The 60,948-nt window shown below is 53.6% G+C and overlaps 2 protein-coding genes across 3 annotated transcripts; one reads left to right on the forward strand and one right to left on the reverse strand.

Moving 5' to 3' along the window:
- The first annotated feature begins 10,687 nt into the window (after positions 1-10,687).
- On the forward strand, positions 10,688-20,820 carry LOC136403733 (serine protease 27-like). 2 transcript variants are annotated; one of them, XM_066382833.1, is made up of 7 exons: positions 10,688-10,758; positions 11,095-11,309; positions 15,300-15,326; positions 17,241-17,403; positions 18,515-18,786; positions 19,793-19,962; positions 20,396-20,820. In XM_066382833.1, exons 1-7 carry the CDS (start codon positions 10,703-10,705, stop codon positions 20,687-20,689), a joined length of 1,197 nt encoding a protein of 398 aa, XP_066238930.1. In that variant the 5' UTR covers positions 10,688-10,702; the 3' UTR covers positions 20,690-20,820. The 2 variants fall into 2 exon arrangements, with proteins under 2 accessions (XP_066238930.1, XP_066238931.1); XM_066382834.1 differs by lacking the exon at positions 10,688-10,758 and adding an exon at positions 16,269-16,635 and having other exon boundaries at positions 11,198-11,309.
- A 2,760-nt stretch (positions 20,821-23,580) lies between these two features.
- KCTD5 (potassium channel tetramerization domain containing 5) lies at positions 23,581-60,223 on the reverse strand. Its single transcript, XM_066382840.1, has 6 exons — positions 59,947-60,223; positions 45,179-45,287; positions 43,100-43,191; positions 39,207-39,302; positions 35,791-35,916; positions 23,581-27,446 (listed from the first exon to the last, which is right to left on the reverse strand). Exons 1-6 carry the CDS (start codon positions 60,196-60,198, stop codon positions 27,417-27,419), a joined length of 705 nt encoding a protein of 234 aa, XP_066238937.1. The 5' UTR covers positions 60,199-60,223; the 3' UTR covers positions 23,581-27,416.
- Between the last annotated feature and the right edge of the window lie 725 nt (positions 60,224-60,948).

Below are 60,948 nucleotides of genomic sequence, written 5' to 3' on the forward strand. Positions count from 1 at the left end.
TCTACTTCCACAGCCAGTGGCTCAATTGCTTTGAACCTTGACCCTGGGTGCTGAGAATAGCTCAGTTGGTCCAAGTGCATCATCCACAGGTGCTAAAAATAGTTCTGTTGATTTGAACTGCGGCCCCAGACAGGAGTTGCCAGGTGGATCCCAGTTGGGGTGCATGTGGGAATCTGTCTCACTATCTCCCCTCTTCTTGCTTAAGAAAAAAAAGTAAACTATAAGACATTGATGAAATAAATTGAAAAAAACAAAAATATATGGCAAGAGAACCCTGTTCATAGGTTGTAAGAATTAACATTGTTAAAATGTTCACACTACACAAAGTGGTATACATATTCAATGCAATCCCAATCAAAATTACAATGGCATTTTTCACATAAATAGAAAAAATTCTAAAGTTCTTATAAAACCACAAAAGACTGCAGATAGCCAAAGCAATCTTGAGAAAGAAGACAAAACTGAAGGCATCATACTTTCTGGTTTCAAACTATATTACAAAGCTATAGTAATCAAAACAATATGGTACTAGCATAAAAATAGACACATAGACCAACTGAACAGAAGAGACAGCCCAGAAATAAACCTACACATATATAGTCAACAAATCTTTGACAAGAGTGCTGAGAATATACAATGGAAAAAGGATAATTTCTTCAATGAATGGTGCTGGGATATACATATATGAAAAATGAAATTGGGCCTTTTCTTATGCCATACACAAAAATTAACTTGAAATGGATTAAGACTTAAATATAAATATAACACCTAAAACCATAGAACTCCTAGAATAAAATGGAGAAAAAGCTCCTTGACATGAGTAAATACAGTGATTTCTTTTTGGAATTGACAATAAAAACACTGGCAACAAAAACAGAAATAAACGAATGAACCTGGCCAGGTAGTGGCACAGTGGAGAGAGCATTGACCTGGGATGCTGAGGACTCAGGTTCAAAATCCCGAGGTGTCAGCTTGAGCATGGGATCATAGACATCACCCGTGATTGCTGGCTTGAAGCTCAAGGTCACTGGCTTGAGGAAGGGGTCACTAGCTCTGCGGGAGCACCCCCCCCCCATCAAGGCATGTATGAGGAGCGGTCAATGAACGTCTAAAGTGCCACAACTATGAGTTGATACTTCTCATCTCTCTCCCTTCCTGTCTGTCCCTGTCTCTCTTTCTCTCTCTCTCTCTCTCTCTCTCTCTCACACACACACACACACACACACACACACACACACATGCTATAAATAAATAAATAAATAAAACTATATCAAACTAAAAAACTCCTACAGAGCAAAGGAATAGTCAACAAAATAAAAGGGAAACCTATGGAATGGGAAGAAATAAACTACTCACAAAAATTAAGGAATATTTTATAGCTTCGTATTCATTTTGAAATATCCTCTAATTTTTGGGAGTAGTATCTTTGCAAACCATATATAAAATAAGAAGATAATATTCAAAATATATAAGGAACTCATTTCAATAGCAATAACAATGATTGTAACCCAATTTAAAAGGGCAAAGGACCTGTATAGACATTCTCCCAAAGAAGATATACAATAGCCAACAGGTTTATCATCTCTCGCCTGTTAAGATGGCTATTATCAAGAAGAAAAGAACTAATAGGTGTTACTGAAGTTTGGAGAAAAGTGAACCCTGTACAATGTTGTTGGGTGTATAAACTTGTAGAGACATGGAAAAACTATGGAGGTTTCTAAAAATTTTTTAAATAGTACTACCCTATGATCCAGCAATCCCACTTCTGAGTATACATCTAAAGGAAATTAAATCGGCACAGTAAGTCCTCATTTAACATCGTAGATAGGTTCTACGACTTTAAGTAAAGTGACATATAATGAAATCAATTTTCATTAAACCAACAGGTGAAAACCTACATCCTGGTAACATCTGCCCTTGTCTTCCATCAGCACCTTCTCAGTTCATCCAGATGTGCACCAATTTCCTCATTAGAATTTCTTCTTTTGGCCCTGGCCGGTTGGCTCAGAGGTAGAGCGTCGGCCTGGCATGCGGGGGACCCGGGTTCGATTCCCGGCCAGGGCACATAGGAGAAGCGCCCATTTGCTTCTCCACCCCCCCCCCTCCTTCCTCTCTGTCTCTCTCTTCCCCTCCCGCAGCCAAGGCTCCATTGGAGCAAAGATGGCCCGGGCGCTGGGGATGGCTCCTTGGCCTCTGCCCCAGGCGCTAGAGTGGCTCTGGTAGTGGCAGAGCGACGCCCCGGAGGGGCAGAGCATCGCCCCCTGGTGGGCAGAACGTCGCCCCTGGTGGGTGTGCCGGGTGGATCCCGGTCGGGCGCATGCAGAAGTCTGTCTGTCTGTCTCTTCCCGTTTCCAGCTTCAGAAAAATACAAAAAAAAAATTTCTTCTTCTTCTTTTTTTTTTTTAACAGAGACAGAGAGGGATAGATAGGGACAAGACAGACAGGAAAGGAGAGAGATGAGAAGCATCAATCATCAGTTTTTTGTTGCAACACCTTAGTTGTTCATTGATTGCTTTCTCATATGTGCTTTGACCGTGGGGCTATAGCAGACTGAGTAACCCCTTGCTTGAGCCAGCAACCTTGGGTCTAAGCTGGTGAGCTTTGCTCAAATCAGATGAGCCCACGCTCAAGCTGGTGAGCTCAGGGTTTCGAACCTGGGTCCTCGGCATCCCAGTCCAATGCTCTATCCACTGTGCCACCGCCTGGTCAGGCTCATTAGAATTTCTTGATCATGACTGACCAAGTGGTGGTGCAGTGGATAGAGCATGGGCCTGGGATGCTGAGGACCCAGGTTCGAAACCCTGAGGTCGCTGGTTGAGTGTGGGCTCACCAGCTTGAGCAAGGGGTTGCCAGTGTGAGTATGGGATCATAGACATGACCCATGGTCGGTAGCTTGAGCCCAAAGGTCACTGGCTTGAGCTAGGGGTCATTAGCTCAGCTGGAGTCCCCTGTCAAGGCACATATAAGAAAGTAATCAATGAACAACTAAGGTGCCACAACTATGAGTTGATGCTTCTCATCACCCTCCTTTCATCTGTCTCTCTCTCTCTTGATAAAAAAAAGAAAGAAAGAAAGAAAGAATTTCCTGATCACTCCCCTCAAAACAAGTTCCCAAAGGACCACACTTACTTGTCAAGGCAGTGGCACACACATAGAGTGTTGAATTGGGACACAGAGGACCCAAGATCAAAACCCCAAGGTCGCCGGCTTGAGCGCAGGCTCACCAGCTTGATCAAGGGGTTGCCAGCTTGAGTGTGGGATCATAGACATGATCCCATGGTCACTAGCTTGAGCCCAAGGTGAATGGCTTGAAGCCCAAGGTTGCTGGCTTGAGCAAGGGGTTGCTTGCTCTGCTGTAGTGCCCCCCCACCCCTATCGAGGCACAAATGAGAAAGCAATCAATGAACAACTAAGGTGACTAAGGTGCCTCAATGAAGAATTAATGCTTCTCATCTCTCTCCCTTCCTGTCTGTCTGTCCCTCTCTCTGTCTCTATCTCTAACAGAACAAAGAAACAAACAAGCCTGACCAGGTGGTGGCGCAGTGGATAGAGCGTCGGACTGGGATGCGGAAAGACCCAGGTTCGAGTCCCCGAGGTCGCTGGCTTGAGCGCGGGCTCATCTGGCTTGAGCAAAGAGCTCACCAGCTTGGACCCAAGGTCGCTGGCTCCAGCAGGGGGTTACTCGGTCTGCTGAAGGCCCACGGTCAAGGCACATGTGAGAAGGCAATCAATGAACAACTAAGAAGTCGCAACGCGCAACGAGAAACTGATGATTGATGCTTCTCATCTCTCTCCGTTCCTGTCTGTCCCTGTCTATCTCTGCCTCTATAAAAAAAAAAAAAAAAAAGAAAAGAAACAAACAAAAAAAGGACCACACTTGACCATGAGGGTTTAGTCTCTCTCTCTTTTTTTTTTTTTTTTTTTTTTGACACGGTGTGGTTAATTGCATACTAGTTCAAAATAATAGTTCTGAGGCAGTATTTTAAGCACCTGAAAATCAAACAGCAGTGAAGGGCAGAAGTCTGAGAACCATCACAAGTATCGTGAAAAATAGGTGGAACATACTTTATATTCAATTTTCTAATCAACTCAGCCCTAATTAGGAGAGTAAGTGTTAAGAATCAGATTGGCCAACTTTTATTAGTTGTTGTTTTGTTTTGTTTCTTGTTTTTTTGAGAGGGAGAGAAAAAGAGAGGGGGAGGGAGGGAGAGAAATAAGCATCAACTTGTTCTTGACATACTTTAGTTATTCTTTGATTGCTTCTCATATGTGCCTTGATTGGGGGGCTCCAGCCAAGCCAGTGAGCCCTCACTCAAGCCAGCAACCTTATGCTCAAGCCAGCAACCTTGTGCTCAAGCCAGCGACCTTAGGCTTTAAACCAACGACCGTGGGATCATTTTTATGATCCCATGCTCAGTCTAGCCGTCCTGTGCTTAAGCTGGCGAGCCTGCGTTCAAGATGGATGAGCCTGTGTTCAAGACAGCAACCTCAGGGTTTCAAACCTGGCACTTCAGCTCAATGCTCCATCCACTGCGCCACCACAGGTCAGGCAGAATTTATTAACTTTTCACATCTACTTAAAGTTAATATTGTACTGCCTGACTAGTACTAGTGGTACAGTGGATAAAGCGTCAACCCGGAACACTGTGGTCGCCAGTTTGAAACTCTGGGCTTGCCCGGTCAAGGCACATATGGGGAGTTGATCTTTCCTGCTCCTCCCTACTTCTCTCTCTCTCTTTCTCTCTCTCTCTCTCTCTCTCTCTCTCTCTCTATTTCTCTTTCTCTTTCTCTCTCTCCTCCCTAAAATTAATAAATAAAAAAACTTTTAAAAAGTTAATATTGTACCAGTTCATGTAAAATGTATGGTATTTGCAATTATATAGGCCCATTTGCCCATTTACTATAGTTGTCATATTATATCGACATATGTTGAAGACTCCACAATATAGGTTTTGCTTTATTTGTTATTTATTATTTTTAATTGAATTTATTGGGGTGGCATTGGATAATAAAATTATACAGGTTTCAGGTGCACAACTTAACAATATATAGTTTTTTTTAAAAAAAACTTACTTATTGATTTTAGAGAGAGAGGAAAGGAGAGAAAGAAACATCAATCTATTTCTGTATGTAACCTGACTGGGTATCAAACCCACAACTTTCGCATATGGGGATGATGTTCTAACCAACCAATTTAGTCAGAGCTATAGGTTTTGCTTTATTTAAAAAAATTTTTTTGGCCCTGGCCGGTTGGCTCAATGGTAGAGCGTCGGCCTGGCGTGCAGGAGTCCCGGGTTCAATTCCCGGCCAGGGCACACAGGAGAAGCGCCCATCTGCTTCTCCACCCCTCCCCCTCTCCTTCCTCTCTGTCTCTCTCTTCCCCTCCCGCAGCTGAGGCTCCATTGGAGCAAAGATGGCCCGGGCGCTGGGGATGGCTCTGTGGCCTCTGCCCCAGGCGCTAGAGTGGCTCTGGTCGCAACAGAGCAATGCCCCGGAGGGGCAGAGCATCGCCCCCTGGTGGGCAGAGCATGCCCCTGGTGGGCGTGCCGGGTGGATCCCGGTCGGGCACATGCGGGAGTCTGTCTGACTGTCTCTCCCCGTTTCCAGCTTCAGAAAAATACAAAAATACAAAAAATACAAAAAAAAAAAAAAAAAGAAAAGGATAGATGATTCAGAAGCCAGAGCCAAAAGCCGAGAGGGTAGAGCTAAGACTCATGAAGAACCATGTCCAGGGTCTTTACACAACACACACTCCTTGCTCCCAGAGTAGGAAAAAGTAGCTGCATGTGTCTAGCCGGGTTTCAGAAATGCTATGGACCAGTGATTGCTATGTGGGGACTATCTATGGTTATCCTGTCCCTTCCTCACTATTGTATGTTGGGTGGGCAAAGTAAACTCCAGTTCACAATTCTTCAGACTGAAAGAAACCATGCTGAAGAAGCCTCACCTGTACCTGAATATGATTTACTGACAAGATCTTGGACCTCAAGTCTGGCTGATGCAATAATGAATAAAACTTTGGGGTGCTGGGTAAGCCTTGTAGTATACTGTATTTCCTTTCTTAATTTTTTACTAAAGTTGTTGTTGTTGTTAATTTTTTTGTACCTCCCCAGACTTTCCAATTCTCCACAAGGTCAGTCCCTTTGGGAAATATATCACTTCCTTTTCTTTTATTCTCTGTTGCATTCCTCCTCGAGATCCCTATTTTCCTTTTCTCTGAGACATCCCTTTAGATGTCATCCTTGGAATTCTACTTGCCTTTCTCCTGGTTTGGATTCCCTATGTCCTTGGTCTTTCGGCTTCCTCTTTCTTCATTTACATCTTGTTTTGGTGGAGCGCATAATTCAATAGTCTCATCAGATTGAAAAGATAGTGCAATAGCAGAGGGCATAATGATGACAATGTCAGCATTCTTGTCCCTTGGGTCACAGTGTGCCAATGATGACTGATTGCCTTCTATGCTTGTGGCACAGCTGTCATTCCGGAATCTCCCTTCGCCAGCATCCTGGAGATTCTCTTCACTTCTTTTCTGTGTTAGATCTGTTTTCTACAGCCCACATGTCCTACTTCCTTGCTTTATTTCTTCTTTAGTCAGAAAATATCATTCTTTTAGTGGCTTCTCCAGAATGGTACATGGCAGGGGGTAGACTTTATGATACTGCTCACGTCTGAAAATGTCTTTATTTCACTCTCACACTAGACCAGGGGTCCCCAAACTACGGCCCACGGGCCGCATGTGGCCCCCTGAGGCTGTTTATTCGGCCCCCGCTGCACTTCCGGAAGGGGCACCTCTTTCATTAGTGGTCAGTGAGAGGAGCATAGTTCCCATTGAAATACTGGTCAGTTTGTTGATTTAAATTTACTTGTTCTTTATTTTAAATATTGTATTTATTTCTGTTTTGTTTTTTTACTTTAAAATAAGATATGTGCAGTGTGCATAGGGATTTGTTCATAGTTTTTTTTTTTATAGTCCAACCCTCCAACAGTCTGAGGGACAGTGAACTGGCCCCCTGTGTAAAAAGTTTGTGGACCCCTGCCTTAAGGAATAGATTTGAGCTAATGGCCTTGTTCTCAGCTTGGGGAGTTATCTTGGGATTATAGAGTGTAGTCACCACCAGAGAGGCAAAACACCTTGGGGGTTAGAAGGGAGACTGTCAGAACCACCCAAGTCCTGCAGTTCTTCCTTCAACTAGTACATTCCAGGACAGTCCCAGGAACTGGGTCCCACCAACCAGGACCAAAGGTCTCATGAACATACACTGTGTTCCATGATTCTAAGTTATTGTCACCACTTTTGAAAGAAAGCCACATGCCTGACCTGAGGTGGCACAGTGGATAAAGCATTGACCTGGAAATGCTGAGATCGCTGGTTCGAAACGCTGGGCTTGCCTGGTCAAAGCACATATGGGAGTTGATGCTTCCAGCTCCTCCCCCCTTCTCTCTCTCTGTCTCTCCCTCTCCCTCTAAAAAAAAAAATGAATAAATAAAAATTTAAAAAAAAATCCACATGACAACAGAACCACTCCTGGCTGGCTGTTGCTGAACATTCTGCCACTTTTCTTTTGGATGTTGCTGCTGATCCCTTGAAATTAAATTTTTTTTTCTTTTCCAAGTGAGAAGAGGGAAAATAGAGAGGCAGACTCCTGCATGTGCCCTGACCGGGATCCACCTGGTAACCCTCATCTGAAGCTGATGCTCTGCCCATCTGGGGCCAAAATTTTTTCATAGTTACTCTTTCTACAAATCTTCATACTTATGCTTTTTAAATTTGCCTTTATATCATGACCATTTCCCATATTTACCCAATCTTCATGAAAATGTCATTCTAATAAATTCTTTTCAGAGCACTTTTTATTTCCCATCACCCATCACTAATGTTCTATTTGTTTATTGTTTTGGGAAGTTTTTTGGTTTGTTTTGCAACTATAAATAATCTATCCATTACTATCTTTGGCCACAATAATTTTTTCATATTATTCCTCTTAGGCTAGACTGCTAGGAGTGAAGTCATTGAGTTAAAGGGAGTAACTATTTTGAAAAGCCGAAGCCACAGACTGGCAAACTGATTTATAATAGGGCTGTGCCAGTTACATGCCCACCAGCTGGCCCATTTCCCCACACGCTTGACTAATAGCATTCCTGCACTGCCATGCTATCTCCACAGAGAATCGGCATGTCTTTGCCATGGTTTTGATTTGCATTCATTTAACTGCTGAGGCCAAACATTTCTTAGTAAGTCTATTAACCAAATTGGTTTCCTCTTTGGTGACCTCTGTCCTTCCTTCACTTCACCATTAGGGTGTTAGTGTCTTTCCGATCAATTTCTTGAGAACTTTGTTATATTTCCTGTAAATATTTTTCCTATTGTTTGCCCTTTGATTTTCTAACCAATATTCCTTTTATTTTTTTTAGTTTAAGGGCCACCCACATCACTTTTCTTTTGTGATGCCCCCTATGACTCCCAATGTTAGAAATTGCTTTCCCTTTCAGAGTTGATAAATGTCCATATATACATACATATACATATACATTTATTTTTTATTTTTTTGGAGAATGGATTGACTTCTTAAAAACATATCTAAGTCTTTGAATCCCTCTGGATTCCAATCCCCCTCATATGCTTGGTGGACAGCAGGAGGAGACCTGGCTTCCTGCCCACACTGCACCCCAGCCCAGCTCCCTGTTCAGCCTTGGGGCTCCAAGAATCAGGTCCAAGGGTGCTGGGTTAACTATGGCCCGCTGTTCTCTAGTCACTGGAGGGATACCTGGGGACTCTAAGTTCTCTGAGTCCAACTTTCTCTGGCATCCTCACCTTCTGGTCACATCTTAACTTTTGTTGCTTGCTTAATTTTAAGGCACAGCTGTCTTTAGAATAACTGCCAAAAAAGAAAAGAAAAGAAAAGAAAAAGAAAGAAAGAAAGAAAGAAAGAAAGAAAGAAAGAAAGAAAGAAAGAGAGGGAGGAATGGAGGGAGGGAGGGAGGGAGGGAAGGAAGGAAGGAAAGAAGGGAGGGAGGGAGGGAGGGAGGGAGGGAGAGAGGGAGGGAAGGAAGGAAGGAAGGAAGGAAGGAAGGAAGGAAGGAAGGAAGGAAGGAAGGAAGGAAGGAAGGGAAAGAAAGAAAAAGAAAAAAAGAAAGAAAGAAAGAAAGAAAGAAAGAAAGAAAGAAAGAAAGAAAGAAAGAAAGAAAGAAAGAAAGAAAGAAAGAAAAAGAAAGGAAGGAAGGGAGAGAGAGAGAGAAAGAAAGAAAGAAAGAGAGAGAAAGAAAGAAAGAGAAAGAGAAAGAAGGGGCAAGGGAAATGTTGCGGAGAATACGGGGGAGGGGGATGCATTTGGGACAACATTAGAATCTATGTAAGCACAATAAATTAAAAATCAATAAAAACAAAAAATAAAAACAAAAAAAATTAAGAAAGAAAAGAAAGAAAAAGGCAGAGAAAACTACTAAAGGTGCCTGAGAGGAAGCAGGGGCTGGAGACTGAACATTTCTGAGATGGGGTGATTGATCATCAATCAGGTGCCTGGGGAAATGTGGTCCTGGGCGTTTTGAAACACTTTCCAGTTTGTGATTAGACATTTTTCCTCATAAATTATGCGTTGCCATCTTCTCCAGTCCTTAGCTTAAGGTGTGCAGTTCACCTCACTATTCCCCGTAACTGGAATAATGTTGAGTACCAAATGTGCTCAGAAAATACTTATAGAAGGAACGAATGAATAAACGAACGAATGCGTCGAACCCGTCTTCCCACACTCTGTGCTCCCTCATTCCCTGCAGTCCCCATCGGTGGCCAAGCTCGCCCAGACACCCCACCCACGAACTCCAGGGACAATGCGAGTGGGGTGTGAAGGAGGGGCAGTGGAGGCAGGGAGCAGTAGAAGGCGGAACCTGGATGGCAGTCCCTAATTGAGGGTTCCCCCTCCCCATCGAAGGGGTGAAGTGTATACCCCCGCGCCACGTATCCTGCCCGGTCTGCCCACCCGCCTGGCACTACTACTGGCGTCCATTCTGGGCCGCGCTGATCAGAAGCACCCGCTAATGCCAAGCTCGGGGCCAGGGGTGTGCGGGTGGCTACGGAGCCCCGCCCAGGGCCCGGGACCCCGGTCCCTACTACTTCCTGTGGTGCAGCACAGCACACCCAATCCCCGCACGTATATATTGCGCAGGTGGGGAAACTGAGGCAGGGCTCTGCCTGCCATCCAGCCCCCCCCCCCCACTCCAGGCCTAGCGGGCAGCGCCGGACCTTGCCCAGGGCTTCAGCCCCGCCCTGACCCCACGGCCCGGTGGGGAGGGCCACCCGAGCCGCGACCCCGGGTCTGACGTCAGCGCCGTGTGCCAAATAACTTCCTCCCCGAGCTGCTTCCGCCGCCGCGGCCGCACGTCCTTGGAGCGGGACTGGCCGCACCCAGGGCAGGGACGCAGGGGACGGTCATCCAGGCTCGGCCTTCCCAGCACCAGCTTCCGCCCCGCCCGGCTAGCCGGCCCGGACCCGCGGGTTCCGGGAAGCCCCCTCCCCCACTCCGCCCCCGGTCGGGGAGGAGGGTGCAGCCCAGGCGACGGGGTGTTGGGGCCACTCTGGGTTGGGTCCTGGGACGACACGTTTGGGTGGACGCTTCTGGGATCCAGTTTCCTGGGGGAGAGCCTGTGAAGGGCACTGGGATCAGCTGGGGACACCCCCACCACGTCCCAGTTCCCTGTTCCCTGTTCCATGAATACAGGTGATCTGGACTTTCCCCCGCGTCCCCCCAACACAGACACGTTCATGTAAGTCCCAGCCTGGACTCTGGCTCACTGATGCCTGGTACATAGTAGGTTCTCAATAAATATAAATGAGCAAATAAATGAAACAAAGAAGTTCGACCGGGTTACTGCAGTCAGCTTGCTTATGTGAGGCCTGTCTTAATCAGCAGGTGTCTGTGGTCAGTTTATGGTGGCAGGCAGAAAACCCCAGGCCACAAGTGCTCAAATGGGGCAGGTGCACCCTTGCTCCAAGACCCTAAGTTGTATTAGGGTGAGGGGATTGGCTCTTTTGGATTCAGGGGGTTCAGGGCCGGGTCATGGAGGAGTCGGGGTTCTAGGGTGCCTCCTTCCTGCCAGCAGGAGCTGGGCAGGCCGGGCAGACAGGTTGGGCAGCATAGCCGAGCTGACACTCACCTCGATCCAGCATAAAAACCCACTTCATGGAGGCTGGCACCTCACTCTAGTGCTCCAGGAGATCCCACCACTGCTGTCCCCCACCCCGCGCCCAGCCAGGCCTGAGACCATGAGGTGGCTGCCAGCTGTGGACCTGCTCCTGCTGCTGCTGCTGCGGTTTGGTGAGTCCTGGATGTTGCAGAAAGTCATCCCTCCGCTCCCAGAGGGGCCTCCTCTGTCCTGCCTGGAGCTCTAGCTAAATTCCCCACTCCCTGGCTAGGCCTGCGGCTGTAGCACAATCCTCTCTTCCCGGCCCTAATGGTGGGGCCTCCCAGGCAGGTAGGAAGGTCCAGACGTCCCACCTGGGGCAGTGAAGGGGGGAAGGCAGGATGGGGGTGTGGGCACAGGCCCAAGAGGACCCCTGAGGCAGGATCGTGGTGGGGGGCTTTGCTCCCTTCCCCCACTTATCTTCACGCTCAGGGGCCAAGCTATGGGCTTGTTGCCTCTGCTTGTCTCATCTGGCCTCTCCCTATCTTTTATGAATACAGGACCTGAACTCAGGGCCACTGGGTTCCAAATCCCTTAACAGCCATCAGCTAGGTCCCCAGCGGGCCAAACTGCCACCTGAGCCTGGGAGCCCCAGGAAGCTGGTGGAGACTCAGTGGGGAGCCAGGGGAGAGTGAAGGCCAGGGATGCAGGCTCCTGCTCCCACGATAGAGCAAGGGTAAGGGGAGGAGCAAGCCCCGCATCCCTGTCCCCTCTTCCAGTCCTGGGTCAGGCTCAGCGGGTGTCACCCAGGGAGCCCCATCTGTTAGGCCCTTCGTGATGGGGCGGGCTACTCTATCAGGGAAACCTTCCCACATTCCTGACCTAGCCTGGCCAGCCCAGCCGCCACCTCACTTCCCTGTCCTCAAGTCACCTCCCAGGGCTGGGCTGGGTCACCCCAGGCTGCAACTCAGCCATGGCTCCAGGCTTCCTACCAAAACTTGGAGGGCACCAGGGTGGCACTTCAGCGTGCAGGGCCAGCCCCTGGGCCCCCCAGGCCTGCCCTCCTAGTCTCTTGGCATAAGAATAACACTATTTATTGAGGGAGCCCATCTCTGTAGGGGCTGTAACACAGTTGACACACAGGGACCCCTCCTGATGGGTTGAGTAATCAAGGTCATTGCCAAAGTGGAAACAGAAGCCTGCATTTGACTCACCAACAGCTATGACCAGAGGCCTGACTTCTTCAACTCCCTCCTCACCTCCACCTCTAGCTCTTCCCTCTTGGAGCCTTCGGCCTCTCCCACCCTAGCAGCCAAGATTCCCCCCCCCCCCCCAGCTACAGGAGCATGGAGGTCCTGGGCCCAGACAAGGGGCCCGACCCCCTGGCCGGTTCACACAGCCCCTGACAGGACACCCACCGGCAGAGCCCAGGTCTCCACTTCACCCTGTGCTGGTCAGCCTAGCGCCCGCAGCCACTCTGCTCTGTGCCTCTGTATTCCCTGCGCTCAGGCCCCTGGATGTGGGCTCTGCCTGCGAGGAGCTCCTGGGCCAATCGGTGAGATAAGGGGTGACATCAGCCCTGTGTGCTGCGGGAATTCCAATCCCCCTCATTTGGTAGGTTCACTCACCTTCCTCCAGGGTGAGTAAAGCGGGCAGAGCTCTGCATGGCCCGGAGGGAGGACACCTGGAGGGAGGACGAAGAGCTCAGGAGAGGGAGCCAGTCTTCCCAGACAACAGTGCAAGCAAGAGGGCTGCCCAGAGGAAGTGGCATTGCAATTAGGCCTCGATTTGGATTAGGACCTGTAGGACTTGGACATCTAGAGACCGGAAGTGAAGAGCCTCCAGGAAGAGGGGTGTTGTGAGCAAACCCTCAAAGGCCAGAGGACTCGGGTAATGAGCAGCAGAATTGCACTGGGTTGGGGTGAGGAATCCTGCAAAGCCTCCAAGGGGCCCTGCCAGGCTGCAGGCACGCACACGTACTTGGCCCTGGGGGTGGGCCCTGGATCCATCTGCACAGATGGGAAGGCGGATGGCTATAGAGAAGCAGAACAGGCTCTGAAAGGTTCCCGCAGGGAGGAAATGAGCCTGGAAGTACAACAAGAGTGCTGGTGAGCAGACAGGGTGGACGGGAGCACCGTGTGCAAAGCAGAAGCATCAGAACTCAGAAAGAGCAGGGGGTCAGGTGTTATAGATCTAACTAAACTCTATTGTACTAGGACGGGGGAGCAGCTCTCCCAGGGGACATCTGCATTTTCAAAGAGCACCTTGTGAACACAAATCCATGAACAGAAAGTCCAGGGCAGACTTCCATTCACTGGCCCAGGCTGATCCCCCGCTTTGTCCCGACGCTGCGGCTGGGCACCCCTGCTTTGAGGAGTAGCCAGTCCTGTGCCTCCCCAGCCCCTGCAGAGTTCATCTCCTCCTCTTGCTACATCCATCGCGCCCCCTCTCTCGGCCTCATCCAACATCAACACCTCAGCACTGGGGAGCGCACCCCTTGGACTGGGAGTCCGGCTGGAAGAATGGGGATCCTGTCAAAAAACACCCAGGGTGGTCCTGGCCGGTTGGCTCAGTGGTATAGCATCGGCCTGGCCAGCAGAAGTCCCGGGTTTGATTCCCGGCCAGGGCACACAGGAGAGGCGCCCATCTGCTTCCCCTCCCCTCCCCCTCTCCTTCCTCTCTGTCTCTCTCTTCCCCTCCCTCAGCTAAGGCTCCATTGGAGCAAAGATGGCCCGGGCACTGGGGATGGCTCCTTGGCCTCTGCCCCAGGCGCTAGAGTGGCTCTGGTCGCAACAGAGCGATGCCCCGGAGGGGCAGAGCATCGCCCCCTGGTGGGCAGAGCGTCGCCCCCTGGTGGGCGTGCCAGGTGGATCCCGGTCGGTCGCATGCGGGAGTCTCTTTGACTGTCTCTCCCCGTTTCCAACTTCAGAAAAATACACACACACACACAAAAAAGACACCCAGGGTCCGTGGCCACCCCACGGAGACGCGTGGCTCAGCCCTATGCTTCTCGCCCCAGGAGTCCCTCGCCTCCGTGGGGCTAGTTACCATTCAGGTCAGAGTGAAGACAGGCCCCATAGCAGCTGCTCCGCCACTCAGGCCTTGAAAGGAGTTGAGATGTAGTAGAAAGGCTGAGGGCCGAGGTGAGGAGAGGCTGTCTTGGGCTCCTGCCGCAGCGCTGGCCAGATCCGCCCCAGGGAACCGCATACGCTGGTGGGGGGTACCTCACTCAAGGGGCAGGTATTTCCAGATTGTTGTTGGCACGGGACAAGGCTGTCGCCCTGACTGGTATCTCAACTGGGGTTGAAGTTCCTGTAAAGACTGAGCAGCAGGCCCTATGCCTGTGTCCAAAGATGTGGGGGGCAATAGATCCTGGGAAGATGAGCCCCCAGAACAGCTTGAGCCCCACCTCTCTGCCTGTGCCCTCACCTTCCCCATGTCAGGGTGCCATGGCCCAGCAGCTGGTCTTAGGCTTCAACTGCAGAGCACGCTGAAAGGCCAGAGAGGGGTCAGCTCTTGGGAATCTGGAATCTCGGAAAGACTGGACCCCTGATGCCTGCTGGCCGGCTTCTCTCTACTCCCCTGAGATAAGAGAGAGCTGTGGGGCTGGGCTGTCACCTCAGGACTGAAGTTATATTGGAGGCTTGCTCCGCAGGACAGAGTGTGAGAAGGCCCAGACCTCTGAAATGCAAAGCACCTCCCAGGGACCCTTTCTCTCTCCCAGCTCCGAGCTGAGGTGGGAAACGGAGACAGACCCCAGCACCACGGCTTAAGGCTGGATCCTCTCCGGAGCTTCCCACAAGGAGGGCTGTGGGGTGTGGAGGATAAGAGCTCTGTGAGGATGAGAGGACCCATCTTACCCTCTCATCCCCTGTGGAAGAGAGAGGCCATGATGAGGTCCCCTCACTGGCATCTTATGATTAGCTCCCCGCATGGTAAGGAGTCTGTCTGTCCTTGCAGATAAGCTCTGGCCCCTAGGCCTGGGCCTGTAGACCTCAAAACAAGGGCCTGCAGGAAACCTGAAAGCCCCTGGCCTCTCCTGCTGAGTCCCCTTGTGGACTGTCCTGAGTCCTCAAAGGGCTGCGTATGAAGAGGAGGAGGGACCCTGACCAGCAGTGAGGATGGGAGGAGCAGACCCTGGCTTCGGCAAAGTTGGCTGATCATGTCCTTTTTTTCCCTTCCAGGGACTCAGAGGGGCAAAGCATTGAGCGGTAAGCACCCAGACCCTGGGGGGGGGGGGGACAGGAGCAAGCTTGTCTGAGAGCAGCAAGACTGGCCAGAGGCTCTCACACTCACCCAGAAAAAGACCCCGAATCAATGGGCAGTGCACAGGGAGTCCCAAAGTAAGGGAAAGTTCTGGCTCAATGGAATTAGTGCTCAGACAGGAAAAAGGTCTGATATACATAGCAGCTGGCACAGAAGAGCCACTGAGGCATGAAGCATGGAGTGAGGGCAGGAAAAAGTAACAAGAAAGAAGCTAACGATTGCCTGACCAGGCAGTGGCGCAGTGGATAGAGCGTTGGACTGGGATGCGGAAGACCTAGGATCAAAACCCCGAGGTCGCCAGCTTGAGTGCAGGGTTGCTGGCTTGAGCATGGGATCATAGACATGACCCCATGGTTGCTGGCTTGAGCCCAGAGGTGGCTGGCTTGAAGCCCAAGGTCGCTGGCTTGAGCAAGGGGTCACTCAGTCTGCTGTAGCCCCCCAGTCAAGGTACATATGAGAAAGCAATCAATGAACAACTAAGGTGCCACAACGAAGAATTGATGCTTCTCATCTCTCTGTCTGTCCCTATCTGTCCCTCTCTCTGACTCTCTCTCTCGTGTCACAAAAGGAAAAGAAAAAGATAAAAGAAAAAAGAAGCAGCTAAGGATAGAATCTGAAGACCATTCTCCTGTAACAATAGCAGACTCCCTCAGGGTCACCCACCCCATGTGTGACCCTCACAATACCCACTATCTTATTGAGAACCCCTCTTTGTAAGATCATGGAATAAGACACCCCCCACACATGTGTTTTTTGCTTTGTTTTGTTTGTTTTGAGAAACAGGGAGAAAAAGAGAGAGACTGGAAGGGAGAGAGATGAGAAGCATCAACTCTTAGTTGCAGCACTTGAGTTGTTCGTTGATTGCTTCTCATATGTGCTTTGACCAGGGGGCTCCAGCTGAACCAGTGACCCCTTGCTCAAGCCACCGACCTTTGGGCTCAAGCCAGCAACCATGTGGTCATGTTGATGATCCTGCACTCAAGCTGAGGACCCTGCACTCAAGCTGGTGACTCTGCGCTCCAGCTGGAATTGCTTGTGTTCAGGCCAGTGACCTTGGGGTTTCAAACCTGGGACCTCAAAAAAAACAAACAAAAAAACCCCTGGGACCTCAGTGTCCCAGGTCGTCGCTCTATCCACTGTGCCACCACTGGTCAGGCATTTTTTAAATTGATTTAAAGGAGAGAGAAAGGAAGGGAGAGAGAGAAAGGGAACATCAGTCTCTTCCTGTATGTGCCCTGACTGGAGAGCATACAGGTAACGGTAGCAGCTTGGGATGGTGCTCTAACCCAGTGGTCCCCAACCCCTGGGCCGCGGACCGGTACCGGTCTGTGGGCTATTTGGTACAGGTCCGCAGAGAAAGAATAAATAACTTACATTATTTCCGTTTTATTTATATTTAAGTCTGAACGATGTTTTATTTTTAAAAAATGACCAAATTCCCTGTTACATCCATCTAAGACTCACTCTTGACACTTGTCTCAGTCACATGATACATTTATCCGTCCCACCCTAAAGGCTGGTCCGTGAAAATATTTTCTGACATTAAACCGGTCCGTGGCCCAAAAAAGGTTGGGGACCCCTGCTCTAACCGACCCAGCTATCTGGCCAGGGCTGTACATGTGTTATCTCAATCCTCCTCATGATATTACCATTTCATGGGTGAGGGGTGTGATGCCCATGGGGGTGGGGTCCTTACCCAAAGCTGGGAAGGGTCTGACTTGCCCCAGGTCCCCAAGCAGGTCAGGGACAGGGAGGGCCCCAAATTGAGCAGAAAGTGAAAGCTGGAATGTGGGGTTGGGGTAGAGACTCAGCTGATGGAACTGACCCCAGTGATTGCTGCCCTGACTATGTTCCCCTAGTCTGCGGGCGCCCACGGCTGCTGAACCGGATGGTGGGTGGGCAGGATGCCTTGGAGGGTGAGTGGCCATGGCAGGTCAGCATCCAGCGAAATGGAAGCCACTTCTGCGGGGGTAGCCTCATCACAGAGCGGTGGGTCCTCACCGCAGCACACTGCTTCTCCAAGTGAGTACCCTGCCCCACACTCGCCCTCACTGCGCACTGCCTCTGTCTGCCCTGCCTCTGTCTGCCCTGCCTCTCTCTGCACCAGGGGCACTGTTGACAGAGCCCTGAGCCCAGTCAAGCTTCAGCACCTCGGACAGCACCCAGCACCTGTCCAGTACTGACCCACCTTCCTGGCCAGAGCTCCCCTTAGGTCCAACTTCCAGGCGAACTTCCAGCTGCAATCGCTGCTTCCCAGCTTTTGCTCCCTGCAGCCCAGCTGAGAGGTCATTGCTGGTCTTGCCAGTGAGGTGCTCGGCCAGGCCTGGGGCCCTGTCCCTTTAATGCTGGCAGGCTCCTTCCACACTGTGGCATTCCCCTGTCCCACACTGCAAATCCAGGATACTCCCTTTTCCAGCTGGGATTCTGGTTACAGATGAGCCCAAAGTCTGGAGTGGACTGTCTCTTCCTCCTCCTCACCCTGTCTAAGGTCATTCATGCCACTCCTAACCCAGGGGCCCAGCTACCCATCCATGCTACCACATTGTCCTGGCCCCTACCTTCAGGGTGTCCTAAGACCTCAGCTCTTGCCTCCCCACAGCTCTGCAATTCCTTTAAAAGCTCACATCTTAAATTCAGCAATGCATGTTCAGAGGGTGTAGTCCACTTGCCCAAGGCTCATGGGAAAGGCTGGGTCCACTTCCCAGCTGGCTGGCCCCCAGCTGTACTCTTGCGGGCACTTCCCTTCTTAACCTTACAGCAAGCCTTTTACATGCCCACTTCTCAGCTAAGGAAACTGAGTCACAGAGAACTTGACAGGTGACTTGCCCCAGGCCACCCAGCTGGACAGGCGTGGATCTGGGGGTTAAAACCAGAAATTAAAGCTGCTTTAGCTTAACACCTTAACATCCCTAACCACCTCATCCTGATGTGTCTCCCTGGAGATTACTTTTTTGAAGATATTGTGCAAAGAGATGTTGGGCACTGAACGTGCAGGCCAGGAGGGAGGTATCTGGCAGCAGAGGAAGAACACAAACTCCTCGCTCCTTCCATTCTCCATCTAACCTGCAGCAACTCCCGCTTTGGAAGCCCCAGAGGGGCTGCCTCACACCAGCTCTCTGCTCTCTCCCACCAGCACCTCTGAGACATCCCTGTACCAGGTCCTGCTGGGGGCGCGGCAGTTGGTGCAGCCAGGGCCGCATGCCAAGTACGCACAGGTGAAGCGGGTGGAGAGCAACCCTCTGTACCAGGGCATGGCCTCCAGTGCCGACGTGGCCCTGGTAGAGCTGGAGACACCCGTGACCTTCACCAACTATATCCTCCCCGTGTGTGTACCTGACTACTCGGTCATCTTTAAGACGGGCATGAAATGCTGGGTCACTGGCTGGGGCAGCCCCAGTGAGCAAGGTAATGGGGCAGGGTCAGAAGAAACGGGGGGACATGCCTAGGGAGGGTCCCAGGCAGGCTGGGGGCCACCCTAAATCAACCATCTTTTCCTGTTGATACTGATACACGTGATTTCTCCTCAAATGGGTGAAGTGAGTGTGGGAAAGGGGCAGCACATGCAGAAGAGGGAGCCCTGGGAAAGGGGAGAGAGGACAGAAAGAGCCCATGCTGAGGCAGAGAAGAGAGGGAGTTCTGTCCCACAAAGCCCCAGGGACATGCTCTAAAATCAGCGGTTCTCAACCTGTGGGTCGCGACCCCGGCGGGGGTCGAATGACCAAAACACAGGGGTCGCCTAAAGCCATCGGAAATAATATTTTATTTAAAAATGTATTGTATAAAAAAAATGTATGGCCCTGGCCGGTTGGCTCGGCGGTAGAGCATCGGCCTAGCGTGCGGAGGACCCGGGTTCGATTCCCGGCCAGGGCACACAGGAGAAGCGCCCATTTGCTTCTCCACCCCTCCGCCGCGCTTTCCTCTCTGTCTCTCTCTTCCCCTTCCGCAGCCAAGGCTCCATTGGAGCAAAGATGGCCCGGGCGCTGGGGATGGCTCTGTGGCCTCTGCCTCAGGCGCTAGAGTGGCTCTGGTCGCAACATGGCGACGCCCAGGATGGGCAGAGCATCGCCCCCTGGTGGGCAGAGCGTCACCCCATGGTGGGCGTGCTGGGTGGATCCCGGTCGGGCGCATGCGGGAGTCTGTCTGACTGTCTCTCCCTGTTTCCAGCTTCAGAAAAATGAAAAAAAAAAAAAAATGTATGATAAATATGTATTTTCCGATGGCTTTAGGCGACCCCTGTGTTTATTTTCCGATGGCTTTAGGCGACCCCTGTGTTTTGGTCATTCGACCCCCGCCGGGGTCGCGACCCACAGGTTGAGAACCGCTGCTCTAAATCCAAGCAGGAAACAGGGAGAAATTCTCAAGACCTGTCTGCTGAGCTGCAGGCTGTTTTGCTTCCCTCCCCCCGCCCCAGACCGCTTGCCCAATCCTCGAATCCTGCAGAAACTCGCTGTGCCCATCATCGACACGCCCAAGTGCAACTTACTCTACAGCAAAGATGCCGAGTCCGGCTTTCAGCCCAAAACCATCAAGGATGACATGTTGTGTGCTGGCTTCGCTGAGGGCAAGAAAGATGCCTGCAAGGTAGGGCTGGGGTGGGCGCGGCCATTGGCTGAGCCCTGCTTGCTAGGCCCAGGTCAAGGTGGGTGCCAGCCCAGCCTGATTAGGTCCCAGGCGGGTCCACAGTCCAGACCAGACACGCACTCATTCAGCTGGGAAAGGCAGATTCCGGGATCACATCCGGGGATGTCAGTGAGTAGGTCTGCAGTGGGACCCAGGAAAAGACATTTTCAGCACACCCCTCTGAGCAGGTGGACTGGGGATGCTAGAGAAATGGGCACCCCAGATCAGACGAGGAAAGACAGCCCTTGGGGTGAGGGGAGCTGGGCAGACATTACTAGGGTGGGGAGCTAAGGAGAGGGACAAATGTAAAATACAGGTGTGTGTGCACGTGCATGTGTACCTGTTGGCTCTTGGGCCCTTGTAGGCTCTGATGGTGCCTCTGCTTCCCCTGCAGGGTGACTCGGGGGGCCCTCTGGTGTGCCTTGTGGGCCAGCTGTGGATGCAAGCTGGGGTGATCAGCTGGGGTGAAGGTTGTGCCCGCCGAAACCGCCCAGGTGTCTACATCCGGGTTACCTCCCACCACAACTGGATCCATCAGATCATCCCAGAACTGCAGTTCCAGCAGGCCAGGTCTGACGGCCAGAAGAGGGGCCCCCGGGTCCAGCAGCCCCTCGATCGGAACTTTGCACCCTGCCTGGCGGCCCACACCATCCTCCTGGTCCTTGTGGCCCTGCTCACCTGCTTCTGAGCCCCATTCAGGCAGGTGGTGAGTGCAGCCCCGGAGCCCATGTGTACATTTGTAAATAGCTCTTTGATTCTCTCTTCTCTCAAATGCCCAGTTATTTTTATGTTCACCCTCCAATAAAAACCCAACCTCAATGCCAGCTGCCCAGGTATGGACCCTCGGGGCAAGAAGGGAGTGGAGAGGCGCCTGATGGCTGGGGGATGTGCTGAGGAGCTGTGAGTCGAGGACAACCAGGCGGGGGGGGGGGGGGGGGGGGGGGAGGGGGGGCAAGGCTCCCGGTGAGGTGGGAGCTGCAGTAGGCACACTGGAGGCTGTTACTGGAGTCCAGTCCTCAGTGGCCCCTGTGACACCTGCCCCCAAGACCCCCTTCCTTATAGGCAGCTTCCCTGCCAGTTTCATTGTCCTTGTCAATGCCACCCTCACCATGTTGCCGCAGGACGCCTCGGGTCGGGCACTGGGGTCAGCAACCGCACCAGTGGAAAAAATGGGGGCCTGGCAAAGGGTCCTGGAGGAGGGTTTTGTGGGGTGTGGGGGACTCACAGTCCCCTATGTCTGAATTACCCCAAAACTTCTCCAAGTAACATCAGGGGTGATGCCCCCACAGCCATGCTTTCCTATCCCCCTGGGAGGAGCCAGGGGCCCCTCCAAGGGCTCCCTGTTCCCCTGGTCTCCCTTGACCCTGAGCTCTTTCTCCACTCTTCCCTCAGCCTCCCCCTCCCCCCAGTGTGTCCAAAGTTGTAGCAGCGTGCTGGCTGGAGTTGGGGCTCACATCTACTGGGAGACATTTGAACACGAAATTGCTGCCCCCGAGCCAGTTTTTCTCCTGTAATCTGGACAGCACCCCCACCTGCCTCAGGGGTGACGGGGTGGATGGGGAACCCGCCAGAGGTGGCAGGGAGACAGACAGCCATGTGGGTCCTGCCCTGGACTTCGTGCCTGCCTGTTTCCTTCCACGGCTCTATACCCCCCCCCCGAAACTGCCTGGGGACAGCTTCCCTGGGGCCCTGTAGACCCAACGCCCCAGGAGGCGGCCCTCCCCACAGCTCTGGGATGCAGGGACCACTGTGGCCTCAAATCCACACAGTGTATTGGGCAGTCAGAGCTGTGACAATGTCACACAGAGGAGGCAAGGCCCAGGTCACTTAAGGCCATGGAGGCTGAGGCTTTAGTGGCTCCCTGGGCTGGGACCCCTTCCTTCCTCCTTCCAGGGTTTGGGGTTCAGGCCATACCTACTGGAGTCTTTAATGGTTTGTGCAAGGACACACTACCCCCAATTCAAAAAGGAGTCAGAACCCTGCATGGAGAGCCCCTCCCCCAAGCCTGCCACCCAACCTGGGCCCAGCTCTGTGGCCCCATCCTCTCCCGCCTTCTCTTGTCATCTGCTGGCACTGTCTTCTGAGACCTTCCCCTCCTTTCCAGTGTGCCCTGTTTAGCCTGTCACCACCAGGAACCCAGCACAAACAGGTCTCCAGAGCTCTGGCCCCCAGCGTGCCCTGGCTCTGCTATGATGGATGTCTGCCCACGGGGCAGCCTCTGGTGCACGGGGTGGCCCAAGCGCGTCCACAGCAGGCCTCTTCTATGGCCAGATGGTCAGCTCTACCAACTCTCAGAAGGTGCCTGCACTTACCTGCCATGCTCAGCAATAATGCACTGGACGAGACTCCTAGCAGGGCAGGGATGCACCTACTGCTGCCTTGACACACATATTCACACACCACATGTACATACTCATGCAGACATGTGTGCATATCCAGGCTTCTACTCACACATGTCCATACACCCATGCAGACCTACATACCAGTGTACACGTGCACACCCATGCACACACCTGCTTGTGCACACACGGGCACAGCTTGCCCGCCTGGTGCCAGGAAGAAAGCAAGCCTGGGTATTTATGGAATGAATCAATAAGCACTCAGCAAGCACCTGCTGTGGGCTGTGCGCGGGGACAGAGTGGGAACACATACATAATTCCCTCTGTGCTCCATCCACTCTGCGCGGTGCATTCCTGCCTCCAGGCAGGAAGGGCCAGGAAGTGCAGCAACTGGCCTAGGCTCCCAGCGGCCCTACTGCCTGCTCTGTGACCCTCTGGGGCCTGGGCCGTCTGCTGTGCTTCTCTAGACCAGAGAAGGGTGCCAAGTCCCTCAGGAGGCAGCAGACACACTAGGGCCGAGGCAAGCGTGTGTGTGGGGAGTATGGAACCAGGCTGTGGGTGTCCTAGGGACAAGTTCTGATCATCCTAGCGGGGACCAGGGTCCGGCCTGGGTTCGCAGCCTTGGAGAAAAGTCAGGCCGAACTCCTCCCTGGTCCCCGAAGGTATGAGAAAGCTCCAGGCCCTGTGGGAGGGGGCTGCTTAGAGATTAGGTGGTCTCTGAGGGAAAGCCCCTCTGCACTTCGTGGGGAGTCCCGAGTGAAGCCCCACGGCGTGGACAGGGTGAGGACCAGGCTCCCCTCGGAAGACCTGCCACCCCACCTCTGCCTCCTTCTGCCTAGTGGCCCTGCCTCCTGGCTGCCCTGGGGTCTGCAAGAATCGAAGGTTGAGATATTCGCTCAGAACTCGATATCCCATCACCCGCACCCTGATCTCCCACTACAGGGCAGGGGTCTGTCTGGTCAGGTCCTGTGGGGCTCACAGGGAGCAGGGGAACAGAAGCCAGGGCAGCCTAGTCCTTGGTGACACCACACCCAGCGGGGCTGGGGGGGAGTCTGGGGTCCTGGCTGGGGCCCCTGAATCAGCCACAAGCTACTCCATCTGAGGTGGTGGCCAGTGCATGACCTAGGACACAGCTCCCCCAGCCCTGGACTCCCCCCAACACTGTCCCTGCCCAGCTCCGGGACGGACGCTTGACCAGAGGGCTGGCTGTGGAGAGGAAGGGCAGACACTTGTGAAGACATCAAACGAAAAAAGAAAGTTTATTTCACACCATTCACAGTTCTGGGCACACTTAGTGTTGTGAAAGGTTAAGGAGAGACATGCCCCTGTCACTAGTACCCTTTACCACGCTCGGCAAGAGGGCAGCTCAGACACAACTTTCCACCCTGTCGCCAAGCAGTGCCTCAGAGCCACCTGCCAGATGGTAAGTGGTGGCACCAGGGCAAGATCATCAGCAGGAAGGATGCTTCAGGGACCCGGAAGCTGCCTGCTGCCTTGCGGGGAGGCAGAGGGGGGCAGGCCCACCCCAGGGCAGGGCCCGTGACGAAAGGTCCTCCATGGAGCAGCCACAGCAGCCGACAGGTGAAGCAAGAGTTGGAGGGAGTCAGACACCCCTGCTGCGGGCCGCAGCAAAGCCCGGAAATCCACACACGCGCGCGCACACTCCCTCACAGGGGCACACGTTATAACCAGCCCATGGGCGCTCCAGGAAGGAACACTGCTGGGCCAGGACCCCAGACCCCTTCCAGTCCCAAAAACTAGCCGGTCAGCCGTGACTGTGATGTCACAGGACTGGCTGTGTGCCCTGAGCTGAGCCCTAGGGTGGACACTACCACCCAGAGCTCAGGAGCTCAGGAGGCACGGAGGAGGGGAAGGTGAGGAGGTGGCCAAAACCAAAGCCCCCCGAGCCAGAGACCCACCTCTCCCCACCGGGGGGCTGTGCAGCAGTGTCCAGACTTTCAGTTTTTCTCAGGGAAGCACACCCATCCCCACAAGTGCTGGAGGGGAGCTGCTCCTGCTGAAGGGTGCAGACCACACAGGCTCCAAGGCCCCGGGGCCTCCGCGCCCCCAGGCCGGAGCATACGGGCTCTGTGGGACCAACAAACAGCTGCCCTGCAGGCTCAGCCCTCGACCCCCTCAGTTGGGCTCATGGACAAATGAGTAATGAGGCACCAGTCAGCCATTGCCACCGGCTCGGGGAAGGACAAAAGATGCCAGAAGCACCTGCTGGGCAGACACAAGTAAACACAGGGGAGAGAAGGGGCAAGGGGACACGCTTGCCCCTGTGCAGAGCCCTGGAAGGTTCCAGGTGTGGGCTGTGCACGCCCAGCAGCTGGGGACCCACACAGGGAGCCTGCACACACCAAGCACCCACCTTCCTCCCATTATTCTGCCCTCTGGCTTCCCGGAGCTACAGGGCTGGTGGCGCTGCGGCTGCCCCAGATGCTGTCACTTGCCCCTCCCCACAACCCCACGGCAGGCAGGTTATGCTTGGAGCTTGAGGTCTGAGGGGCAGTGCTCCCTCCTCAACCTTGGGACCTGGATCAGATAGCTGTCTCTTTTCCAGTCCTTTGCTCAAACAGAAGACAAGCTCGGGGCTTTGACGGGGATACCTGAGATACTCTGGAACCTCTCCCAAGTACCCAGCTGGAAGAGGGACCAGAGCCACGTCCAGGTTTGCTGTTGGCATCAGAGCTGGGTGATGCCAAGCTGTCTGTTAGGGAAGCAGACTCCTCAGAGCAGAACTCGGAGGCCTCCCTCACACGTCCTGGGCCATACAGCAAGCGCTGGAGTCCAGCCCCGGGCAGACAGTTCCTCCTCCCGCCCAGGCAGGCAGAACAGGTGTCCCCTCAGGACCCTGGGGTCCCTGGCCCGGCTGGCTGCACACCTGGAAACAGGACACTTTGAGAGGCTAGAAGTCTGGAAAGCCCGAGACACTAGCATCTTGGGACCAAGGACATCCTAGCCAGCCTCAGAGAACCAGAGTTCCCCAGGGGACACTGGAACAGGGATTTCTCTACAGTGTGGACAGTATTCCAGAAGCTGTCACACAGCAGCGGCCAGTGGGAGCCAGAGCGACAGCAGGGCATTGGGGGTGGGCACTGGGGGGCTCGGAATGCCCAAGGACGCAAAGGAACTCGAAGCTGGTGCTTCTGGCAAGAGTGATGAGACAGGGGCACCGGTAAAGAAGTCATTCAAAGATGACCTCCTTGTCCCCAGGTGTGTGCTGTGCTAATCCCCAGCCAGCCCTCGGGCTGGATGGTAACAGACAGGTGGATGGCCTGGTTCCACCAGCCAGCTCCAGCCTCATGTTGACCATGTCCAGTGTCACCCAGAGCTTTTCCATGCATTCTTAAAGACACTAACTGTTGCTCTGCTCATTCATAAATACACAATTTTATTTGCTATTTTCAGGGGAAACTTAGGCATTAAACTGTAAGCTGATAAAATACGAATACCTAAAAAAGTATAAAAGTATAAATATCCCCTTAGAATAAAGTTTAGTGAATTAAGTCTTAACATCTTTAAATTAAAAAAAAAGCCTATCTATAATGTCAAGGTCACAAATTAAATGACAATAAGCGGCCAGCAGCGCCCACAGGTACACCCTGAGGCCAGCAGAGGCCGCCTCCTCCCAAGGCTCCATGAGGAGAACGAGTCCCTGGGGCTCAATATGCCCTATAGAAAGGTTGCTATAAATGGGTGAAGCCAAACATTTAACAACATACAACAGACCTTACAAACAGGAGTGGGTAAGTCCTAGGTGCTGGAGAACTCGGTTAATCGGGTTATTTACTGGCAAAGGAGAAGAGGGCACGGGTGAGATGCCTCCGGAAGCATTTGAAACTAGACGAGTCAGAGCCTCTGCCCAATGTGTCAGCAGCCCCTGGGTCAGTGCACAACTGCCCTGGGAAGCCCGAGCTGGGGAAGGAGCTGCTTGTCAGAGCCGGGCCCCTCAGACTCTAACAGTCCCCACAACCAGCTCCAAAAGGTCTGTTCTCAAAGCCTGTGGACAGCCGGTTTGAAAGGAATTCTAGTAGCTCCCATTCATGTCAGGTGGGTAGAGCCTGTGTGTGAAGTTTCAAACATCCCAGAAATGTCAGAGAGAACTGCATAGTTATACAAAGAAAATGAAAGAGCCGGCAAGAAAGAAATATTGTGATGCGCTGTAAACATCCAGTGTTCACCATGACCCCGAGTTTCAGCCCCAGAAGCCAGGCGGACAGGCCTCCCGCCCGGACCCCCACCCTGGGCAAGACCAAGGCACCGATGAGCGCCAGCTCCCACATAAGCCCACGGGGGGGGTGAACCAGACAAGAGTTCTACCTCCCTTTAAGTGACTTAGAGCCATCCGAACTGCAGCAACACCTTGAGGCGTGTCTAACAAGTAAGAACACTGGGAAGTCTACCCACACTGGGAAAAAGATGCAAAGGTCTCTCGCCTGGGACGTACAAATGGAGAAGCCTTGACCATTCCCGGCCAGGTCAGCCAGGGGGCACAGCTCCAAAAAAGGCTAGGCCTTGGGGTGGGGGTCTGGAGAGTGGTGAACACATGGAGGCCACCTCTGTCAAAAGCTGCCCGAGGCTGTAAGAAACCACCAACCAGCGTGACTCGCTGACCCCAGAACCAGGGCCTGGTGCCGTGTGGGTGACCATAAGACACCCATGGCCCGGGGCCACCGCTCTGCGGCCACTTCCTACCAGTGAGGCATAGGTTCCATTACAGACTGTTTATGTAGCACCAAGAACTCTGTCCTTGTAAATGATCTTCGGTGGAAAGGGGTTGGTCAGGCACATCCTGCCTCGGGCCTGTGCAGCACATGGAAAGCCCGAGGGAAGGCCCCCGCAGGAACACCGACCCGGCCAGCACACCTCCTCCTCGTGGGGGACGCCAGGCCGCAGACAGCTGGTCATGTCTCTCACCACCCACCTCAGAGGCAAAAAAGGAGTCACACCCAGATCTCCATAGAAATTGTCAAAAGCAGGTTTCTTCTCATAGCCAAGCTTCTTCGACATGGCGGTTCGTTGCATCTTGGGAAGAGTAAAATGTTTCTTCAGCCATCAACACCGTGATCCTTACATCCTTGAACCCCGTTCTTGCAAAATCTGAAAATGCCAAATGCAGAGAATGAGGATGTGGACCTTGCACCGGGAAGCAGGAACTATGCAGCCCTGGAACCAAGTGCCCTTCTTCAGGGAGTGGAGCCCACAGACCTGTCACCCTACAGACTGCTTGGCTCAGGGGCCTGAAAGCCAGCAGCCCAGCCAGGCTCTGAGGACAGGCTGGGACCCTTGTTGTGGGGCCCTGGCTTGCATACCTCCTGGCCTACACAGGAGGCTGGCCCCTCCAGCTCTCCCCACTCTCTGCCCCAACCTGACATCTGAAAGGCACACACCCAAATCCACCAGGTGCCTCCCTGGACTCCCTTCAGGAGGCCAGAGACATGCAGGCATGGCCACAGGGAGGGCAATAGCTCCTGGTCAGGCCCCAGGGACTATCAGCAGCATCTCCCCCATGGTGCCTTCTGCAACACTCCCAAGGGTGCCAGATCCCCCATGGGGGCTTAACTGCCCACCTGACGGCACCGACTCCCAAGTTCCGCTCCAGCCTGGATTGATCCTAGGCCACAGACACATGTGCACTTCTGGGGATCCAAAGATTGCAGAGGTCTCCACCCCAATCTGCCCCTCTTCTTTTTTTTTTTTTTCTTCTTCTCCAAGTGAGAGGAGGGGAGATAGAAAGGAAGACTCCTGCATAGACCCCAACCGGGATTCACCTGGCAACCCCTTCTGGGGCCATGCTCGCAACTGAGCTATTTTTAGCACCTGAGGTGGAGGCTCCACAGAGCCATCCTCAGTGCCCATGGCTGATGTGCTCAAATCAATTGAGCCATGGATGTGGGAGAGGAAGAGAAAGAGAGAGAGGGAGAAGGAAAGGGAGAAGGGAGAGGGGTAAGGGTAGAGAAGCAGATGGTTGCTTCTCCTGTGTGCCCTGACAGGGAATCAAACCCTAGACATCCACACATTGGTCCAATGCTCTACCACTGAGCTAACCAGCCAGGGCTGCCCCTCTTATTTCTTTCATGTCCCATTGCAAAGCATGCGACCTCTACCCTGTATCCAGTCCCACCACCCAGAAGCCTGGGCCCCCAGGACTGTCCCATCCCCATCACACCCATGCCTACCAGCTGCCCTGCATGCTGCCTGGCTGGGCTCATGTCACGCTACACAGTGCTCGGCCCCCCAGTGACTGAACTGCCCACCTTGAAAGTGCCAGCTTCCTCCTTGCTAGAGCTAGGCAGGACCCTGTGGAACATGTATGTTACCCCACTGCCATCCTGGAAAAGCCTGCTGCCCCCTCCCTGCCATTCTTCTTCGGCATCTCAGGGCCAGGGCAGCCCTCCACCTCACCCCCTTCTCTCAACACTGGATTCATTTGTGCATCCCATCCACCTCCAAACCGGACTGGGGAGCTCAAGGCCTGTGCAGGCAAATGCCTAAGGAGTCAAACCTCACAGAGCTCAGGTAGAGCAGGTGGGGCTACCCTGTGTCCCCACGTGAGGGCTTCAGAGCTGGCAAATACTGCTGTTTCAATACATCAAGTACGGCTGCTAAGCACCAAGTAACCAGGACAGAAAGGCCCCCGAGCTCCAGCCTTGCCCACCCTAGGCAAGGCCAATGCTGTGAAAAGATGCCCCCTGGGATCCCACCAGCAGTGGAAGAGTGAGCTGTCCAGGGGCATTCTGCACTTGCTTCTGAGCCACGGGGTCCAGGCGCTCATGGGGATATGCCATAACACCCACATGGATGTTCTGGCCACTGACGTTTACTGCCTCCCAGCAAGGCCCTGTAGGAAGTGGGCAAAGTTCTCAGGCCCACAAGTGTCCTGCTGGTCCCCAATTCACCAGCCAGGGCGGCTGCCCACAGCAGGGAAACCAGTCCCTCACAGGCACCGAGGGCTCATCCGAGTAGCTCAGGAGAAGGTATAAGTTCTTGGGAGTGGTTCCAGCTGTTCCCAGATACCCTACACCCCTTGCTGGTCCCCAGACCTGGGCCCCGAGTCTCTGAGAGCTCTGGGGCTGCTCAGACAGCCCTTTCTCCAGTCCCTGGAAGGCGTCCCTCCCACTGCGCTGGGGGAGCAGAGGCCCGGACTGCATGCCCCTCCGCAGGCCAGACCAAGGCAAGCCCCAAGACTTGGTAGGATTCGCCAGCTCACTGGGAAAGCCACCAGCCTCTGTAGGTCCCTCCTGCCCCCAAGGCACTAGTCTCAGCCCCAGGAGAGGCTGCTGGTCCCTTATCTTTGCTGTTTACAGGGAAAGCTAGGGCCTGCAGGGGTTCACAAAGCACAGAGCTGCCGTCACTTTGTGGTAGCCCAGCAGAGCACAGGCCGTACCTGAGTTCCCCGACTAAGCGCTGAAAACAGTGAGTATACACGGTGAGGCCCACACAACTAGAAGGTGGCCTGGGAGCAGAAGGACAACACAGGAGGGCTGCCGCGCCAGAGCGGGAGCCCCAACGACCCTCTCCCAATGAGGACAGACCCCTCCCTCCCAAGAGGTGCATCAGTCACAGCCCTGTACAGAGCTCTCGCCTGGGCCACCGCCCTCAGGGACTGGGGGCGGCCAGGCATCACAAACAGCACCCCCACGGGCTGGCCTAGGCAGATGTGGAGGCCAGGGCAGCTCCGGGCTGCTCTGTTATCTGCCCACACCCACCCCTCCCACAGCCATGCCCGAGTGAGGGTACCGCAGCAGCTCCGGCCTGCACATGCAAAATGATTACTGAGGAGGGGGCCTGAGAGAAGCCCCCTCGTCCCAGGGCTCCTCCAAGCTCAGGCTCCCCCTAATGGCCCCCCAGAGTCACACCTCCTGCCACTAACTATCGGGGCAGGCCTGCTGCTCATATGCGCCTGAGCCAACTAAGATGTGGCCACCCCAAACTGAGCAGGGCCACACCTGCAAACTGCACGCCTGATTTCACAGACTTCGAAGTGAGAAGTGCAAAGGACGTCAATGATTTTTAAGGTTGAATTGATCATCTTTTTTGCATGTGGTGGATTAAGGGCATTGGCAGAAATTTCACATTTCTTCTTACTTTATGTGGCTACTAGACAGTTTAAAAGGACAGATGGAGCTCATGCTGCACATCCTTGGGCCCTAAGCTGGTCCAGACTCATGCTCGGCAAACATTTTCTTACAGGGTCAGATAGTAAAAATTTAGGATTTGTGGGTCAAAGGGCAAAACTGAGAATATTATGTATCTTTATCATCCCCTCCCCCCAAAAAACCCCACAAAAACTAAAAAAAAAAACCCCAACCACTAAAAGTATAAAAAAAAGCCCTCAGTTGCCCTGGCCAGATAGCTCAGTTGGTTAGGGTTGTGGGTTTGATCCCGGGTCAGGGCACATACAAGAATCAACCAACGAACAAATAAGTAAGTGAAACAACAAATCTATGTTTCTCTCCTTTTCTCTCTCTAAAAATCAATAAATAAGATTAAAAAAAAAAAAAAAAAAAGCCCCCAGTCTAGATGTCTCATGGCCAGAGGGCCGGCCTAATAGTGCTTCATAATAGTGCTTCATGCCTTTCCAAGCTCCTCCCAGGGCGGAGGCTGAGGATCCCAACCTGCAGGGCTCGGCCAGCGAGGGGGGCCTGGGGGGAGCAGGAAACCCCAGGATGGTGCCTGGCTCACCCACCTGCAACCTGCTCTCCGGGCCTTCACTCCTGTGTGCAAGACAAGGGAACAGGCCAGGCTAGCAGAGAATGTGGTCAGGTGTTTGGTTTTTCTTTTTAATGTTTATTTTATTGATTTTAGAGAGAAGGGAGAGAGATAGGAACATTGATCTGTTCCTGGATGTGCCCTGACCGGGGATGGAACTGGCAACCTCTGTGCTTCAGGACGATGCTTTAACCAACCAAGCTATCTGGCCAGGGCATGGTCGGGTTTTTGAACTAGCTGAGCCTACGAATCTCAGGCAATGAGAGGAGGCTGGGAGGTGGCAGGGAAGTGAGGAGCAGCTAGGAGCTCAGGAGACAGACAGGAGGATCCAGACAGACTCTCTACCAAAATCCCTTGCCTAAGGCATTGGGGGACGGGGCACTGCAGGCTTTGGCTCCAGGATTGGAGTCCACGCTCTGCAGGACAGCCCCGACTCCTAGGCCCTGAGCTTACGGCCCAGCAACAGGATGGGAGGTGGGAAGGCGAGAAGACTAACAGGCTGGCAGGCTGGGGGTGGCCCCACCCTCAGGAAGTACAAGCCACGTCCTTGCCCACTGACATCCACAGCGACGAGACCTGACACACAGCATTCTCAGGTATCCCAGCCAAAGTCCCAATCCCACCCAGACAGGTGTCCTACAGGGGACAGACAGGCAGGCAGACAGCCCCACTCCCAGACAGGCTGGCTCTACTACAGATCTACACAGTTAGCATCTAGTGTGGAAAGTTCTCTGTCGACTACAGGCATGGGACAGATACAGCGGAGGAGGGCTGGGTAAGAGACTAAGGCACGGGGTCCACTGCAAGGGCGGCAGAGCTCACCAGGACATTTACACTTAATCTGAGTCATTCCCATCGTGACCCGTCTCCTCGTCATCACTCTGGCTCGGCACACAGCATGCGGCAAGGGAGGAGAAAAGAGCACACTGTCAGCGCAGGGCAAGGCAGGGAGGCAGCAGAGGGAAGCCGGCCCGAGGGAGGCTCAGGGACCACGGGAGCCCAGGGCAGGAACTCCCGCAGCTGCGCAGCCTCATTTGGGCGGCCTGGGCCCCAAACGTACACGCCAAGATCATACCATGGAGCTACACAGGGCTCAGGTATCTACCTTCTCCCCTTGTCCCCAAGCACCAGAATTAGCCTTCCCCCTTCGCAGTGAAGGTTGAAACCTTGCCCAAACCAAGGCCTGGACTGTCTCCTCGGCTCCAGGGAAACCATGACCTCCAGGCCACACTGGACTAACAATGAGAAGGGGGCAGAATCAATTGGCCAGGGAAGCTGGAGACTGCAATCAGGTAGGTGGGTGACTAATCATCGATCAATCATGTCTGTGTGACTGAACCCAGTAAAATCTCTGGACTGAGGGCAAGGGGGCATACTGGTGGGCAACGCTCTGTTCATGTTGCCACACGTCCTGGCTCCGTGAGGAGCATTCAGAGACGCTCTCCCTGGGCAACCGCTCAAATACTCCAGAGTTCACTGTACTATCTGACTCCCAGTGAGACTCGGCACCTTTCCTAATTCCTCTTCTACCAGCTGCCTTTTCATAACACTGCTCATTTTACTGTTGTGTTGGCTTTTGTTTATTAATTTGTAGGAATCTCAGTTTCTTAATATATTACTTTCTGTCATTTTAATTGCAAACATTTTCCCTCACTTTTTCTTTTCATTTGTTTATGGTGCCTCTTACCTTGCAAAAGAACATTAACTTTATGTAGAAACAAACAAACAAGCCCTGCGCCTGGCGGTTCCCTGTCCCCACCCCATGTGCCTTCCCTAGTGCATCTGGACCCTCCCTCTATACCGCCTGTAATAAACCATATCCCTGAGCTTAGCAGGTTAGTTCCCTGAGTCCTCTGGCAAGCCAGGAACTGAAGACTAGTTTGGGAGTCTCAGAGCCCGCGGCTTGTGGTGGAGTCGGACCGTCCCCCTTGCTGAGTTGCCGCACCCCCACCCGCGCTGTCCGGCCGCTTCCATCTTGACAAGAGCAGCTGATCCACCAAACCTTCCGGGAAGCGAGCAGGTGCTGCAGTGCTGCAGGCTATCACCTGGTGACACCTGGTGAGCAGGTCCACGGAAGTGACAGTCACTGCCCTCAGAACCTGCCGCACCACTGCAACCAGGCCACACGTGGGCGTCCCCAAAGCAGCGCCCCAGGCCAGACCCAGGGGTCTTCCCTGGCTTTCCGGAGGACATGGAAAATCAATGGGGTTGCTACCATCCTGGGGAGCTCCCGCCACTGCCCTCATTTAGAAGTGGCCATGGCTGCCACACTTCAGAGCCAGGTATTTTTAGATAGAGAAACAGGGCCATGTTTTCAACAGCACAGGGATTTGGGGTCACACCTGGAGCTCCCTCCTAGCACAGACACATTCCTTCTGCAGCTGAAAAGTCACCTGAGGGATATAAGCTCAGGCGGCTGCCTTGGAGAGCTCAGCTATAACAACTTTTCAAATTCAAATATAAAAGTTTCTAAAAATAAACAGCTTGTGCCTGGCCTGTGGTGGCGCAATGGATCAAGCGTCGATCTGGAACACTGAGGTTGCTGGTTCAAAACCCTGGGCTTGCCTGGCCAAGGCACGTGTGGGAGTTGATTCTTCCTGCTCCTCCCCTCTTCTCTCTCTCTCTCTCTCTCTCTCTCTCTTCTATAAAATGAATAAATAAAATTTTAAAAATAAATAAATAAATAAAAATAAACAGCTTACAAAATGGTCCTGCACCCTGGCCGGGTAGCTCAGTTGGTTAATGTCATCCCAGTATGCCATGGTTGAGGGTTTGATCCATAGTCAGGGCACATACAAGAATCTACCAACGAGCCTGACAGGTGGTGGCTCAGTGGACAGAGGGTCAACCTGAGACACTGAGTTCCCAGCTTCAAAACCCCAAGGTCACTGACTTGAGTGAGGGATCATAGACATGATCCCATGGTTGCTGGCTGAGCCCAGAGGTTGCTGGCTTGAAGCCCAAGGTCGATGGCTTAAGCAAGGGGTCACTGGCTCAACTGGAGCCCCCCAGTCAAGGCCTGTATAAGAAGCAATCAATGAACAACTAAAAGCAACTAGGAGCTGATGCTTCTCATCTCTCTCCTTTCCTGTCTCCGTCCGTCTCTATCTCTCTCTCTAAAAATATAAAGAAAAAAGAAATCAACCAAAGAATGCAGAGATAAGTGGAACAAACTGATGTTTGTTTCTCTTCCCCCCCCCCCCCATCAAATCAATCAATACTTAAAAAAAAATAAAATAAAATAAAAGTCCTCAATTGCTCAGAGATGTGCCTCCTCATGAGGCGGGACACTGCAGGGAGGTGGGGCCACCTCTGTCCCAGAGTCGATAGGAAGACTGTCCCCAGGCCCAGCACCAGGACTCCTTCACCCCTGTTGCGCCTGCCTAACTCCACAGGGACCTGCACCAACCCATGTGCTGCCCTGGACAGCCCAGGCCCAAACACTTAGCTGCAAGGCCTGCAGGAGGGCGGGGCGGGGCGGGGCAGGGCGGGGCCGGGAGGACTCTGGAGGCTCCTGGGCATGATCATCACCAGATGTAAAGACACAAGACTTCCCACTACGGCGAAAAAGCCACCTGGAGCAGGTGGAGGGCGGCCCCCTCAGGCGGGCCAGCAGGCACAGTAACTCTGTTAGTGCCACATTTCCACGAAAGACCCTAAAAAGTTCAGAGATGGTTCTGAGCTGGTGGTAGCCAGCCAGAGGCCCCCCTGGCTAAGTCTGAAAAAGTCCTGGGGGCCCGTTTTGTGTCAGTTAAAATCTTTCTGGCTCTGGGCTTTTCCCGAACTCCCTCACACATCCTTGGCTGGCAACGCCCTGAGCCTTCACCAGAGCCCTGCTCCCACCTCCTGGGCTCTGCACAGCCGCTCAGACCCCTGGGAGCCCCGAGTCCCCGTCAGAACTGGCTGCAGGGCTGTCCAGCCACCACTGGCTCAAAGGTCTGAAAGTCTCACTAGGCAGAGCCAGCTCTGACCAATGCTGGGTTCTGTCTGCCCTGGAACCCCTGACCTCAGAAACGAGCCCAGAGGAGAGGCCCGAAAACCTCCCATCTCCGGAAAGGCCAGTGGCTGCTCCAGTTAGCCTGGAAGCAAATGGCATGGCAGTACCACTTTCCCCTGGCTGCACTGCCCGCCCCACGAGACGACAGAAGGCGATGCCAGCATCCACAGGGCCGCCAGTGCTGGAGAGGCCACGCCCCGCAGACTCTGAAACAACAGAGCCTGCAGGATCCACTCCTTTTACAATCAAACTCCGCTCCTGACTCAGAACAGGTGGGGCCCAGGCAGGTGCCACTCACGGGCCCCACCTGGAAGGCTCCTTGTCCCAAGTTCCCAGGGAAACAGCCCGTCATGGTGGCATCTCTTAAAGGCACAGCCACCACACTCCCAGAAGTAGCTCTGCTCGTCAGAAAAGAGAACAGCCGGAGGATGTGGGCTGAGGAAGCCACAGGGGCTCACCCTGCGAGGGTGCCTGGGTCCAGAGACCCCCATCCCACAGGACCTATCTGTCCTTCGTTACAGGACTCTGCTCCTCACACTCATGTGAGAACTATGTGATGATGAACAAGCAGCCCAGGTGAGCAAATCACCAGGAAGCCTGCATAGCCAGAAGTGCGATGGGAACAGGAAGAAATACTCAAGCTCTGAGGAAAAACCCAACCCGACAGAGGGGTCTTCCGCCCTTAGCAGCCCCCTCCCATGGTCACCGCCTGCCTGCCGGCCCCCAGCCACTCACCTTGGCCTTCTCGCTGGGCTCGCTGGTCGTGCCGTAGGGAGAGTTGTGCAGCTCCTTGGAGACAACGCAGAGGAATTCGGCCTGGTCTTCACTCCCATAGTTGTAAGAGGAGCCGATGCTGACCAGCTGGGAGGAGAGAAGGCAGGTATGACGTGGGCAGAGCCTGGCTCCACACCAGCCCACCCACCGGGAAGGAGGCTCCAACCTGTGAAAACCCACGGCAAAGACAGCCAACACAGGGAGAAGGGACAGGTTTCGGCCAAAAGATATTTATTTTATCTTTTAATTGATTGATTATAGAGAGACAGAATGAGGAAGGGGCGGTCAAGAGAGAGGGAGGGAGGGAGAGAAGCATTTACTGGTCACTTTCCGTATGCACCCTGACAGGGGAATTGAACCCACAATCGGTGATTTGGAACACTCTAACCAACTGAGCTAGCTGGCCAGGGCCCCATCCAAGCAATTTTTAATGAACTCATGCCATAGTCCCCCATAGCTGCACTCCTCCACATGCATATGCTTCGTGCGGGACAGGCCTCTGCAACACAGTTAGCTCTTTTCAGGGCTTCCAGGCCCACAGGGGACGCTACTGACCCCAGGGAGAAGGGGGCGCTAAGCAGGGTGCAGAGGGCAGCAGGGCGGGGCGGCATGCCAGGAACTGGCTGGTCCCCTCGGAGCAGGCAGCAGCACTGGGGGGGGGGGCATTTAGCACACCAGCCGCTCCCTTCACACAGGCCCAGAGCACATGTGTGAGCACACTCACGCACAGACAAGGACAAGTTCCCAGGCATTCTGCTTCTTCTCACTGTGGCCTTCCCAGGAGAAGCTAGGATGAACCTCCTCCCCTGGGGCTCCTCACCGAGAAGGCCTACTCTGCTGGACGGAGAGAAGGCTGACCGAGCAGCGTCACAGAGAGCAGCCGCCTGAATCTCAGAGACAGATGCTAGGAAGCTGTGGCTTCCGCAATTCTCCGTCTGTGACTAAAGCGACGCAGGGGCCAAGGCCGACCTGCCTGCTCCAGCCTACCCCAGGGCCACCAAGGCCTTCTGTGCTTTTTAATTTATTTTTTTAGGGAGAGAGGGAGAGAGACAATGAAAAGCATCAATTTGTTGTTCCACTAGGCTAGGCTGTCATTAGTTGACTCTTGTATGTGCCCTGACCAGGGATCGAACCCACAACCTCAGTGTGTCAGGACAATGCTATAAACAACTGAGCTACCCAGTGAGGGCCTTTTGTACTTTTAAATGCAAAGTCAATCAAAAGAAAACCACTAAAATTGTGTGAGAGCATCAATGGGATAATTGCTGAGGAAGCAAACACCTGGAAGGCCCCTCCGTCTCTGGCCTCCCTAGGTCTGAATCTCTACTTGGAGAGGCCAGAGGCGGGAGGGAGCTCCGAGCGCAAGGACGTGGGAAGGACATGAGGGGGTGGCGGGCGCAGCCCAGTGAGGGGTGCTCAGTGTGCTGAGGCCAGAGGCAGGAGGGAGCCCCGAGTGCAAGGACATGGGAAGGACATGAGGAGGTGCCGGGCGCAGCCCAGTGAAGGGTGCTCAGTGTGCTGAGGCCAGCGGGGCCAGGAGGGGGAGCATAGGGCCCATGGCAAAGGGGTGGGGAGGCTTTCCCTGCGTCTCTGGAATGTTGCTCTAGGTTCACAGTCACCCCTCAGGAGAGGGACCCTGCCACACTGGGACCACAGTGGCGCCCAGGGCTGAGTGTGCAGTCACTTATAACTGGGTCTGCCCAGAGCCCAGGTTCCCATGCGGCATGCGAATCTCTTCCGCACCTCACTCAGAACCTTGTCTCGGCCTTGTCACTGACAACTGGGTGACCCTGGGTTCAGTCCTGCCACCTCGCTGGGCCCGAATTTCTGCCCCACATCCCCTGCAGCAGGTCCAGCTCCTGCTTCTGAAAGTACAATGTTTCTCATTAAAGAAACAAGACTCTGGTTCTGGGCTTCGCTGGCATGAACAACGTCCCCAAGGGACAAACCAGGCAAAGGGCATAAGACTTGAGAAGGGAGGACCCTGCTCTTTTCAATGGATTTAGGATCCACTCAGAGGAGCTAAGGAGGAGGTCCCTGAGCTGGGCAGGGGCAGTGCCTGTGCAAAAGGCAGGCGGTGCTCTCTCCTCCCAGCAGGAGCCACAGAGGTGCTGAGCTCCACTGGAAGGTGACCTAGTTCACAGATCCTAACTGGTGACTTCAGCTCCCATCTCCCAGCCCTTGCCCAGCCAGCACACCAAGGGGCAGCAGGAGAGCAGCTAGAGACCTCTCTTCCTGCAGGAGTCTCTGGCGGAATTCCGATGAGGTCCAAGCATGAGAAACACACATGTAAACCACAGGACCCCGCCTGGACTCCCCACTGCAAGGCAGGGCAGGGCAAGCTGCAATACCGTCAGAGCAAGGACACGCAGAGCAGCCTACAATGCAATTCATTATTTCAAAAGACCCAAAGAACAGGGATAGACTTCAGCAGAAGGGACGCCCGGGTGACCGTGTGATTCCCCATACTCTCTCCGGGGAGCACCACTCACTGTGGGCAGAACCCGCCCCGGATGAAAGCTAGCAACGGAGGAAACTCCCAGTGGCTAGAGGGGCCCAGTGAGCGGGACAGTCACTACATGGGGCTGGCATCACGGACCCAGGTCCATCCTTCACAACCAGTACCCTGGGCCGGGGGCCTAACAGGGTCACTAGCCCAAACCTCAGAGTTACTGCCTGAAAAAGTGAAAGAGCAACGACAGGTTGGTAGGAAAGGTGCTAGCCACTCAGAGAACACCCTTCTGTGTTCCCAGGCCAGAGGGACCGGGTGCGGCTGCTCAGGACAGAGCAGCATGTAGAGCTGCCGGGAGAAAGGGAAGAAGACCCAGCATTCACACACTGTCCCATCAGACCGGGTCTCGGGCAGAGCAGAGCTGAGGGACGTGGAGGGGCACAGCCAGGCAGCACCAGCAGCATCTTTCCAGAAGGGGCCGGAGGGCCGCGGGCAGCCCCATCGGGAAGGACATCCACGGCACCATCTGCTCAGCCACACAGGAGGGCCAGATGGACATGAGGTGGGACAGGGAGGTGGAGCCAGGCCAGGACGTAGGTAGGATGTCGACCCCACACAAACTAGACACAAGATGGAAACTCAGAGAATAGCTGCCCTCAAAAGAAAGGGCTAGAGCAAGAAGAATAACTGCAGAACGAATGGGGAGGAAGAAAGAGGAGGGGAGGCGATCTAAGAACAAGTCCACCCCCCTCAGCCAAACACGGAAGAAGTTTGTGAGAGGTGCCAGTAAACCATGTTTCCAGGGTCCACAGGCACCCAGTGCCTCCTTACTTACAGGTCCCGGGGGCCAGCAGCCCTGAGGAGCCAGGTGGAGCCACTGTAATTAACAGGCTCACATCAACACAGCATGGGGGAGGGGGGTTACCTGCTCAAACTTCCAGCCATCGGACATGGTGGACACCATCTGTGTGAGCTCTTCCTCCTGACACTGAAGCACACGGTACACGTGCTTCACAGGCACCTGCAAGAACAAAGGCCACAGGTGAGACAGCCCACACGCTCCACTGCTCCCACCCCAGGCCAGCAACCTTGCCTGGGCTGCCGATCCTGGGGAGAGCGCAGCAGGAGAACTGATGATGCTGACGTTTCCTTCCACCTCTCAGGCTCTGGTCGATGCCTACAAGCAGCCCCAAACACATACACCAAAACAGAACAAAGATGCTGGGGCCGCTGCCATTTCCTGCTTCCTCGTCTGCCTCCAAATATATTTCTATTTCTAAATTTCAAAATAAAATGAGTCATGTCCTGGAAGTGCTCAGAGCACCTGTGTCTAAACGTGCCTGCACATGACTATCCATCTCTGTTCCACAGGGGAACCACACCAAGGCCCTGAATCCACCAGCTGGGAGGGACGGACAGGGAGGCCTGAGAGCAATGCAGGACCCACCCGGCCCCTGCTCCCAGCCACGCTTTCAGATGTGCACAGCAGTTCAGACACGAGCCCTCCCTTGGACTGAACTGGCTTCCAAAAAATAGATGTATCTTTTTTTTTACAGACAGAGAGTCAGAGAGAGGGACAGATAGGGACAGACAGACAGGAATGGAGAGAGATGAGAAGCATCAATCATCAGTTTTTCGTTGCGACACTGATTGCTTTCTCATATGTGCTTTGACCGTGGGCCTTCAGCAGACCGAGTAATCCCTTGCTGGATCCAGTGACCTTGGACTGAAGCTGGTGAGCTCTGCTCAAACCAGATGAGCCTGTGCTCAAGCTGGCAACCTCGGGGTCTCGAACCTGGGTCCTCCGCATCCCAGTCCAACGCTCTATCCACTGCACCACTGCCTGGTCAGGCAAATTGCTGTATCTTTTTTTTGTGTGTGTATTTTTCTGAAGCTGGAAATGGTGAGAGACAGTCAGACAGACTCCCACATGTGCCCGACCGGGATCCACCCGGCACGCCCACCAGGGGGCGATGCTCTGCCCCTCCGGGGCGTCGCTCTGCCGCGACCAGAGCCACTCTAGCGCCTGGGGCAGAGGCCAAGGAGCCATCCCCAGCGCCCGGGCTATCTTTGCTCCAATGGAGCCTCGGCTGAGGGAGGGGAAGAGAGCGACAGAGAGGAAGGAGCGGGGGGTGGAGAAGCAAATGGGCGCTTCTCCTATGTGCCCTGGCCAGGAATCGAACCCGGGACTTCTGCACGCCAGGCCGACGCTCTACCGCTGAGCCAACCGGCCAGGGCCTTGATGTATCTTTTGACTCAGTCACCACCCAACCTTCTCCGGGCTCCATTCCAGGCAGGGCATCTGGTGCTGGGAGCCCGGGGCAGGTCGGCCCCCATGGAGCTACTACTCCAGCAGAAGGAGGCAGCCACCCCAAGTAACACGAGTAACCAGGGAAAGGGGCCACAGGAGCGCCAGGCTGTTCTCTGACATTAAGGCAGTGATACATACCAGTAACACTCAAGTGACACGGTAGGGTCACAGCCTACAGTACAGTGCTCTCATTTGAGAGACAGGGAATGATGATGGCATACTACCTGACCTAAGCCCTCTAATCCTCACTGGCCCTGTGACAAGGGGCTCCTCTACCTCCACGGCGCAAGGGAAGACGTAGGCACACGTCTACACGGTAACAGCCCGTTCTGTGGGGCTGCTGGGCAGAGGAGGCCAACGGGCTGGAGACGACCAGGGAGCTCACGGACGTGTCTGCTCTCAACTGTCCTGGCACTTGAGTGGCTCCCACAGCAGGGCTGGGGGCTGCGCAGGAGGTGACCCCAGCCTCCCAGGCTATCACCGCAGTGGGCCCTCCCCAGGCCCGGCCCCTGACCAGCCACTCAGTGGCCAGGCTATCAGTGAGCCTCTTCAAAGACCGAGAGCTCTGACTCAGGGTTTCAGGTTCCTACAATCAGGGGCAAGGGGAGTGTGAAAGATTGTGTTGTTGATTTCAGTGAGAAAGGAAGGGGAAGAGAGAGAGATCGAATGTGCCCTGACTGGGGATCAAATTGGCAGCCCCTGCACTTTGGGATGACGCTCTAACCACCCGAGCTCTCTGGCCATAGCCAAAAGGGTTTTAAGTGGACCAAGACTCTCCAGCTGTAACAGCAGCCCTGGAGGCTCTCGCCCTGGAGCCGGGCGCCTTTCCCCACCTGCCTCCCCCGGCGCAGTTCCCTTGCCTCTCTACTTCTCCCAAGCTCCCAGGGCCCTTCTTTTGCCTCTGTATTTCCTGAGCCCATTTCTTCTACAGCTTACTACTACCTCTGTGACTTTCTAAATAAACTTTTTTTTTTAGTGACTGAGACAGAGAGAGAAACAGACAGGGACAGACAGGCAAGAAGAGAGAGAGATGAGAAGCATCAATTCTTCATTGTGGCACCTTAGTTGTTCATTGATTGCGTTCTCATATGTGCCTTGACCAGGGGGCTCCAGCTGAGCCATTGATCTCTTGCTCAAGCCAGATGAGCCTGCACTCAAGTCCGCGACCTCATGGTTTTATTTTTGTTGTTGTTGTTTTCAGAGACAGAGTCAGAGAGAGGGATAGATAGGGACAGACAGGAATGGAGAGAGATGAGAAGCATCAATCATCAGTTTTCATTGCGACACCTTAGTTATTCATTGATTGCTTTCTCATATGTGCCTTGACCGGGGGGCTACAGCAGACCGAGTGACCCCTTGCTCAAGCCAGCGACCTTGGGCTCAAGCTGGTGACCTCGGAATCTCGAACCTGGGTCATCAGCATCCCAGTCCAATGCTCTATCCACTGCGCCATAGCCTGGTCAGGCGACTTCATGGTTTTTAACCTGGGTCCTCTGCCTGGTCAGGCAAAATAAACTTTATTAAAAATAAATAAATAGCCTGACCAGGCGATGGTGCAGTGGATAGGCACACAAGTAACACAAAGAGAACCAGCAAGCACTTGTTTCCCAGAAGAGCTGAGTCCTCATCACAGGGACACAAGTCCTAGGGCCCCTGCCTCCACTGCCTGCCCAGCTCAAGCCAGCTTCCCCCTTGCTCTCCACCTCACACACACACTGGCCCTCTGAACGGGCCGGCACACAGCCTGCAGGCCCTTTGTACCTGAGTGCCCCACCTGCAACATCCACATTCACTGCCCCTCAGGGGCTTCCCTCTTCCCCACCATGTCCTCACCCGCACTGGATTTTCCTTTCCTGTCTGTCCCATCTCACTGGGCTGGGGCGTCCTAAGGATAGGCTGGACAGAGCTAGACACATTCACCCTTCATGCCTGCCACTGTGCCATTAGGCACTAGTACGATTAGAGAGGAAGATGGCCATCAAGATAGGGCAGCCAGACCTGACTGGTGGTGGCACAGTGGATAGAGTGTCAACCTGGGACACTGAGGACCCAGGTTCAAAACCCCGAGGTTGTCGGCTTGAGCACGGGCTCATCCAGCTTGAGCACAGGGTCGCTGGCTAGAGCATGGGATGATCGACATGATCCCATGGTCTCTGGCTTAAGCCCAAGGTCACTGCCTTGAGCAAGGGGTCACTGGCTTGGCTGGAGCCCCCCGCCCCCCCCTGTCAAGGCACATATGAGAAACAATCGATGAACAACTAAAAGTGACTCAATTATAAGTTGATGCTTCTCATCTCTCAACCTTCCTGTCTCTCTCTCTCTCTCTTGCTATAGAAAAATATAAGGGGAAAAAAAAAGAAAAGAAGAAGGAAGGACAGCCAGACAGCCAGATCGCAAGGCCTCATGAGAAGGCTGACCAGCTGCCCTTGGTCAGCGAAGCGGGAGCGGAGAGAGGCGCGCACACACGCTCGCTGCAGCAGCTTCCACACAGTCGTCACTGCACTCACCTGGGATGTTTTACTGTCTCGTTCTCTAATTTTGTCCTTTACAAGTTTTATTAATGAGGTGATGTTATAAAACTCCGCTTCCTCCAACACTCCTGGAATAGAGGAAGATAACTATAATTTTCACCAGATCAAAGAATAAACATTTCATTTCAGCCCCACTGTGGACCTGTGGCCTGTGCCGGGCCCACTAAAGGTTCCTCAGCCCCCATCCCAACACCCTAACAGTCTCCATGCAGACACTGTTGGCTCTCAGGGGGGCTGCCCAGGACTGGGGGCAGAGGGCTCAGATGGAAAACAACGTGTTTATTGAACGCACTCCTGCATGAATCCCTCCAAGTGACCTGCTGGGTGCAGAACTCACACACAGGACATCTGGCTCACAGTCAGGTCTGTGAGGACGGACTGGGAGCCACACAATGGGCGTGGGGGACGGAACACAGGCATTTTCCCCTACAGCTGTCGGCTCCAGCCGGTCAGCTCTCCCCTCCCCTCCACGAGAGGCTCAGGCCTGGTCAGGCAGCCTCGTAGTCTCTGAGTCACTTGGCACATGGGTTTCCCTATTCAAGCAATAGACTCTGGCTGGATGAAGGGTGGCCCTTTGCTCCAGGACTCTTGCCAATTTAGGAACTCCTTTCTTCCCAAAGACGGCCATTTACAATGCACCCTATTTAGGAATTTGAAATCTCCAGGAATTCTAAAGAAAAAATTGGAGGGGCTCTGCTTCAGGCACTCCTCGTGGATATTCCAGAAGGTTCAGAGTGTGCCTGTGGCTGCCACGCCTGGTCATCCTGGCCAGACCTCACTCCACATGGTCCTGTCCCCCCACTGGCAGCACCAAGAGCTCAGAGCCATGAACTCCAGCTGTTGGACCCGCTCAGGCTTCTATCTAGGTCCTCAGGTGAGGAACTCCAGCTGTTGGACCTGCTCAGGCTTCTATCTAGGTCCTCAGGTGAGGCGACAGAGGGTGAAGGTGGGTAGAACCAGGAAATGATGTTCACAGGGGCATTTCTCCTGAAAACAGTGTGTCCCGGGCCAGTAGGAAGGCAGGTTAGGCTAAGTGGCAGGGCGTGGTCACATCAAGTACCCATTTCTAAGCAAATCGCACTGAGAAGAGGCTGCGAAGTTCAGCCTCGAATTGTTCAGCCTCGAGCTGCCCACACACAACACAAAGGAAGGGTGTCCCAAAGCATGCAAGCGAGTGAGCAAGGAAAACGGGTCCGAAGCCCAGAAAGGACATGGAACAAGACATGACGAGAGCTGAAGGAGGACACAGCTCAGCACTGGCTGTCCCTCCAGGACGCGAGCAGAGCAGAGGAGCCAGGGCCCACTCTGAGTCAGGGTCCTGAACCTCTCCAGGCCTCTCTGGTGCTTGGAGCCCAGCCCACACCAGAGCATGCAGACACCAGCCTCACACCTGGTGCCCACATGGCTGCACCTGGCATCCCTGCTCCCTGTGACCAGAGTCAGAATGCAGAGCAGCATTTTAAATGCAGACAGAACTAAGAGGTGCTGGCATAGTGGTGCCCTGGAAGGAGAGCCGACCTGGGGTGACTGAGCCTTTGAGGGACACCTGGGCGACCGGCATGGTGGGCACGTTCCTAACACATGACCCTCAGACTGTTTTAGCCAGAGTGCTGTGAGAATGGGCGGTCTCCCAAAGGAGCCCCCACCCTCACACATCCCTAACTAGACACCTGAAAGTGGGAGCCCACGGCTCCACCCACAGCCAGGGGGCCCTGCAGCCAGGGAGTGGGGCTGCAGGGGCCTGGATCAAAGTCCCCACGCCCTTCTGCAACAGCTGTCCTGATGGGCCAGCCAGCTCTAATGAGCAGCTGCTTCTTGAAGGAGAGAAGGGGAAGAGGCCACATCACCTCCCTGCCACTAGTGTCTGCTGCCTCACGGAACACATTTGTGAGAAGGCCAGGGGAGTGAGGGGACCTGGGCATCTAGGACTTCTGCCAGAGGCAGGGATACTCGGGTGCCAGCCTGGCCCCCGATGCACAGGGCCTGCATCTTGAGGGCCGCTTGGGCCTAGAGGGGTCCAGTAGGCACCTTCACTGGATCCGGCCCTCAGCTCACCTTCCTCTGCGAGGTCTTTGTTAATGACCAGCTTTCCGTGTCTCAGGTAATTCAGCACGGGCCCAAAATAGGTGGGATCTCTGTCGATTAAATAGGCACCTGTTTCATCCTGCAAAGAACAAAGCACCAACATGAATCCTGGACAAGAAAGCAGTCGTCCCACAGCTAACCCAGGCCAGGCCACATTTAAAAGGTGTTTTAGAAGCATTTGGGTTGTGTCTAACCCACAGCCAGTTCAACATCCATGGCACCTTAGGGAACTAAGTGGTGTTGCATGCCTCCTACATCTCCAACCTCCAACTCTAATTTGTCACCATTTCAGGTCTCAGCCAAGTTTAAGTTCTACTTTGTAACAAGGTACCCTTCCTTTATTCACTGTGAGGTAAGGAGCCTCTTTCCTCACAGCTCCAAAGACGTCTAAGAGTTGATCCTTCTTCATTTTAGAAGCCACCCCACAAGAGTGACTAACAGATTCTCCTTCATGGATAGCTCTTGAAGGCAGGGTTGACACTGACAGGTGCATTTCTGGACACCAAGACATGGGCCTCTGTGGCCAGGGCCTGCCCTTCTCGTTTTGGGGCTCCTCCCTGGGCAAGTGTGCAGGAATGGTTGTCAGGAACAACGGCTCAGATCAGAGGCACATGGAATAGAACCTCGTTTTCCCCACTTTCCCAGTGACCCTGACCACCAAAGGAGCCTCACCCATTGGGCAACGGTCCTAGATTCCAAGCTGTCTACAAAACAGATCATTAGAGGGTGCTCTTCCTATACCTGGGCCAGCCCTGGTTCCACCCCCGGGACTAGGGACCTTTCTGAGGCTCAGGGACCCCTTGCCACCCACTGGAGAGTCTTCAGAGTCAGTTCCAACCACAGCCTCTCTGGCTGCTGCAGCTGTGGCCAAGGCAAGTAGACACTATGGTGAGGCAGTCCCCAAACAATGACACCACCAAAGCAGACCTCATGGAGGCGGCGCGGAGTAACAGGTGTGAAGGAGTCTATGGTGAACAAGCCACACTGGCATGGCAGGGACTGGGATTCTCCTGAGGCAACGGATCCGATGCTGCCAGGATGCCACAGATGTGTTGGCTGCATACCCGATTTGGGTTGATGAGTGACCCAGCCAGGCAGCTTACAGTGGGGCTAGTGGGTGGATGAAGAATCGAAGATCTTCTCCTTCCACACCAGCTCATCCAGGCCAATGAGAACCCTGCTCCTCCCAACAGCCCCAAGGAGGTCAGAGTGCTGAGGTCTACATGATGAGACTATGACTCCGAAAACCAAACTGAGAGTTGATGTGGCCTCCCTGTCCAGAAAGCGGCTCTCAGGGCTCACAAGAGGTCTGCAGCAGTCGAGGGCCACAAAGAACACGAGAGCAGTTTGCTGGCCACAGACCCAGGACAGCATCAGGCATCTCTGCAGGGGTGGTGGCACCATGGAAACACCTAAACCTCTTAGCCATGACATGCCCACAGGCCGCAGAGAACATGAGGAGGCAAGAGGCGTGACCACAAAGCAATATTCCATGTTAGGGCCCTATTTTTCATTCATGAACATTAAATTGTGGGATTTGTGTGATAAAACCAATAGTTTTAGGGGTTTCTTCTCTAAGTTCACCTTCAGAAAGTTGTTCTGGCCCTGGCCGGTTGGCTCAGTGGTAGAGCGTCGCCTGGCATGCAGAAGTCCCGGGTTCGATTCCCAGCCAGGGCACACAGGAGAAGCGCCCATCTGCTTCTCCACCCCCCCCTTCCTCTCTGTCTCTCTCTTCCCCTCCTGCAGCCAAGGCTCCATTGGAGCAGAGATGGCCCGGGCGCTGGGGATGGCTCTGTGGCCTCTGCCTCAGGCGCTGGAGTGGCTCTGGTAGCAATATAGCGATGCCCCGGATGGGCAGAGCATCGCCCCCTCGTGGGCAGAGCGTCGCCCCCTGGTGGGGGGGCCAGGTGGATCCCGGTCGGGCGCATGCGGGAGGCTGTCTGACTGTCTCTCCCCGTTTACAGCTTCAGAAAAATACAAAAAAAAAAAAAAAAAAAGAAAGTTGTTCTTAGATAAGATCAGTTAGGGCTCCCAACATGGAGACACTTGGGCCTGGGCCTTGCTGGTCTGTGTGCAGGCCTGCTCGCTCAGCCCAGAGCACCTGGGCCCTTCTCTCCTGCAGGCCCGGCACTCAGCCCATTTTCAAGCCACTGCCTGCTCCCCTCCCCACACTGTGGACTTCTAGTCTCCCAAGGCAGTGTCCCAACCACACCGACTTCCCAAATTCATCTTGTGACTCCACCCATCCCCCATCCAAGGAAGCACTGGTCACACACTGTCCTACGGAGCCCTGACTCCCAGCCCTCTGGACCTCTGCTGTGCTCCAAGCAAGGCTAAAGGGCCCACAGACCACCTATGGGAAAAATGGTGCTTCAGATGCCTCCCTACTGGTGAAAACAGACACCACTTCCTACAATGGGGCCAACATCTGGAAAGAGACGAAGCTGCAGAAACATGGACTCGAGGGGCGCTCCCCCACCCCCAGCCCCTATATGAAAGAGCCGCACCATGACATCTGCACATCACCAAGCTCAGGAATTATTCATCAGCCCTCTGCTACCTCACAGACAGTTGGCAGAAGGTCAAGTAGGAAAGATCAGAGGGGATGAGGCTCATCTCCACCGTCAGGACACCCCAGGGAGCCTCCCTGTCACAAGGCACCTGGGCCTCAGGGCCAGCCTCAGTGTGGTCAGACTCCAGACTCAAGGCAACAAAAGCCAAAACCCCTGCTCTTGTAGCTGGGACCTGGCAGAAGAAGAAAAGGACATTTGAGTGCCAACGGCTAAGCAGCATGAGATACACAGAGGTGACACAGGCCTAATAATCTTGGAGGGACAGGGTGGGACAGAGGAGGGAAAAGCAGGAGAGCCAGCGGAACTGCAGCATACGGCAGACTGGAGGTCAGGGTAGGGACAGTAGCCTGGGCAAGGACAGAACCGAACAGGGAGCCTGCACCGGGCATGGAGGAGCTGGCACTGGGGCTCGGCGTCAAAACCTGAGGCTTATCCGGAAAGGGGCATGGGTGAGGAGGGCTTCAAGGGACACGCTGCGTGTCCCTTTCTGATCTAAGCAGCTCTGAGTCAGTTAAAGCAGCGCCTTGTGTGGCTCACCTTAAAAATCCATGTGACCTCACCGGCGGTGGCACAGTGGATCGAGCATCGGACTAGAACGTGGAGGGGCCAGGTTCGAGCGCAGGCTCATTTAGTTTGAGCAAAAGCTCACTGGCTTGAGCAAGGGGTCACTCCGTCTGCTATAGCCCTCCTGTCAGGGCACACATGAGAAAGCAATCTATGTACAACTAAGGTGTCACAATGAAGAACTGATGCTTCTCATCTCTCTCCCTTCCTGTCTGTCTGTCCCTCTCTGTCCCTCTCTCTGTTTCCGTCACAAAAAAATAAAAATCCATGTGGATTTACACTTGAATCCTTGTTCTATGTTTTAATACAAACTGTTTTTCCGAAAACCTTGCAGACACTGCCCTGAGACGCTCGATCAAACGCACTGATTTAGAAAGCTCGGGCCGGGAGCACCTCTAGAGCAGGGGTCGCGAGCAGATGTGGCTCTTTTGATGGCTGCATCTGGCTCACAGACAAATCTTTAATAAAAATAATAATAGCCTGACCTGTGGTGGCGCAGTGGATAAAGCGTCGACCTGGAAATGCTGAGGTCACCGGTTCGAAACCCCGGGCTTGTCTGGTCAAGGCACATATGGGAGTTGATGCTTCCTGCTCCTCCCCCCTTCTCTCTCTCTCCTTTCTAAAATGAATAAATAAAATTTTTTTTAAATAATGTTAAAAATATAAAGCATTCTCATGTATTACAATCCATTCATTTCCTACCGCTCATGTTCATGGCTGCAGGTGGCTGGAGCCAATCACAGCTGTCCTCCGGGACAACACCAAATTTTTATTGGATAATGCCTAACATACATGGGTCGTTGTATGGCTCTCACGGAATTACATTTTAAAATATGTGGTGTTCGTGGCTCTCTCAGCCAAAAAGGTTCCCAACCCCTGCTCTAGAGAGAGAGGTGCCCGGGGCCGGGCATACACACTCACACAGAACCCCGACCACCCAGCATGGGGTGCCACGCCACACTGCCGGAACATACTGGCTCTCGGGGTCATCCTGAGATCTGCTGTCACTCCAGACACGCCTGCTGCTGGGCTGCCCTCCACGAAGACATGCACAACCTGAGCGGGCTTCTAAAGGGACCCTCCTCACGCTGTGTTTCTCCCACATGACACCACTCTGAGCTCCAGGTCTGCCCAGGCATCACCAGACCGAGGGCAGGACACTTAGCCCAGTGGTTCCCTTCATACTGGTCCTAGCAATGTGGCCCCAGCACTCGCTCCCAGGAGGGAGGCCACAAAGCCCACGTGCCAGGATGCCTCAAGGCCCACCCCCCTGGGCCTGGACCTGGGGGTTCACAAGGGAGCCCCGAGATGTTGAGGAGCAAGAGGCCTTGATAGGCTGCACCTCCTCTCTACCGGTGACAAGCCTGCCTGTCCAGCTTTGCCACTGATGAGCAGCACATAAGGAGACTCAAAGCAGCTTCCTCCATGGGAGTCATGTCAGTGCTCTCTGGACTAATTTCTTCTTGTGAACTCGTTTTGATCAAATGGGCTTCATTACGAAACAGGGCCAAGATGGAAGGGTTAGAATGGGATAGGCAGCAGCATATGGGAGCTGTACTCTCAACACTGGGCTCACCAGAAGAGAGATTTCATTTTTTTCTTCTTCTTCTTTTGCAAGTGAGAGGAGGGGAGATAGACAGATTCCCACATGCACCCTGACTGGGATCCACCCGGCAACCCCCATCTGGGACCATGCTCACAACCAAACTATTTTTAGCACCTGAGGCAGAGGCTCCATGGAGTCATCCTCAGCACCCAGGGCTGATGTGCTCGAATCAATTGAGCTATGGCTGCAGGAGAGGAAGAGAGAGAGGGAGGGAGAGAAGATGGAGGGGCGAGGGGGGAGAAGCAGATGTGCACTTCTCCTGTGTGCTCTGACCAGGAATTGAACCTGGGACAGCCACATGCCAGGCTGATGCTCTACCAATGAGCCAACCAGCCATGGCCCAAAAGAGAGATTTCAACCTCTGTGATAAGTGCCAGAGCACCTACACCATGACCCAGAAACCCCACAGGCCCTGATCTCCAGCTGCAGCCCAGATGAGAACAGAATGACTGTTACTTAGAAGCACAAGAGCAGCCTCTGTAAAAGCCACATCTCCAAGAACCTGAGCATGAGCAGCTTGCTCCAGAGTCGAGGAGCGCTGGCAAGAGTGGGCCATGGACACCCTCAGACATCACTGCTGGGTGAGCTGACCAGACCGCAACTGACACGTACGCCAGGCCTCAGCCCCTCAAAACCTCATGTGCATGCGCTGCCAAGGTGGAAGTAAAAATAAATCATAGAACACGAAGTACAAGTCACCCCAAATGCAGACGTCTTAGGCTTACGTGTGCACGATCACAGAGAGAACCACCACAGGGATATCTGCTCTAGCAACTGGGGCGTGACTGCGGCCCAGCTGTCAGCACGCTGCATTAACGTCACTCCGTCACTCCACACGGCTGCACCGGCCCCGGAAGGAGAGCCTGATGATGAACACGTGGGGTGGCCACACTCACAGAGCGAGGACCTGACCCAGACTCAACACTGGCTCGGTGGCAAGACTCCTGGATGTCTTCTTTCTCCCTCTTTGTTCTTTCCTTGATTTACATCACAAGCACAAGCTACTTGAAAGTGGCTAGGTTGGGTTTCTCATTGGGGGGGGGGGGGAATAGCAAGAATTAATAAGACTGTATTCTCTTCAAATCATTTCCCATGACTGACTTTCCCCACTGTTTGCTGGATTAGCATTTGACCTACTTGGAATGTGCTGGCTTTAAAAACATATTTCTACCCAGCCTGACCAGGTGGTGGCGCAGTAGACAGACCGTTGATCTGGGACACTGAGGTCTCAGGTTTGAAAACCCCAGCTTGAGCAAGGGCTCACCAGCTTGAGTGCAGGGGAGGCTCACCAGCTTGAACATGGGATAATAGATGTAACCCCATGGTCACTGGCTTGATGCCCAAGGTAGCTGGCTGGAGCAAAAGGGTCACTGGCTCTGCTGGAACCTCCTGATCAAGGCATGTATGACAACGCAATCAATGAACAACTAAAGTGACAGGATTATGAGTTGATGCTTCTCATTTCTCTCCCTTTCTGTGTGTCTGCCCCCCTCTCTCTCTCTGAAAACAAACACACAAATGGAAAAAAAACACTTCTATTTTGGCACCTCATCCTCTAAGGCCCTCCAACCAAACCCCGCCCTGCCCCTCCCCTCCTGGGGCCCCACCCCTCCCACTCTCTGGCCCATTCTAGATAAATAATAGATAAATAAATAAATGAACATCTACCGTAAAGGCAAAAAAAGAGGACCGCTGGACTTGGCTCTTGAATATTTAATGGCAGCCAGCATATGCCCCCCTCTGATCCAGACACTGAGGAGTGGGGGTGGCTCACTGATGCCAGGTTGGCTCAATCCCTGAATCCCACTCCCAGGGGGCCAAGGGGGTGCTGATTGAAAACATTTGCGCACAGAAAATCCTATGCTTTTGCACTTCGATTTCAATGGGGCAGAGGCTATAACCCTCATTTAGCTCTGGACACCCAGCCCTCTTAATTTCAAGTCTCCAGTGACCATGGCTTTTCTGTTGCAACAGAGTAGTGTTTGTGTCCATTTGCTAGTGTGTTTGTGGGAACCCAGATGTGATTGAGCTAAGCCGCTGGCCTCCAGAGGAAGTGTGAACCCTGCCTCTATCTGTGAGCCCAGGCCATAGGGCCATCGGGCCTGAGCAGGACGGATACCAGGACACAGAGATGAGGCCTGAGCCACCACCTGCAGCACAGTGTCTGCAGACATGTCTCAACAGGAGATGGGCTGCCTTGGCCAGATAGCTCGGTTGGTTAGAACTTCATCCCAAAGAGCAGTTCAATATCTGGCCAGGGCACATGCAGAATTGGACTGATGTTTCTCTCTCTCTTCTCTCTTCCTTTCTCTCTAAAATTAATAAAAAGTTTTAAAAAAGAAAAACAAAAAGGAGGCAGGTGGGCAAAGCCAGGACCCCCGACCTGGGGGAGACAGAGAAGACAACCTGACTGGGATGCACTGAATGAGACCCACCCAGCACTCCTCTAAGCCTGCCCAGTGATGCTCTACGATCAGTAAGGCACCAGGCCACTCACACAGCCTGAGACCAAGCCCAGCCGTAAACCTGGCCCTTAACGGCAGAACTGAATGCACTGCCGAGATAAGCCTCTGGGGTAAACTGGAGGCCACTTGGCCCTAAGGGCTGCCGCTCTGTGACACAACCACAAGCTTGTCTTGAAAATGGCAAGGAAAAGGGCCAAGAATGTCAGGCTCTCCTACAAGATTCTACCCAGAAAATAACTGTTCACATGTCACACTCCCGCTCTGCGAGAGCACTTAACAGAGCATCAGCACTTGGTCCCTTCAGTCACTTCCAGGTGTCCACAAAAACACTAGCAAATGGACACGACCACTGCTTTGTTGCAAGAGAAAAGGGACGGGCATTAGAGACTTAAAATTTGAGAAGGCTGGGTGTCCTATGTTAAATGCGAGATATAGTTTCTGTCAAATTCCCCCCGTTGAAATCTAAACGCAAAAGCATAGGATTTTGTGTGCACAAATATGTGCGATCAACCTAATTAGAAACACCTCGTTTTTATTCTGAAATCATCTATCTCAAATTTGCACATAAAACCTTCACCTCTGGCCTCTCTTCTGCTTTGTTTTCTACAGTTTCTCAAATACCTGAGCAGAAGTGGTAGCTATCACTGATAACAAATGAGGAAACAGAGGCCCAGAGACCAGAGGCTTGTTCCAGGCACCAGATGCGCAGAGCGGGGCTGGGACCTCACACAGCAACCGTGCTGCGCACGTGCCGGATGCCAGCGGTTCTGACTTACTTTTCCCTGCAGGAGACCCCACAGTGCCCTGTGTGCACCCAGAGAGCTGACACCCTCAGGCACCCTCGGGAGTCATGGAAAAACTAGGGGTCCGCGCATAATCGGGGCCCAGGTGATTCCGACCTTCAGCACTGCCCCTGGCCACCTCCCATGGGAACAAACTCCCTCGGACATCAGCGCCCTGAACCCCTGCTGCCACCCCAGCCCAGACAGACACCATTCCGTGTAGCTTAGAAACAGAATTTAGGGTGACACATGACTCAAATGAGGGTCACCAGGAGCAAAGGTGGGACAGTACTGGAGATGGCTCACAGGGCCCTTCAGTTTGGCGGGACTGGACACACCTAGAGAAGGTTGGCTGAGGGGGAGGGCCGTCCTGAGCAGAATGCTGTGGTGGACCTGCCGGCTGGTGCCCCCGCCCAGGTCACAGCTGCTATGAACACCGCTGTCACAAGGGGGACGTCCACCTGCCCAGTTTTCTCCCTCCCTAGAGACATCTCAGATACAGACCACCTGCACTTAAAATCTACAGATGTCACATTACTTGTCCCGGTGATGTGAGTGTAAAACCGCTGGCATTATGCCTGACCAGCAGTGGCACAGTGGACAGAGCGTCAACAGGGGCGCTGAGGTCGCTGGTTTGAAACCCGGGCTTGCCTGGTCAAGGCCCATGAGAGAAGCAACTATGGGCTGATTCTTCCTGTTCCTCCCCCTCCCCACACCTCTGCCTTTCTCTCCCTCTCCTCTCCCTAAAATCAAATAAAATATTTTTAAAAAGTGCTGGCATTAGAAAAACAACTAGAGATGGCAGCAGGTGAGAGCAGTGCCCCCTGGGGTGGAAGCACCAGCTGGAAGAAGCAGGGCCCCTGGCTGCAGACACCCTGCGGCGGCTCTGTCAGCCCGGCAGTGAGGCCTCCTCCGGGCCAGAGTCTCCACTCCCCTGGGCACCAGCCACAGAGCAGGAAGGCAGCACACTGGGGGCAGGACACTGGCCTGGGGTTCAGACCCGGCCCACTGCTGGCTCAGGGCCCCCGAGCCCTCCCCACCCGCTGTCTCCATGGCCACCGCCCTGCCGGCTCCCAGGCAGGCGGCCTCTGCTCTCGGCCTGCACTCAACCCTGCTGGCCCATTCGGGACAGAGTCCACCCGTCCTCCGCTCCGCTCCGCTCCTGCTGGCCCATCCAGGGCAGAGTCCACCCTCCTCCGCTCGCTCTGCTCTGGGACCCAAGGGCAGGCCTGTGGCTGCTCCCAATCCCCTCCTCCCCAAGGCCTGCCTGGAGCTCAGCGCCCCTGCATCTGTTTGGAAACCCTACCTTGTCCTATCCACTAGAAATGAGTGTGGCCCAGCTCATCCTTCCAGACCATCCTCAGCCACCCAAGAGCAGGCCAAGATCCTGGAGCCCAGTGCTGAGGACACCAGAACCACCGGAACAGAACTGCAGGAGACAGTCGGTGTGTCCCCACTTAGATGCCGGCCAGGTGCATCGAGCCCATCCCAACACACATGACGATGACGGGTACACTCTGGAGCAGTGTTCCCTCGGCCCGAAGGGATCCCGTTTCTTGCAAGAAACCCCAGCGGCTGCCCAGAAAGCTGTGCCTCTCCCGCAGGGCACGGGCTCCAGAGCCCGCAGCAGGAACTGGCCCTGCGGGGCTGTCCTAAGACCAGCCAGGGGCTCTGAGTGGAGCATGAAGAGGCAGCTGGGAAGCGAGAGAGACAGGGGGACGGTGTGGTGGGGGGCGGGGGCGGGGGCACCGTGCATTTTGGGTGACTGTGTGTGTAAGAGACAAACAACAAACTTCATGAGGGGGAGGAAAAAGCCATTCTCGGTACATTCTTTCTAAAAATAAAGTACAAAAGTCAAAACACTGAGAGCAGACTCTACCGACTGCAATAACCCGGCACCAAGCACTGGGCGGGCCAGGTGGTCCATTCATCATGTTCCTTAATGCTCACACGCCTCCATGACGTAGAGAGGGACATTAACCCCCCCAGCCACGCTGCCGGTTAAGCTGTGCGCAGAGTCCAAGTCGGAAAAGGCACCATCCCACCCAACACCCACAGCCCACCGACTCCAGACTGCAGGGTTGAGTGCTCTGTCCTGAGGAGAGCTGCCCAGTTAGGGCCTGCTGAGAGCACCGGTGCTCGAGGCGGCCTGCTGGCACCCTGGCCACACAGACCCCTCCCTTGGTGCCAGGCGGTCAGCTCCTTGAGAGGACGTGAAAGCCTGCTGGCCCGTCCCCGCTGACCTGGAGAGTCCCTGGAAAGGAGCCGTGAGCACCTACTCGCAGGTGGAAGCAGCCACTGACAGCCTGGCAACAGGCGGGCATCTCTGTACCCCTACAACTCTACGTGCAAAGGCAGCTGCACCACGTGGTCTGACCGCTGCTCTGAACCAGGACCAGTCACTGTCCTGCCCGAGGAGAGCTGGAGGGGCGTGTGCACTCGGCAGAAAGAGGAACTGCTGTGGCCGACACCACTTCCTCCTCCCGCCGCCCCCCACTTGCTCAGATGACTGAGGGTGGGACAGCTGATGGCCTGGGGCCCCCTGTGTCCTGAACAAAGCTCTTCTCACGCTTTCTTAGGATTTAGGACTTTCCAGCAAGTTGCCTCTTGTGCTGGCTCAGGTCAAAGGAGCCTTCAAGTTAGGCACCTTGTGAAGAGGTGACCCCAGCACTCACTGGGAGCAAGCACCTGCTGTATGGTGGGGGGCGGGAGAGGAGGGGCTGCTCCCCGCACGCAAGGGGTCCGTCCATTCCTTCAGGTCTTGAACCACCACGATGCGTGGTCAGGGCTAAGACATAGCCAGAGCCACAGCCTCAGCACAGTGTTATCTGACAGGCCCCAGGGTCTCAGGGCACCGCTCCTGGCCTCAGACAGGCTGGCATAGTTCTCATCGGTACACGAGACACTTGCAGGACTTCGGCACGCTGGCCCTTCACCACTGATCAGTTACACCGTTTCCACTCAGAATAATCCCCACTTCTCTTGCCAGGCGGCTTAAAATTTCTTCCTTCCTGTGTGATCTGCGGTGACGCAGTGGATGGAGCATCGACCTGGAATGCTGAGGTTGCTGGTTCGAAGTTCCAGGCTCGCCCGGTCAAGGCACATATGAGAAGATGCCTCCTGCTCCTCTCTCCCTTCTCTCTCTCTCTCCCTCTCTCTCTCTAAAATTAATAAATAAAATCTTTAAAAAATATATCTTACTGGCCCTGGCCGGTTGGCTCAGTGGTAGAGCGTCGGCCTGGCATGCAGGAGTCTCGGGTTTGATTCCCGGCCAGGGCACACGGGAGAAGCACCCATCTGCTTCTCTACCCCTCCCCCTCTCCTTCCTCTCTGTCTCTCTCTTCCCCTCCCGCAGCCAAGGCTCCACTGGAGCAAAGTTAGACCAGGCACTGAGGATGGTTCCATGGCCTCTGCCTCAGGCGCTAGAATGGCTCTGGTTGCAACAGAGCAACGCCCCAGATGGGCAGAGCATCGCCCCCTGGTGGGCATGCTGGGTGGATCCTGGTTGGGCACATGTGGGAGTCTGTCTGACTGCCTCCCCATTTCCAACTTCAGAAAAATACAAAAAAATAAAATAAAATAAATACAAAAAATAAAAAAAATATATATATATTTATATATCTTACTTTCACCACCCCACCCCACCCCACCCCGTCTATAAAATTCCCTTCAGGTTCTTTTCAACCCTGAGACTCTTGCCGACAGCAAGTACAGCTGGAGTGAGCACAAAGAACTGCACGGGGCCTCAGGAGCTCCGTGATGGCCCCACCCCTCAAAGGCCCGTCTGATGCCACAGAATCCGCAACCCCAAAGCCAGGACAATGTCCGTCAGAGGACAAAAGCAAATGGGCAACCCACAGTTTTCTCCAGGGCTTACTTAGCTACCAGAGACCAAACCCTCTCCAATCCTACTTCATTCGCATGTGGTATTTCCCGTTGCCCTCAAACTCCTAAAGCATCTCCACACTGAAACGGGCTGATTCAGCTCTAAACAAAGTCTAACCTGTTTAACAAACAATACCTACGGGCCAGGTACCACAGAATTCAAAGAGACAGAACCAAAATGAATCACACATCAAGTATTTACGAAACACTTCCGGGAAGGAGTGTTACACCTTGGCCTGCCCCTGAGGGAGCATGGGAGTAAATATCACCCAGGACAGCTGTCATGAATAACGCAGGCTCAGCCCAGATGGAGGAAAAGAGTTCACACCAGTGCTGTCTATAGAGAGCTTCATGGTAGCAGTGGCTCCAGAGTCAGAGTGTGAGACAGAAGGTTAAGGGTTTCAGGGTTTGGGGGTGGTGGTGGCAGTGGTCCGGGCTCAGTTCTGAGGCAGGGAATGTGAAGACTTAGGGGGAGGGGAGACCAGTCGCAGCCCAGCTCCCCACCCTCTCTAACACCTTGTTGACCTCTGAAGAAGCACTCCTCCAGAAAAATGTCCTGGAACTCCATCTGCCCTGGGGCTTCCCCGACCTAGCTCCCCACTAGACTGTGTACAGCCAGCCACAGGCATCGTCCTAGCGCACTCCAAACCCGCCAGGCTCCTCAAATCCAGGTCTTCTGTTTCTTGGAACTCCTCCTGCTCAAATGTCCCCACCCAACCCCTATCCAAGCACCACTCCTGTAAGCCTAATGCTCAATAAACACCTGTCAGTCAAATGCCCAGCAGGAATCTTCCACCAGGCCCAGCTCAGCCTCAACCCTAGGATTATCTGCCAGGTATGCATTAATTGATCTTACCTAGGAGTCAGGGTTTGAGATTTTTATGTGTGAATCAACATCCTGTTTCTTTTCCATTTTGTAATTACTAGCACCCCACTCCTCCAAACACTCCTTCCCCTCCTCCCTAATCCTCAGATTCCTCATTCAGGGTTTAATCATCTAAGTGAATTTTTAGGACATTCTTTCATGAGAACCAAGGGGAAAAAACCTGGAAAGACAAAGTATCTTAAACACCTTCTCATCTGAAGGAAAAAAATAAATCCTGACTAATGCAAATTAGCATTACTCTTCCTGGCAAATTCACACCTTACTTACTATCAACTATATGTTTCCTGAGACAGAAACTATAACTGCTACTTTACCTTCATGTTCTAAATTTCTGTTCTAGTTTAGAAAACAAATATAGTAACATGCATGGTAACTTAAGAATCAACAGAATAGATATATTCTGATAAATTAATTGCCCTCCCCCAGAGGACTCCTATTACAGTAAGGCATAATTTTTTTAAGTAATCTTGAAACAGCAAAATAAATTAATTGATGTAACTGCAAACTATAGTTAATTGGCTCTCCATCAACTGTTTCAGTATTGAATAACTAGCCATTGCCTGAAAACAGCCCAATGGACAAAAGCAATTTAACATCTGATTCGGTATACAGAACAGGAACTCTGGAACAGAAATGGTAGCGAATGACCGTGAAGACCCACTGTTTGAAAAGAAAAATAGTAAATATACACCCACTCTACAAAAGGAAAATCATAGCTCACAAAAGCCTATTTCTATCCTGGAGATGACTGTCATTTTCTGGGAGGTCAATTCTCATAGAGCTTAGTCAAATGAGCAATGGAAATAGCTGAGGGATGAGGGGTAGGATGGGGTGGGGAGAGGACCAGAGGGCTGGCATCTCTATCCATGATGGGTAGTTTTGCAATAATTTGAGAGTTCTCATTTCCTGATCATAGGTCATGCCACCCTGAGGATGGTTTCCATCATGCTTCTCAAACTTAAAGGATATAAATTTTTCACGGAAGCCTTATACCTGGCAAATGTTGGGTTCGCAAGGAACAAAGGCAAGTGCTATCATGTAGCCCAACTTAAAGTTCCAGGAAGAGTAAGGCTTGTGAATTCCCTAAAATAAATATAGAAAATAACTATTTTTCTAAGAGAGCCTTTTCTGAGTTTCAATCCTGTACAGCTTGTACAGCTTCCAGATACTCTTTCTCAGCCACACAAGTCATGTAATGGTCTTCAACAAAATAATCTCTATTACTATCGGGAACAACAGTGTGAGCATTATATTTGATGAAAGACAAGCAGCAAACCAACCTAGGAATGTCTATCCTTTTGCAAGGGCAGTGGAAAAACTAGAATAATTATAAAGCAGACTGAAAAAGATGTCCTACCTGGCCCTTCCTTGACACCCCCAATATACCCCTTACGATGAGCAACATTCTCTTCGAAATACCATTCTATGGACAGCTCCTTCTTAGAGTGATGCATGGGGTGCGAGTCGTGGCTGAAAACGATGGAGCACCAATTCTCTAAATGCAAGTCACTGGCAAAGACAGGCCACCGTGTCAAACAGCCCCCCCCCCCCAATGCCCCACGCCAACATCAAGTCAAACGTTTGGAATGTGAAAAAAGAATGCAGGCGTTGTGATTCCAAACCCAGTAAGTACAGTGGGACAGAGAAGAGAGGTGTTCACATACTAGAGGCAAGAGAATCTAGGGAGGAAAAGTAGGAAGATCCACAGCAAAGTCCTCCACCGACCAGCAGTAAGGGCTAGAAAGAGGGATGCGAGGTGGAGTGGCTGAGGATCCTCGAGAGTAGTAGGTGCTAGTGCACCATCCTCTCTTCCCCCAGCCCAGGCCAGGGAGTTTGGGGGCTCTGGTCGAGCTGGTGATGAGGGGAGTGCAGGTCTCGGAGCCCGGAACGGGTCCCCTCAGCATGGGGTAGGGGGTGTGCGGCGGGCCGCAGGCCAGGGCGACCCGACCCCTCCTGGGCGGCCTGCGTAGCCCTCACCTTGTCCGAGTCCAGGTCGGGGTCGGCCTGGCACAAACGATACAGGAAAGATTTCGGATCCCGACACAGCGTCTGCCGGGTGGTGAGAAAGTACGTGCCGCCGACGTTGAGCCGAACCCATTTAGACACGCTGCTGGGGCGCTGGACCAGGGCGCCGAGCCCCACGCTGCAGCGGCGGCACAAGCCGCCCCCCAACCCCGCCCCGAAACCGCCTGGGGCCGGCTGTAGAAGCTCGCAATGATTCTCCGCCATGATCCCAGCAAGCCCCGCCACAGCTCCCCTCCACCGGAAGCGTCCGGCCTTTAATACCTTCCTCCGAGATCTGTCCCGCCCACGGGTCCGCCCTAATAAAGCGCCCTCCGGGGCGTCACGCGCGGTACGCGGAAATTCAGGTCCGAAAAAGCGGGCGATCGTGCCCCCTTCCGGCCGAAGTCAGGTGCGGCGTGGTCCGGGGTGGCCGCGTGCAGAGATCGACAGGATCTTGCTGGCCTCCCCTGGCTCTGGCCGAAATTCAGGTCGCAACCAAGACGTACCCTGGCCAAAGGAAGAGCTCCGCCAGTCAGCGTCTACCCTCTTCGCGCTTTCTTAATCACAAGACTACTGTGCATACGTGTAAAATTCATCTTCTGGCAAATTACAACTAAAGCACAAATATTTGAAAAAAAAGAGAAACAGCCCTGGAATGGGTTCGCCCCGAGAGAGGGGCCCGTGCCTTGGAAAGCGTCGCGGTAAAAAAAAAAAAAAAAAAAAAAGAAGAGAGAGAAACAGATTCATTAAATTATGATTTGAAATAAAATCATTGACCAAATAGAAAGTTTATATAATAAAGCCAGAAAAAGTTGTAAAATGTACTTTGGAGTAATTATTCACATCAGTTGATAGGGGAACTCAAAATTAGAAATTTGGCTTCAGTAATATGTAGTAGCTTTTAGTTGTAATCAATAGATTATGTAAATTATAATAATTTCCTGTAAGGGTTCAGTCACAGAATTTACTGTAAGG

This window comes from Saccopteryx leptura, chromosome 4, assembly GCF_036850995.1.
Source record: "Saccopteryx leptura isolate mSacLep1 chromosome 4, mSacLep1_pri_phased_curated, whole genome shotgun sequence".
Lineage (NCBI taxonomy): Eukaryota > Metazoa > Chordata > Mammalia > Chiroptera > Emballonuridae > Saccopteryx > Saccopteryx leptura.

Coding starts and splice junctions, on each gene's coding strand:
- LOC136403733 (XM_066382833.1), top strand. CDS start 10,703: ATGAATACAGGTGATCTGGACTTTCCCCCGCGTCCCCCCAACACAGAC. Junction 11,310..15,299: donor GCTGCTGCTGCTGCGGTTTG/GTGAGTCCTGGA, acceptor TTTCCCTTCCAG/GGACTCAGAGGGGCAAAGCA. Junction 15,327..17,240: donor GAGGGGCAAAGCATTGAGCG/GTAAGCACCCAG, acceptor ATGTTCCCCTAG/TCTGCGGGCGCCCACGGCTG.
- KCTD5 (XM_066382840.1), bottom strand. CDS start 60,198: ATGGCGGAGAATCATTGCGAGCTTCTACAGCCGGCCCCAGGCGGTTTC. Junction 39,303..43,099: donor GAGACAGTAAAACATCCCAG/GTGAGTGCAGTG, acceptor TTGTTCTTGCAG/GTGCCTGTGAAGCACGTGTA. Junction 35,917..39,206: donor ATGGCTGGAAGTTTGAGCAG/GTAACCCCCCTC, acceptor CTCTCCTCCCAG/CTGGTCAGCATCGGCTCCTC.